Source organism: Microchirus variegatus, assembly GCF_963457635.1.
Source record: "Microchirus variegatus genome assembly, chromosome: 9".
Lineage (NCBI taxonomy): Eukaryota > Metazoa > Chordata > Actinopteri > Pleuronectiformes > Soleidae > Microchirus > Microchirus variegatus.
This window is the reverse complement of record NC_139810.1, coordinates 29,409,448-29,470,395: the sequence shown is the minus strand read 5'-3', so window position 1 is coordinate 29,470,395 and position 60,948 is coordinate 29,409,448. Positions and strand designations below refer to the sequence as shown.

The window sequence follows — 60,948 nt, the reverse complement described above, 5'->3', positions numbered from 1 at the left end:
TATTATTATTATTATTATTAATAATAATAATAATAATAATAATAATAATATTACCATTATTTTAAACAAGGTTCCGGATAAAACAGTCAGCAGTCATACATAGTATAAAAACATAAAATAATCAAATAAGCTAATTTCAGGATCACACATAATCATTAAAAGTTAAAAAAAACACAATTATTAAACTCCCATAAATCAGAGCGAACATCTACACACAGATGTTTCTGCCTCTAAGTCGTCCAGCGTTCTCCTAAAAACATCCAGTGAGTTTATTCACACACAAAAGTCTCTTTTCCCCCAATTCAGCTCTGACCTTTGGCAGAGGACAGTGATGATGTATGTAGGAGGGAAGAAGACCCAGAACAGCCTTGTAAATAAATATCCGCCAATGTTTTAGTCTACGTGTAGACAAAGAATTCCAACCAACATGCTCACACAACAGTGGAAGATGTAGTTTTCATCTCAACTGATGAGATCAGTGATACACATCACTGATTAATCATGTTGAGCCACAAATTGACCTGGGAGATTTCGGGGGCTTCATCTGTGGCTCAGCTTATCAGGAGACTTGTAATATGTCTCAATCTCCTCTGTGTCAAATTGATAGGGTACCAAAGAAAAAGAAGATAAACTAATGTTCATGTTACAAAGACATATTTCAAAACAAGGGGCCTCTCGCGCCCCAGTGACGCATGTCACTGCATGGAGTGTCGGGGGCCATTGTGAGGCGCTAGAACAGGGGTCTCAAACTCAAATGACCTGAGGGCCAATGCACATCTATTGTCTTATTATTACTGTTATAATAAACATTGCTAGCAAACATATATTATATTCTATCACCTTGCTGGCAGCTGTGCCTCAGCTACACACTGTGTTTAAAAGACGGTCGTGGGTCATGTTTTCATTATAACGTGATATTAAGTGGGGGGCCCCATGTGGCCCCCGGCCCACCAGTTTGAGACCCCTGTGTTAGAACAAGACCACCAATAATTTGTTATGACTAAACTCTCAAAGAAGACCACAAAAAGGCCCTATAAGCTTCATGTAAATTAAAAAATGTTCCTTACTAAAGGCATAAAATTGACATTTTCTCAGGTCCTGATGTGTACGCCAACTTTGGTGAGTTTTCATTCATGACAAGAGCCTCAAAAGTGGAAGAAAGTCACTGGTTGCCTAGCTAACATGCTAACATGCTAACATTTAAGCTATTTTTTTGTTTCCCGAACGTTCCAACCTAAAGGTAACGTTCCCTGAAGGTTCCCCCTAAGGTCCTACGGTTCTCCTGTGGTTGATATGGAAAATGTTCCTAAAGTTTTTGGTTGCACATTCGGTTCTCAGAATGTTTCTTTGTCACAACCTTCATACAACCTTTAGAGAACTTCTCTTTTGGTTCCCAGAATGTTCCCCCTAACGTTACTTTCCATAATGGTGTAAAGTTAATTGTTAATTGACATGTTAGTAGTGTAGTGTAACCGAAAAATAACAAAAACACTTTACTCTTGCACATTTTATCTATTTTTATTCAAATTCCATATGACATTTGGTATCACAGTTTGTGTTTGTATGCACTTTGTATGTAGCCGCTGGACATTAACTATATATATTATTTTAGTTTTTTGGTAATATTTATTTACTATTTTTTCTTATGTATATTATACTTTTTAAAACACTTCTTTCTACTTTATGCTGGTATTTTTAAGGGGACAGCAAAGTAAGAATTTCATTGTACAGGGAAACGTGTTTCTTTACTGTGCATATGACAATAAACACTTTGAATTGAATTGAATTGACATAACAATTTCCCTACAGGGATAATTACAATGAAAAGAAAACCTTATAATACAAGATTATTATAAATAATGATGCCTACAGTGACTGGACTCAGAATAAATCACTAGGGCTGTACATTGACGAGCAAGCATTTCCAATCTAAATAATGTTTTTCTCTCTTTACTATCATCACAATATTATACATTCAAAAAAAAAGAAAAGTAAATTAAAAACAGATAATGTGTCAGTATACTGCTCTTACATAATACAGTGAAATAAAGAACAACACTGACCCTAAACATAGGAATAAAGTTAATTGTGTAGTTACTGAGTAAGAAGTCGCTGAAACAGCAAACCTCGTGGAAACAGTGTCTAGTTTTTTGAGCGGACGTGTTCACTGCCGTGGAACATTCTCCTCCTCACTGTGCGTGGATGTGTGAGTGTGCGTACGTGTGTGAGTGCGCGTGCATCAGTGTGTTGCCTCCTCTCGTGTTGATGTCGATCGACTGCAACCGAGTCTGAAGGCAGGAAAAAAAACCCAAAGCGGGGGTTAACGAAAAGAGGCACCAAAGCCCCGCTCCAGGTGAACCGTATCACCGTCGTGTTCCCCGCGACCGTCCGTGCTCGAGCCTCCGCCGGCTCTTGACCGAAACGATGAGCCAACCGCGGCCGGACGAGTTCCAGCCTCCTCCGGAGTGCCCGGTCTTCGAGCCCAGCTGGGAAGAATTCGCAGACCCGTATGCTTTCATCAATAAGATCCGTCCCATCGCGGAGAAAACGGGCATCTGCAAAGTCCGTCCGCCTCCGGTGAGTGCGAGCAAAATGTGAGAAAGAGCCGCCGCCGCTGATGATGCCTCCGTTGACCGTTAAGACGGTTGTGTAGATGGACCCGGGGATTTAAAGGGACTATTCAACATGGCGGATACACGGTTATGATCATTCTTTGTGCCGCCACGGCTAACCCTGCTAAGTTCTCGTTAATGTGGTTTGTTTTTTCCCGTCGCGGTCACTTCGCGGTCGTCGTTAGCCCAAGTTTAGATGCGTGTCAGTGGGCTAACCGGGGATTATAGTCGCGGGGCAGCGCGTGTCAACAAAGCCCCGTGGTCCAGTCATTGAGCTGCTTAGCTGCTGTGCTAACTTCACAGCTAGCGGCTAAACCTGTCATAATTGAGCACTCGTCGTTGACTGAGGTGACTAATGCGGAAGCTACACGACCGCGAACAACATGATGTTATGATAATAAGATAAACGACAGCGTCAACACTCGTATTTGCCTCGTTGTCCTTGAGTGTCCGACGTCAATGTCCGCAGTTATTATGGGTTATTTGTGGAAGAGCATCATGATGCAGTCGCTCCTTTAGTGTGTGTGTGTGTGTGTGTGTTTGAGGGCCATCACTTTTCGGTCAAAGTGTCCTTTTGTCAAAGCATATTTATTTATTTTATATATTTATACTGAACGGTGAAAACCACTGGTCCAACCTTGGGACAAGAACACAGTGTAATACTATATAAAGGACATTATTCTTGTTAAATAAGAAGTTTGAAGTTGTGCTCCAACTCGCCTCGTTAGCCAACATTAACCGTTGTGTTGCACGTTGTTATCACTTTTACCTGAGTGATGAGCCACTGTGTTCATGTATGAGCCTGTGTTGTAGTAGGGTGTTGTCCTCCATGTTGGCTTTGTGGTAAGCTGGGCTTGTGAGTGAGTCTTCCATCTGGCCATTTTGTGTGCCAGTGGGGGATGTTGGTTACCCTACTTTAATCAAGAATTTGTTTTTCTCCTCCTTTCATAACATTGCTAAGTTGTTGCACGTGCTAAAAGTGTATTTATATACATTGATCGCCTGGTGTTGTGAGCTATAACATGAAAAGGATCACCGTGTTCTTTTTTTTAATGCAAGAGAAGGCCTTGCTTTTCCTCCAAACTTGAGTCTAACATCAGTGACATGAAACCATGTTGTCAAATGCTGAATTTACCCAATTCCACTTCAATTAAGTCTCTAAAGAAATGTAATTAGTAAATGTGGGAATGTTGCATAACGCTGGAAAACAAATTTGACACATTTTAAAAGGGAAAAACACGTGCGCTTGATTTTTTATTTTGCATCGACTTAATGCAAGAATAGAAATTATTGAAAAAACTACTCAGTCTGCCTGTTATAGTGACCTTCATGTGCCATTGTGTGTGTTTTTGTTGCTGCTCAGGGCTGGCAGCCTCCATTTGCTTGTGATGTTGACAGACTTCACTTTGTTCCTCGGATCCAGAGGCTCAATGAACTGGAGGTGAGTTCTGTCAGTCAGGTTCTACCAGGGATTGTTAGGCTGTGTCTATATTTGTGTGTTTGCACATTTCATTTACTTGTATTCATCATGATGCTGTATCTGTATCCAGGCCTTTGTAACAAATGCAGAATAGGGACGGTGATGTTTATTAATGTCTTAATGTGTTCTACACTGCAAATGTAGACTGATAAATATTGCGGGGAATCGATAAAAGTATATCTTAGTGGTCGGCTTAATTGCTACTTATCCAGACTTAAAAATGTAGCTTAATTCCAAAGACTGCTTATACTCTCATCAACAAACCAAAAATCCTCCCTGACAGTAATAATAATCCATGACTGTCCATGATCTGAAGGGATAAAACACAATAACACGCAGCTAAACACAACCACTTTTTATTATTGTTATTATTATTTTATAAGTGTATGTGTTTGTTTTCTTTGTCTTTTAGTTTTATTTATATAACTGTGTATCTACCCCCTCTAGATGCACCACCAGGGACTTTGTGGGGTTGGGGGTGGTGGTGGGCGGTTGTGTTGTTTGTTTTTGTTTCTGTGATAAAGCAAAAATCCTACTGTAAAATGTAGCTTAGTGCAACTATCTTTTATAATAGGACACAGAACCCTATGTTCTCGGGTAAAATATGTCCACATGGATTGTATAATGTAACCCTTATCATTGCTTCATGTTGTGTTGATTTCCAGGCACAGACGAGAGTTAAGCTTAACTTCTTGGACCAGATTGCCAAATTTTGGGATTTGCAGGGATGTACACTGAAGATTCCCCACGTGGAGAGAAAGATTTTGGACCTATACAAGCTTAATAAGGTGGATAAGTGATTGTTTGTTGGTTTTTATCCTGTATAGAGGTTATTATGAAATCAACCAACTCGCAACATTAATGTATGTCACTGTCCTTCCAGCTGGTAGCAGACGAGGGTGGATTTGACCTTGTGTGTCAGGAGAGGCGATGGACCAAGATTGCAGTGCAAATGGGCTTCTCCCCGGGCAAAGCCATCGGCTCACACCTGCGAGGGCATTATGAAAAAGTCCTCTATCCATTCAATCTCTTTCAGAGTGGAGCCAACCTGCTGGTGAGTTGGACACCCTCTGTGGTAAAACTATTTCTACACATTATATATATATATATATACTGTATATATACAGTATATATATATATATATCTATATATGTGTGTGTATATGTATGTGTGTGTATATATATATATATATATATATATATATATATATATTTCATTACAAATCTATAATGCAATTTTAATTATTCTCAATGATAATGTGAGGGCATTGTTAAAAACAGATTTTTGTAAACAAAGGCGTGATTGTGGATATGCATGTTTTGTTTTCAGCTGCAGCTTATATTTATGACTTATGCTATTATTTTTTAAACAGAGGACGATGTTTGGATTTTTTTTTTGAGTCTTCATCATTGTTTCGACTGCTCTGCTGAGTGTAAATGTATTGTTTAGCGTCATAGGTTTTTGCACCTCTAATATTCTCTAATATGTTGCAAGAGAGCTTATCCAAAGTGTTGTGGATTGGTACTCTGTGACCTCCAGTAGGAGGTCACTCAAAATTGTTTAATTACCCAAGCTCTCTCTTGCCTCAGGCACCAGAGGCAGCTTCCAAACTGATGGGTTTGGAGGTTTATCCAGAACTTGAAGAGGTATGTTTGCGTCATGGTTAAGAAGCCACTCGGCTTACAACGTGCATGCCTATATCATGGGTTTATAATATTTGCAGACATAATTGTGAATTTAACCCCTTCTTAAAACAGTTTTATTTTCATGCTTGCATCCAAAACGTAGTCTGTCCCTGTGTAGGTTTAGACTACATGACACATGTATCTGTGGACAGAACAGTGCTTCTGTTTCTGTTACAGACAAAAGGCAGCAAATACCAGTTAAACATCATTTAGTAGATTTGAGATAAATCGTGAGCTACTTGTCCTCCACTGCCTCAGCTTTGTACTACTAATGTGGCATGTTCACTTTCAGTTTCAGTGCTACCTGTTTGTGGTGACCGACTCTAACTAACCACATGCTGTTTATGGCCTCCTCTAATCCTCTGGCCATTTAACTTCAGGAAACCATGTTCATACCAAACAATATCTTTGAGAGAGCATTTCCTGTTTTTTTGGTTTAAACACGTTTGGTCGTTGCTTATAGCAATCATCACACAGAGGATCATTCAATTTAATTGAAGTTATAATCAAGTAATTAATTACTCAAGCTCAGTTTAGTCTGTATTCGTGTATTTATTTCTATATTAAAGTCTTCCTTTGATATCGACTGACCACTGCTTTTGTACAGGTATTCCAGTTAGGCACGCGAAGGCTTTGCGTTTATCATCGAGCTGTTGTTTTAATCTGCATTTTTATTCCCCAGTGTGTTCAGAAGCCAGTGCAGTCAGAGGAGAGTAAAGTCAGGATGGAGAGCGTGGACACCAATGTGCCGACGCTGCAGGCCCAGACTCAAAAAACGCCTGCCCTGATGATGGACACTTACTCCAATGCTCGCAGAGGCAAACGCATGAAGTGTGAGGTGGGTGTTGTTGACAAAGAGAGCTCCACACACACCAGATTAAGAGTTTTATGTTGTATTGGCTTCTTATCTGCACCAAACTGCCTTGTGTTTTCGTGTACATTCAACGGATTGGGAAAATGATGATGTCATAGCCCCACCTCTCTCTCTATCTTTGTTGTTGTTTTTGTACACATCATACTAGCTTTGTGTGCAGGCTCCACGTATTCATCTCTGTTTTTGGTGTTTTAGTGTGGCAGCACTAGAGCTCCACTTTCGGACCCGGCATACGTCTACTTTAGCGTTTTTGGAGGTTTAGTGTATGAAGACGTTTCTTCACAGGATGCCGGGTTTATGGAAAATATTTTAAAAACCGACTAGGGAACGCTCTGTTTCTGTGTGGATAAGACCTAAAATTTCCCCAAATCCAGCAGTACACACTTCATCCTTCACCCGTCTCCTTTTTCCACACACATCATGGTTTCAGTTGTTTGTTCTTATTCTCACTCAGGCTGTGTGCGTGAAGACTGAACCAGGAGAACCAGGAGAACCAGGAGAACCAGGAGACAACCGACCCAACCTGAGACGGAGGATGGGTTCATTTGTTGCCAAACCAGAACCAGGTCAGACTTACTCCATATTCCACGTACTATTATTTACAGTAACATTCAAGAGATTTAATATGTACTGTATTTGCTGCTGTGATTGGGCCAGTTAATCAGACCAATCTTTGCCATTTTTTTTAATAATCAACACTAGGATATTATTATTATTTAATAAATTGGCCATTATTTCTTTTTTATTTAACCTTTATTTTACCAGGAAAGTCCCATTAAAAACTTAATATCACTTATTTATATAAGTCTACACGGTCTGAGTCTACATTTAAATGCACTGCAGTGAAGACACAAATTGGGTAAAGATATGTAGTGCAAGTGTTGTTAAGTTAGCATCAATTATATAATTATAATTATAATTATAATAATAATAATACTTATTTAAGTATCATTTATTGTTATTGTCATTGTTAAACTGTTATATTTTATCTGATGGATTAAAAAATGATTTCTTAAGTCCAGCATCAGCCACAGAAAAACCCACATCAGTCAACATCTAATTTAAATATCAATTACAACTAGGTCAGTGAATTTATCTCTCTTTCGTGCTTGTGTCAGCTGACTCCATCAAAATCCTTTTTTTCTTACTGTTTTGATCTAGAGACCTGAGGTGGCAGAAATTCACATAATTTGCATTTCATTTGACACAAATGAGTATTTATAAACAGTATATTATCATATAAAAAATGTCCATTATGTAATTGCAATAGATAGATGGAGATAAAGGGGCACTATTTACTGAAAATGTTCTCGTTATGATCACCTGTGAATAGCGTTAATACATTTTTTTCTTTTGTCTTGCAGAAAAAGAGATTCCCATTCCAGTAAAACAGGAACCAGTTGAGATTAAAGAACCAATTATTGAAGCTGACAAATTCAAATCACGGTACAAGAAGTTCATCCCGCCCCCAGTTCCTCCAAGTCCAGTAAGTAGAGACATCTTTTGTATGTGATAAAATCAAATTTCCAGGCCTAAAATAAATTACGGGAGGAAAATTAATAGCTCTTAGTTAGTGTAACGCATCATCCAAATTCAGCTTCATTCACCTACTTTATAACCTGGCAGCTGAGTGTAAATCAGTATTATAGATATATTTTAATTTGTGTTGCAGGAGTTGGTGGTTGTGGCTCTGAAGCTGATTCCTGCTTGTGTTTGTTTTCTAGGTGGATCTGGTTGTGTGCTTGGTGTGTGGCAGCGGGGGAGACGAGGAGCGCCTGTTGTTGTGTGACGGCTGCGATGACAGCTATCATACGTTCTGCCTCATCCCTCCTCTTCACGACGTTCCCAAAGGAGACTGGAGGTGCCCCAAGTGTCTAGCACAGGTGAGGATGCACTGCAAAAATACTGACTCCTTTTTAATGAGCAGTGCAACGTATGAAAACAACACGCCTCTCAACCTATACGAGACAGTCGATGCAAATAAAATGGCATGATAAATATATGGAATTCTTTATGGTTGCAGGAATGCAGCAAACCTCCCGAGGCGTTTGGTTTTGAACAAGCCTTCAGAGACTATTCCTTGCGTGCGTTTGGGCAAATGGCAGATGCATTCAAATCGGATTACTTCAACATGCCAGTTCATGTAAGTATAACTCATTTCAAATTAAATATCTTCGTGTTATTTATTTATTTATTTATTTAAATCGATTTGTCTTTCATGTGTGTTATAGATGGTGCCCACGGAGCTGGTGGAGAAAGAGTTCTGGCGTTTGGTTGGAGCCATTGACGAGGACGTTACTGTGGAATACGGAGCAGATATTGCCTCAAAAGAGTTTGGGAGCGGATTCCCAATTCCAAATGGGAAATTTAAGGTTTCCGCTGCTGATGAGGTAAACTAATGGCTCTCACAGGAGCCATTCAAAACCTTGGAGCTGTGTGTGTGGAATCAGAATGTAGCAGCCATGTTTCTTTTGGCTGTATTCGATTGCCTATTATTGTTAATAAATTAAATGTTGTAATTACGCTGTTATTGATCTGACAATGTCGTCCCTCTTGCAGAAATACCTCAACTCTGGCTGGAACCTCAATAACCTGGCGATGATGAACCCATCTGTGCTGACTCATGTGACGGCTGACATCTGCGGGATGACGCTGCCGTGGCTCTATGTTGGCATGTGCTTCTCCTCCTTCTGCTGGCACATTGAGGATCACTGGAGTTACTCCATCAACTACCTGCACTGGTACTTAAGATCAGTACCAGTATTAACCCATTCCTGTAGTTTGTCGTCATTTTTATTAACGGAGCAGAGCTTGAAAAAAAAAACCAGTAGGAGGAAAAGTAATTTCCTCTTCACACTTATTTATATTTACTTTTTAAGGGGTGAACCCAAAACGTGGTACGGAGCTCCTGGCTTTGCAGCAGAGCAGCTGGAGGCGGTGATGAAGAAACTGGCCCCAGAGCTGTTTCAGTCTCAGCCAGACCTGCTGCACCAGCTGGTCACCATCATGAACCCCAACACCCTGATGGCACACGGTGTTCCAGTATGTGTTTATATGACTTTAAAAAGCACTATTCCTTTAACATGAGGTTAATGAATTATCAGTTTTTTTTAATCAAAACAACAAACATTAATCTTTTGCCCCCCCCCCCATCCTCCTCCTCCCTTGCTCTAGATTTACAGAACAAACCAGTGTGCTGGTGAGTTTGTCATCACGTTTCCTAGATCTTACCACAGTGGCTTCAACCAGGGCTTCAACTTTGCAGAGGCAGTCAACTTCTGCACCGTGGACTGGGTATGCATCACTTTAATTGTCATAATTTCAACACATAAAACTACACTGACTCAGCTGTTACACTTTCAAATGTATTTCTGCTCGTTTTCTACACAATTTACTCCAAGGTGACTCAGTGTTTCTAGTCTATCTGTGTGATAGTTTTCCTTTTTCTTCATAATTAGTATTAAATTATAGGGAGCATACGTTGAAACAGACAAGGAAATAATAGTGAAGTACTATTAAAGGCGTGAAGATCATTTATTTTAACATTAACTGTCCTTTCATCCTAATTTTTTCTGTTTGTTACCAGATGCCTCTTGGCAGACAGTGTGTTGACCACTATCGCCAGCTGCACCGGTACAACGTGTTCTCCCACGACGAGATGGTGTGCAACATGGCCTTAAAAGCAGACGCGCTCGACGTGGTGTTGGCCTCAGCGATCCACAAGGACATCGTCATCATGATCCGTGACGAGGAGAGAGTGAGAGAGAAAATAAAGAAAATGGTAAAGTAGTCCCGTCAATCATCTGCATACACAGTCATACTCGTTCTATACACAGGCTATTTTTTTTGTTTAAGTGTGAAAGCCATAAAAGGTGCAGATCCGTGCTTCAGACATGTGAACAAATTAGATTGACATGGTCGTGGTTCTATTTTTCTGGGTTCGTCCACATATTTTGAATGTAGCGAGTACTTTCACTGCATCTTTGGATACTTATTGGATACTCGAGGTCTGTGTCTCGGAAATGAATTCTGAACCTCCTGAATCAGTGGGTGAAGGCGAGGAGGCACACGAACACTGAGTCACTCAGTCACTCACTCATTGTCTACTGCTTTATACTCACCTGAGGGTCGTGGGGGCACTGGAGCCAATCCCAGCTGACATGGGGAGAGAGGCGGAGTAGACCCTGGACAGGTCGCCAATTAACCTCTGAACGTTTTAGAATCCGGAAAAAACCCACGCGCACACATTGAGAAACCTGTATTCTCCACACAGAAAAGCCCTCAGTAGGAAGAAAAATATGACTTTAGTTACAAACCTGCTATGAGGGAAATGTGGTCCTTTTAACCATTATCTTGATTATTTCTCTTAGTTTAATGTATTAAGTAGTTCACTGAGGCTGGCCGTCTCAGCAGCTCTCAGGTTTTGGTTGCTTAGTAACAACAGATGCGACAGGATGGAGACCCTCCTGCGCCTCCGTGTGCTGGCTTCCTCTGCGCATTATTATTCCTTTTTTATGTGCTGCACGTGTATACTCTAAAAAGACTCTTTATGACTCTTTTATTAATAGCACGATGTGCAGTGGGCTTTCTTTACAGCAATTACAACTCAGGTTTATATAAGGATTTGGGATTTATGTAGGTGTACTTAAAGCATGTTTTTTTTTGTCTGAAACTTTCAGGGGATAATGGATGCCAAGCAGGCAAAATATGATAACCTCCAGGACGACGAGCGGCAGTGTGCCAAGTGCAGGACCACGTGCTACCTGTCTGCCATCACGTGTCCCTGTAGATCAGGAGTACTAGTCTGTCCACACCACATCAGTGACCTCTGCTCCTGCCCCATCACCAACTACACACTGAAGTAGGTCGTCCTTCTGCCGCTGATGTAGAGATGGTTAACGGACATTGTGTGCAAATGAATGATGTGAAATTAATATTTGGGAAAATAATACATGTTATATTACTGGAAACTTTAATGTTCTGTTTACCTGTGCAGTTACAGATACACACTGGAAGAGCTGTTTCCCATGATGAACGCAGTGAAGCAGCGAGCTGAGCTGTATGATCAATGGGCCGCCCATGTCTCAGAGACTCTGGAGGCTAAACTGGAGAAAAAGAAAGGTAAACATCAAATGTAAATAAGATAAACAAGCATTCCAGACAACTTTTGGTTCACATGTTAAAGCCAAATAATTAAAGTCAGCTTGCACCTCAATAGTATGAAAGCTTCAAGTGCGTAAGTTAAATTTAAAAGTATCTTAAAACTAGAAAAAGCACAATCTGCACTAAGGCTGATCAGTTTCTAACAGACAGAAGTTATTCAATGAAAACAATAAGTAACAAGTAGCCACACTAATTCATTGGTTGTTCACCAAACATTTAGCTTCTACTGACTGTGATTAACCAGGTGTTCTCTCTCCGTTTTCCCCCTCAGGCCTGCCTGTCTTTCGCTCACTTCTTGCAGAATCAGAGGACAACACGTTCCCTGAAAACGACCTCCTGCGTCGGCTGCGTCTGGTCACACAAGACGCGGAGAAGTGCTCCTCGGTGGCACAGCAGCTATTGAACGGCAAGAGGCAGACCAGGTAGCGTTAATGCGCTCTTCTACATTAGTATTATTCTCAATGAAGTAGTACCAGTGTCTTAGTGGGATTGCTTTTTCTCTTTTTTGTTTTTTTCATTCACCGAACACTCTGCCCTAGGTATCGGTGTGGAAGTGTGAAATCACGGAGCCAGTTGACTGTGGAGGAGCTGAGTTCATTTGTGAGGCAGTTGTATAACCTCTGCTGCAGTCTTCCTCAAGCTCCCAAATTAAAGGTAGGCTCAGGAGAAGAAATGTTTCCTGTGATGTTGCCACAATAAAATGAAAAGAATGTGTTTTGTTAGTTTTGATATCATAGTTTTGGACACTATGTTGTCTTTTTGGCATATCTGAGTGCAGACATGTCCATGCAAACTCAAGGCTCAAGGACAAGAAATACATAGAAACTTACAAGAGAAATTGCTGTAATGTTTTAACACCCAATCTGACAGAAATTGAACTCTGAAAGCACAAGAAATACGGCTTAGCAACTACTTTTGTCTCTTAACAATACAATAAATAGGATTTAGAATGTTGTAGCTCATCACTGAATACCTGCGTCCTGTTCGGACGTATCTTTCTTTTTTTTATTATAAAGATTTGTTTTTATTAACAAAAGTTCTTACAAAATGTTTATGGTGCATAGCAACCATCTACAGGTTATTACATTGAAAGTCGTATTTTACAAAAGGAACATACACAAATGTATGATGTAAAATGTAAAGTCACTGTGAAAGGATGAGGACTTTTGATTCTAAATATTAGAGGAGAAAACGAGGAGAAAGAGATCTGATATTTTGTAATATGTTTGATATAACTTTTGCATCACCACATGAGGAAACCATCAAAGTATTAACCACTATACTTGATAAACGCATGAGAATTTAAAGATATGTGCATTTACAAAAAAAATAACAAATTGACACAGAATATAAAGCAATCAATATTAGAACAATTATTGAGTCCAAACTACTAACATTGTGGTTTTAGGATCATTGAATCAGTCAATCAAATTTTATTTATATAGCCCACAGTTTGTCTCACGGGACTTCACAGGGTTGGTAACATCCTCTGTCCTTAGACCCTCGACCAGGGAAAAAACCCCTAGAACAAGGGAAAATAAAGAGGTAGAAACCTTAGGGAGAACCACAGGTGAGGGATCCACTCCCTGGATGGACAGACGTGCAGTAGATGTTACCCAAAACATACAATACACAATTACAAAAAGAAAATAAAGATGACCGATTTGACTCGTATGAAACACCTGTACGTGCGTATCGTTGTCTTCCTTTAGGAACTCTTGAACCGCATCGAGGACTTTCAGCAGCACAGCGAGAAGGTGCTGGCAGAGGAAGTTCCCAGCGTCACCGAGATCCAGAGCCTGTTGGACGTGAGCTTCGATTTCGACGTGGAGCTGCCCGAGCTTCCTCGCCTGAGAGTGCGGCTCGAGCAGGCGCGCTGGCTGGAGGCGGTGCGGCACGCCAACGCTCAGCCGGCCATCCTAACTCTGGAGACCATGAGGAGGCTCATCGACCAGGGAGTGGGCCTGTCGCCTCATCCGTCCGTCGAGAAAGCCATGGCGTGTCTACAAGAGCTGCTCACCGTGTCTGAACACTGGGAGGACAAGGCGAGCAGCCTCCTCAAAGCCAGGTGAGAGGCAGCACCGACTCGTCTGTTATCATTGGAACTTCAGGGTCAAAAGAAACCCCTGAAACATCAACAAAGAAGATGTTTTAATAGGTTATGCTCTGAAGATTTTTAATTTCCTTAAGTGTAATTTTCTTTTTTAACAGTCAAAGCTTCAACTTCTCCTGTTCAGGTTTTAGCACTGACAGCAAATGATTAATGTAATATTATGTCAGTGCTCCTGATTTTGCTTCATTTTAATTACAGCTAGTGCAAAATGCTGCCGCTAGAATATTCACCAAGATCGACAAAAAGTGAGCATCATGTTTAGTTCTGCCCTCATTCCATTGGTTCTCAGTGCTGTTCAACATTAACTGTCACAAGTGCTTTTCAGAGGCTTTTAATGGCATGGCTGCAGGAATGTGCATCTTCTCTTCATTATCAGAGAAACTAATGTAACGTGTCAGAAACTTACATTTCTACATGTTCTAAAAGTTGATGATCCTTCACCATTCTTAGGTCATTGCAGCTTTTGGGTTTTCACAGCATTAAAATACTGTTTAGGACTTTTTATTTAGGTTTTGTATTTAGATGATTTGATGAAGAAAGTTACACTCCCATGTAAAACAAATGTTGCTTTAATAAAAAAAAAAACCTGTAGCTTTTACATGATCTTATTAAAACACGTTGTCCAGGATGTGTTCAACACTGGTAAAATATTGGTTTATGTATTGGTTTATGGATGATGCAGATGTTGTGTCCACATTTGTTACCTACAGTCAATAATTAGTGTTCTGTTGCCCACCAGTCCACCACACTCCATAGAGACTCTTAATGCTGCTGCTGAGAAGGCGTCTGGTATCCCTGCTTACCTCCCTAACTGTGTGATCCTAAAGGACACCATAAGAAAGGCCCAAGAGTGGCTTCAAGAAGCTGAGGAGCTTCAGGTAAGGACAATCTTTACAGGGAATATACTGCCTGGGTCAATTTAAGTGTGATTGTAACTCTGAAACAATTTCAGGCCAGCGGTTGTGTTCTGCTGGTGGACAGACTGTCTGACATGGTGCTACGAGGACAAGCCGTCCAAGTCCACCTGGAACCTTTAGACCGGCTGGAGTCTTTAATTGTAGAAGTGCAGGAATGGAAAGAATCTACAGCTGCGGCTTTCCTTCGTAAAGACTCGGCTAGTTCCTTGCTGGAGGTAAAATAAACCTACGTTTCTTATGCTGATTGACTGCTTTCTCTGAGATCACTCTTTTAAGAGTCAACATTTTCTATCAAACAGTGTTTTTCAGACTTAACACAATGTGTAATAACATTTGAAGAACTGGATATGCAGGGTTACAGCCTTTGACTGACTGCCTGAATAACATATAGCATTGCAAATAATGTACTATTTCTTATTTTTTTGTAAATGACAGCCACTGATTCAAACTTCCTCTGACTCACTAGTTATACAACACATGAAGTAGTTGCAGTGAAAGTCATTGCAAAAACCTCTGTCATTAAATATTCTTCATAAGTCCTATTCATGCCTCAGTTTTGTAATCTGCTTCCTGAAAGAAGATGAAAGAAGAAAAGTTGCTGTGGCAAATGGAGCTAAATGAGCATCACATTTATTATTTTTATTCCTCACAGGTTCTGTCTCCAAGATGTGAAAATGGAAATGTACGTTCTCCAAAGAGGAAGGCCAAGAAAAGCAAAGAGTCGCCTAAAAGTAACAAAAAGAAAATGCCAGGACTCAACACAGTCAGCGACGTGGAAAAGGTGCTTTCAGAGTGCGAGGATTCTACCTCTGCAGTAAGTGTGCTGTTTCTCAGTTTCAAATTTTTAAATGGCAGATATTTTGACGGGTGACTGACTTTCAATATTTGTCAATAATCAAATGAATGATTATTATTTGGCACCTGTCAAAATGTCCACCATGAAAAAGGCCCATAAGGAACAAGGGGTGGATTTAGTCCTAACCGAGTCCTTTCCTAACTGTTTTCTCTCGATGTTGATGGAAAATGTTACATGGTGAGAGAAAAGTGTGAAAGAGAACTCATTACAGGCCGAAGTCTGTTCTGATGAAACAGTGTTTTGAAGATATACCGTTCAAAAGTTTGGGGTCACCGATACAATTTGTTTGTGTTTTCCATTAAACTCAAACTTTCATTCATCAAAAGAGTTGCAAAATGAATAGCAATTATAGTCAAGAAATAATGATTTTTGCTCTTTTGTCAAAGAACCAGCAAAACTGTTTTCAGCTGTGCTAACATCATTGCACAAGGTTTTTCAAGGGTTTTCTAATCATCAATAGTCTTCTAACGTGATTAACACAATGTACCATTAGAACACTGGAAATGGGCCTCTATACACCTATGTACATATTCCATTAGAAACCAGACGTTTGCAGCTAGAATAGTCGTTTACCACATTAACAATGTATAGAGTGTATTTCTGATTCATTTAATGTTATATTCAATGAAAAAAAGTGATTTTCCTTCAAAAATAAGGACATTTCTAAATGACCCCAAACTTTTGAACGGTAGTGTATATGTCTCTTACTCTGGCTGCCACTGAGATTCTTAAGAAAATGAATTCTGTTGTACCCAATGTTTTCTGACGATGCCTTTATTTGACTCACCAGATGGCAACTCTGGAGGAGCTGTGCGTCAGGGAGATGGAGGCTTTCTCTAATCTCAGGGCAGCAAACGAGTCAAAGCTCCTTCCAACAGCAGACTGCACGGACCTCAAGGTGTGCATCTGTCAGAAGGCTCCCATGGGGGCGATGCTGCAGTGTGAACTCTGCCGCGACGCCTTCCACAGCGTGTGCGTCAGAGACGCGTCCCACTCCCCGCAAACACAGCCGTGGCTCTGTCCGCAGTGCCGGCGATCAGAAAACCCGCCCTTGAACAAAGTACTCGCCCTGCAGTCGTCTTTACAGGGCATGGGAGTGCGCCTGCCGGAGGGCGACGCTCTGCACCACGTGGCTGAGAGGACAATGAACTGGCAGCACAGAGCTCAGCTGATTTTAAAGTCGTGTAACCTTTCAGAGCTGGAAGAGAGACCAGGAACTCCTCCCACTCTAACCCGCTGGGTATCAAGCAGCCATGATACTCAGGACAACACTCAGGTCACTCATCACAGGCTTGTTTGACTCATTTTGACATATTATTTGCAAATTCAAGTAAAGCAGATAAGTAAAGGTTGGTATTTGACGTGTTTGACACAGGCGCCGTCCTTGACTCCAGAGTGGAACAGGACAGGCCACGCTGTGTTCTACACTGAGCAGAGATGCATACCGCTGCAGGGTTAGTGTCTGACAACATGAAGAAACTTCTGTCTGTGCGTTGATTATCGCGAGTGTTAGTAAAGAGTATTTTTCTGTCCTGACAGGCTTGAGCCATGAGCTGGAGGAGCTGATGGTGGAGGGTCTCCTGCTGCAGGTGGAGGTGCCAGAGGTGCAGAGCCTCTACCACACATTACTGAACAGGGCCGTCGGCCAACAGACAGACAGGTGCATGTCGCCACCACAGGACGAGTCCACAGACTGTGACAAACAAATGCAGTTCAACTCTCAGGGAAATAATCTGCCAGTCAACAAGGTAAACAAAAAAAAAGAATCGGTATGAACACGCATCGTAACGACCTCCAGGTCAGTGTTAATGGAAGTCATTTTTATACTCAGGACGCCGTCGACGCCATGAGGGAAATAAGGTCAGACTCAGGAAAGAAGATGAAGCGGCATCTGGAGAGGGAAGGTTCAGACGCAGAGCGCAGGAGGAAGGACAAAAACCTCTCGCAACACAAAAGACAGAGGGTAAATAAGAAGAACCCGCAACACAGACCGACCTCCACCTCGTCCTCCCCGCGCTCTGACTTCTCCCAGTCCGACGAGTCTGACGAGGAAATGGCCGTTTGTCCCGCAGAGAGGTGTCAGCTGCCAGAGGGAGATGAGGTGAGACCACAGTACAACATTTGAAATGAGAGGGAAACATCTCAGTGATACGTAAAGAGGAGCATCCAGTAATGAAGTGACTCGAATGTAGGCAGAAAGTTTAGTTGTTTTTTTTTATATTAAAACACAAATGAATAGAATGTAGCTGAATCTTAATGACATTCAGCAGCCTGGGTTAATCCAATCAAGTGCTTATGCTCCAAAACAATAGTACACTGAGGCTGATTTGGGACCAACAGCCACCAGATTTACAGTATTTGCAGAATGTCTAAAAAAGCTAAAACAAAAAGAATACACAATACATCTGTGAGGTAAGTTACCATGAGGATGGATATGAACCCAACCTCATGTTTAGTTACTGAAACACAAAAGCCCACGTAAGGAACAGACTGAGCCAAACTTCCGCCTGTGAGGCAACAAACGAGTGGAATTCTGTTTTCTTCCAAATGAAGACAAAACAGAGAAATAGACTGAACACTGCAGCAGATGTGCAGATGTCATACTCTTCTCTATGGACTGGGACGCAATACTGAAAAGCGAGCAGACCTTCCAATTATGTTAGCAACTTGTAAGTACTGTCTATATTTACAAGTAGATGTCGTGTTAACTCTGTCTATGTGTCTATGATTTTAATAACGCACGCCTGAAGTGAAGTTAATCAAACATATGTCTTTGAAAATGACTGTTGAAAATATTACATATCACAGAAAAGGCAGTTAAAAAATATTCAGAAATGTTTAATTACGCACAAATGTTGCTCTTGACACAATTTATATCTTGAATTGGGTCACAGTAAAAAAAAAAAAAAAAAAAAGACATTAGAACTTTACGGAAGAGGATTAGGGCCACGCAGGAAAAACATATTTGAGTTATGACTTTAAAACTCAGAATTCTGACTTTAAAGTCATTACTCAAATATTGTCTTCCTGTGTGCTAATCCTAATCCTCTTCCGTAGGACTCTTACATTTCACGATGGGTGTTTTCTTCTACTGTTAGTCTTGATATGTTTTTTGCAGGCTGTCAGGACTTGTAAATATACTGTATATGTAGATTAAATTGAATTGTTTTACCAGTGAATTGTAGGTTTTCAGCACCTGTATCAAACTCTGACACCACATTCATCAAACTCAGTTTTTATGTTGTAGTTGTGCTGGTCTGCTGAGAACAATATAATCTCAGTCTCAGTGTCTGCAGTGGTCAGTGTGACTATAATGTCAAGGTTAGGGAGAGAGAGGCAGAGTGACACTGTTTCGCTATTACGAGAAGTGTCAATAGAGTTCCAGCGATTTACTAAACAATGGTGAGAAAATGAGACTTTTGTGGGCTGCTGCAGTCTTAAGTAATGAAGTAGTGACCGCTGGCCTTTCATTAATGATACATTATAAGGGAGCACTTACAGTGAAGCGCCCGCAGATGTTTACCACTCCACTCCAGTGTTGCAGCTCTTTTGTTTTTGGTTATTCTAGTTCTACAAGGTCACCATTATGACTCTCTGTGACTAATAGAAACTCTGTGCACCACCTGTTTAGCACCAGGCTGCAGTCAAGACTCACAGTGAGGGATACACAGTGAGAGAGCAGCTGCTGGACACACAGCAGCTAGAGTGTCGCATGTTTCCTTCTAGAACTGTCAGTGACCGATTCATCAGGTGGCCAAGAACTTTAATTCACTCTAATTCTCAAATTCAGAGGTTATTAGAGGCCATAAACCTAATTCTAGATGGTAATCTTTCCCTCGTGTATGTCCTTTGGGGTAATTTGGATATAAAGAAGGTAATCTACGAACTATTTCAGAGAATCACTTCTCTAAATTCATTTTAGTGTTGTTTTGTAATACACTAGTATGGATGTGTAAAGAAGTAACTTAAAAGTTGACAGTATCATCTAAAAAAAAAATATATATATATATTCTGTATTAGACCCATCCATAAATGAATGAGAGCCACATTTAGCTCTTCAGCTCCTCTGCTGCAGCTTCCCCTTTTATTTCAAGTTTATTTTTAATTATTTCTTTCATAGTCAAATCGTCATTTACAGAGATCAAGGCGATACATGAAAGTGGTTTAATCTTTCGTCCACTAAAATATGCATCACATCGTATGTAAATGTGATATTGAAAACCTTGAAAAAGAGTCTTGTCCATCTTTGGATCCACATCACTTTGTCAGTAAATCTATATATAAAACTTTACACATGATGTTATCTTTATTTTCGGGGTTCAAAGAGGTTTTGTGGCTCCAGAATAAATTTATTTCAGGGGAAAATGAGCGCTTCTAATCCGTTATTTTTTTTAAATAGTTTTAAGCGTTAATTCAGTGCAGTAAATTCAGTGGCTCCCAGACAGTGGTTTCTTACACTGACGGGTCAGAATGTGTTGTTAAACGTAACGTGAACGTGTTTGTCTGCAGGTGGACTGGGTCCAGTGCGACGGCAGCTGCAACCAGTGGTTTCACCAAGTCTGCGTGGGCGTCACGGCCGAGATGGCGCAGAACGAGGACTACGTTTGTGTCAAGTGTACTCTGAGCGACGGACACATGTGAGGACGCAGAGAAAGCAGAGGTTTTGTCCGTCCGTCTGTCTGTCGCCAGCCCGTTAATGGAGCCATCATTCTGGACGTGTCACTGATCCTGTACCCTCACCCCCCCCCACCACCCTCCTCTCACCTGTTTGACCCTTTTGTAACAACGGTGCTATCTCCTCTTTGACTTGTTGTTTGTCCACAACTATAATGTTTAGGGGGTTGTTGTTTTTTTGTATTTTTACATATATTATATAAATATATATATATACACACACATATATATATATATTTCCTCTTATGAATTTGTGGTTGTCTCAATGAAAGAAAAAAGAAAGTGTGCTGCATGGGATTCCGTTACATTGGCGCAAAGGAGTCCGACAACATGAAGCACCGTGTGTATAGAGGGATAATAGAGGGTTAATCGAGGGTTAATATTCTCTTCTCTGGAGCCTCTTTGCATGTTAAACCAGAGGATAAGGGGACGATGTCCCACGTTTTCATCCCCTTTTCTCAAAACACTTACTCTGTTTTTTTTTTATTATTCTTATTCTTATTCTTATTGTTTGGAAATCCAGTGTTTACTACATGCATCTTAATATAATTATTCCCATTTGTTTGTGTGTTTTTTTTTTGTAGAATAGGTTTATTTATCTGAGCAATAATTTTTTTTTGTCTGAGTTGACCTAACTGGCTTGATCTCCGCTGAGTTTGTGTGTTGGTGTGTTAGCGATGGCGTAGTGTACAGAAAGCTACACGGGGGTGGACGGTCCCGCCGCCGTGGAAAGTGGAAAAATGTGGCAGACTGAAGGAACAAGAACTCTGCCGACACTTCCACATCCACATCGACCACGGCGGCATTCATCTGCTTCATGATTCACCGGGAAAGAACTCGGGGAGTAGCTGAAGATGTTACAAGTTTATATTGTGGAATAAAGCCCTTTTGTTTTATTGACAAGCCTCATTGTTTCACTTGGAAACGCGGTGGAAACAAAGTACAAGATGTTCTTTATAAACCTTGGTCAGCCATTTTTCAAACTTATAACTCATAAAAGCAGGAGGGACTGGAGTTTATCTTCCTGTCAGCGTTTAACACATTAACAATTGCCAGCTCAGGATGATGGATTATATTCACAATTAGATTTAAACACTTTTTGGTCAACTGTGGGTCACAAACTTGAATAATTAACATGATTTTAATACTAAAAAGATGGTCTTTTTTATCCAGCATAATAAGTTTTAATCCCATTCTTGATGTATGAAGATTGTAGAGGAAGCCAGTTACAGAAGGTTGTGCTCGAATTTAATTCATCATCATTTAAAGGACTATAAAACATCTATGACAGCAGTGGGAAAAAAAGGAAAAGAAAAACAAATAGTGAGCAGCTGAGCGTTTCAGAGCAGTGGAAGACAAACAGTCGGCCGTCGTGACATCAATCAGGCCGACGACAAACGCTATCACAGGGTTAAACATTTTAATGAATCCACTGCAGGTAACAAATGTGCATCACGCCTTCTGTAAATCCCCGTAAAACAAAATAGTTCATTCATTTAATACAAATACAAACTGGTAATGGCTGAAGGCAACTGCACCTTTACGACAAGTGTGGTAGTAACACAGTGAAGATTGTTTTAGTTTTTCAAAAAGAAGGGGGAATGGGAAAAAAAGGCCTTATGTGCACTGAGCCAGTGAATAAAAGAAGGTCAACAGCAGCCTCTGCAGCCACGAGTGGAAATTCATGCAGTCGGTGCTGCAAGTTACAGCAGATATAATGAGAGATAAAGTACAGGGAGCAGTTGTTGGACTCTAAAAAACAAGGAAATCAGGAAATATTTGATCAGAAAGAAAGAAATAAACTTTATCATTCCCTTCGGCAGTTACCATTACAGCACCATACGTTAGACAAAACAATAAAAACACACTTATTTGTGTCTGTATCTTTCATATTTATACCCACATGTGCACAAATTCACATTTGTTTGGCATTATTTCATAATTCTAACATTATTCATAATATATTCACATGGAAAAATCATCACATCCGACTGATGATTTTTATTTATTTATTTAATCCCAGCCAACATCACAGTATTTCTTTGAGGTAAAAAGCATTTTTAAAAGACTAGTTATTATGTCAGTCATACAAAATACACGTATCTGTACTTTACTAAGTTATTTATATTTCTAGCAACTTTTACTTTTACTCCACTTCATTTCCTCGAACTGTATTTGTTGCTCGTTACCATCAAATAAAATCAGAAGAGTTGGTTTTATGGTCTGTATTATATAGAGCTTTTCTTTACAGTTTTGCCATTCACTCATTCACACCTTTCAACATGGGGTTAAGTGTCTTGCTCAAGGACACACATAGACTAGCAGAGCCAGGAATTGAACCCACAACCTCCCAGACAACTCGCCCTACCACTGAGCCACCATGACTGAAATCAATCAGAACATGACTTTTGATACTTAACTACAGTTTACTGAAGTAGTATTATAACAAAGTTAAAGGTGCATTATGTAATAAATGATAAAATCCTCCTAATATGTCACAGAGACTCAGGAATAATGTTCATATAACAAACTGAACTCACCAACAACAACAGTACAGACAAAATATTTGCATTAAAATATATATTTTGCAGACTGCAAATCATGTTTATGTTTTGAAATCATGTTTTGGCATGTGGCGCCACCTACCGCCGTCTAACAATCATTGCAGTCAGTAGAGCCTCAGCTGCCGATCGACCACGGGTTGCCAGTTATGTCAGAAAACGAAACCTAAAAGACCTCTGTATTTTGGAATTGAATGTAGTAACTGTTTTTGGCCACATTCTTACATATGGCGCCTTTAACTACTGGAGTCTGGTGAGATACTTTTACTCTAGTATCTCTTTAAGGTACTTTATACTGCACTGCAGTCAGTGTTGACACAGTATTGAAACTGAAAACAACATGGGCTTCACTCTCCAGTAATAATCCAGTGTTAGTCCTGTCATTCATAACGTCTTTATCTACAGTATGATTTCATTTTACGATGACGACTGATAATAAAACCTTTAATTTGTTTGAATAAGGGCAGGGATGTTTTATTTGTGTCGCATGGCAACACTGACTCAGATGATCTGTGCAGCCATAAGTCATGTGATGACGCTGATGGACGACCTCTGTTGGTCTGACATGAACTCACCGTCCATATATTTATAGAACAGTTATAAGGAAACGAGCCGCAGTGACCAGTGACCGGCTGGACGTCCTGCTTCTTCTTCTTCATGTGAGAGACGCAAACACTAACACAGCAAATGTGTAAATATAAAGTGGATGAGCGACAGTTTGGCTCCAAACAAATACGTGACACACCTTCACACTGTAAACTTCACTGGGATCAGTAACGCGGACGGATTCTGACAATAATAACCAGCTTAACACTTAACCACGTTTAACTCATCTGTTTAATTACCACTAAAAATGAAGCACAACTGCATGTTTGCTTGAGCATCAGAACACAACACTGACATCATCATCATCATCGTCTTCATCATCATCATCAACATTACATAAGTCATTCCTGATGATGTCACCCAAGTATTTTACAACAGTGCAGCTCTCGCTCAGTAAATATAATAATAAAGACTTCACTTCTGATCCTCGTCTGCTCTGGAACAACATTCTGTTTGGGATTAAACTTTGAGGTCATAATGCATCCCATAATTTGAACAGACTCTCAACAATAATTGCCGTAGACCAGCATTATATGGCGCCATAACAATTCAATCATCAGTAAACATCAGGTTATTAACACGGCAGCAGACAATAATCCACCGAGATAATAGATAATAGTAGATAATGTCTGTCTGTCTTGACTGGTTATGGTTAAAGTTTACCTTAAAGGGAAACTTGAGTAAAAGTACAAGTATCTTTACCAGAAAAGGACTTTGGTAGAAGTTGAAGTCACTTTTTTATAACATTACTTACAAGTAAAAGTCTAAAAGTATATGACATTTACTGTTTTTTTACTGATATAAGATGAACTTAAGGTTTAGAAGTGAAATGTAAAAGTATTTTTAAAAAAGCAGGGAGTTAGGATTGAGCCATGGTGGCTCAGTGGTAGGGTGAGTTGTCTTTCAACTGGAAAGTTGTGGGTTCAATTCCTGGCTCTGCTAGTCTATGCGTGACCATGTAGAAGTGAATGAATGAGTGAAGCAGCTCATCCAGACTAGAAAAGTCTAGTCTTGTTATAGGAAATGTAGTGGAGTCAAATTAAAAGTTGCTGGAAATACAAACAATGAAGTAAAGTACGTGTTTTTTGTACTTAAGTACAGCAAGGAAGTATTTGTACTTTGTTACATTACAACACTGGGTAAAGCTGTCCAAATGAATGGAAGTAATTGCATGTGTGTGTGCGTGTGTGTGCGTGTGTGTGCGTGCGTGTGTGTGTGGACCATTTTAACCTATATTCCATTTTGACTGATCTTCACTATCTGTGTCACAAGACCTGGTTTTAGTTGCTTCCTGTAATTCATCACAGTTTATAATCAGGGGTCTCAAACTCAAATGACCTGAGGGCCAATGTGCATCTATTGTGGTCAACAATTGAATGTTGTATATGATACATTTAATAATGGGATAATTATGACCAAATGTCTTATTATTACTGTTTTAATAAACATTGCTACCAAACATAAATTATATTCTGTCACCTTGCAGGCAGCTGTGCCTCAGCTACACACTGTGTTTAAAAGACGGTGATGTCGTGAGTCATGTTTTCATTATAACGTGATATTAAAGGTGAAGTAAGTAGTTTATAGTGCCATCTAGAGGAGAGGCTGAAATTTACAACTGCTCCTCTGCTCACCCCCTCCCTTCCCTGAGCGCTACGGTGTCCTCAGCCGGTCAAATGTCGTCCTCGTCGTCTTTCTCCGTGTCAGCAGATGAGGTTCGTGAGGTGAGGGAGAGGGCGGAGCTACCGCGACCGTAGCAGACGAATCGGAGAGAGAGGAGGCGGGACTTCAGCTACAAGTAAAGAGACGCTTGATTTGTTCTCTCGCGTTTGTCCTTTCAGGCTCCCGTAGAAACATGGCGTCTCTCTGCTAACAGTGGCTATGCAACCGCGGTCCGCGACCATGTTATTTTACATGACTTTTTGAAACACTACGAAAATGAAACAAAAACTATTATACAGCGACTAGACAATGCAGGAGCACATAATATGTATAAAAAAGTGGATTTTGGGTTATATAAACACTACACAGTGTCCCTTTAAGTGGGGGGCCGCATGTTATCGATTGGGGGGCCCCATGTGGCCCCCGGGGCCGCCAGTTTGAGACCACAGGACAGAATAAAGTGGAGTTTTTTTTTGTTTTTTTTTGCTCTCACCTGTTCTTCTGTGATTGGCTGATCATGGTCCAATCAGCGGCTGCTTCTCTCCGGACTCTTCCGTGTCTCGTCCTCAGTGAGTGAGATTTACCGCACACACACACACACACTCACACACTCACACACACAGCGGAACACGGTGAGTGTTAAACTAAACTCTGTCTTTCTGTTAAATGACCGACGCTTTAACGAGTTATTCAGTTTGTTTTCGACTTCACTGGTTAAATGACATGTTTGAGACACTGAAGTCGACCTGTGACTCCAGAGTTCACAGAGTAACAACTGTGGCTTTAAATACTCGCTTAGCTTCCAGGCTACACGGGCAGCTAATGACTTAAGTGTCTTAAATGCTTGTTAGTGTTTGTGGCTTAAACATTAATTAACCCTCGGTTTGTGTCTCGTTTGACTTTTAGACGTGCAGCAGTTTACCCGCGTGTTGGTCACACTTCGTGTCGTGTTACTTTCAACAAGTTTTAAGAAAGATTGAGGAGTTTACCCTAGCGCTAAGTGGCTAACTTTATTAGCTCCCGGTGGTCGCTCAACGCTTACGTCAAGTTTCAGAAGAGTTTAATGAGAGTTGAAGTCAAACTATAATGTTAGCTTTTCCACCAAAGTCCACGCTAGTTCACTTTTGTAGAATGTTATGTGTACAAGTGTCTCGTTAATGTAGCACTGCTGAACCACTGGTGTTTTAGTTAGCAGTTAGCATCGACGCTAGCCGAATGCTAGCGTTAAAGTTGTCAACCTTTATTCCGGAATGTTTTTTCACGGCCACCTCTCAGTACTTTAGATTAAGTACACGTTAGGTTTATGTTTACATTTATGTTGACTTGTAACTCTTTGAATCTGGTGATTAGACTCCGTCTGTAGCGCTAACAAACTAATAACCACACCCTTACTTTCGAAACCAAACTACGGGCAAAGTTGTCACGAAAATAAGCGGTTGTGTATTTCGTGTATTTCTTGTAACAGGAAGCGAACGGTGCGCGTTTTTTCCCACATTTACAGCCTTCGCGTTTAAAGACCGAGACTCTTCCAAACGTTTATTTGTGTGTTTATAATGCGTGTGTGTATGAAGTAATACGTATGTTTGTCTTCCTGCTAAACTAAAACTCCTCCTTTTCCTTTTCAATGGACATTTGCTGTTGTTGACTTGATCTGAAGAGTTCGACTCGCCCAGTTAATGAAAATACGACATGATCTAAACTTTTAGGCTCACGTTACATGAAGTTTAACCCTTTTTGTGTCAGTCAGCAAACGGGTCTTTCGAGAAGTGAAGTCAAACTGTTATGTTTACGCAGCATGTGACGCAGGCTGAACAATTTTGCCAAAATATCCAATTGTGATTTCTTGTTTTATTATTTGCTGTGATTTGTTGTGCAATATCATTCAGTTAAATTGTATGTGTATCGTGCAAAATCACAACATACAGTGCCTCAAGACATGCTACATAAGAAGGCAGAAACCTTTTACAATATTATAGAGGGAAGAGGAACTCAACAATTCACACTATGAGCAAACACTAAGCATCAGTGGAAAACAGAAGGAAGGACATTTAAAAAAAAAAAACACTTTTGAACATTTGATGGAGCATTTAACACAACACAAACGCACAATATATATAAAATAACAACTATCTTCTAATCCTAAGCAGATCATACTTGTTCCTAATGTGCATGAATCTACATTTTATGCAGAGAGTTGACCTGAATGATTCATTGGTTAGTTTTAGGACCAGAGTCCTGTCTGAAGAGTTTGGTGGAGCCGTGTTTCCTGGCTCCCAGTCAAAGCCACAGCACCTGCCCCGCTGACAAACAGTGGACCTGAGGATCTGCTGGACCTCGTCTCCTCCCCAGATGTAGAGGGAGTTGTCATCTGCAGCAGCCTTGTACACAGTAAGTTGCGCTGTTTTTGTTCCTCAGATTTGCAAAGTGTGGCAGATATAAAATTATATTTTACTTTACTTCATAAATGTTTCATAAAGTGTGGTGCTTTCATCAGTGAGATCAAAGAATGTTCCTACGTGAGCGTTTTCAATTTGGGCTCGTATCTAATCAGAGGATGCTTGGCTTTTTTATCCGACACCCACCTTAATTTACATCTTAAACACTATACGATTTGCCTTTGCATACATTTTCAGGCTTATAAATGCATCAGGCACACGTGTGCGTCACCCTCCCCCCGAGGCGCGCCCCCTTGCACTGGTAATGATTTCAGTGCAGTGGTGGAGCATGCACCCTCTGATCTCCTCTGTTTGTGTGGTGTGTTTGAGTAGAGGAGGGTCATTACAGTGGCTCTTTGTAAAGTGCCTCGTGTGCCTGTCTCACACTGTGGGTTTCTGGTGGTGCTTCATACGTCGTCGTTAGAATTGCAAATGCCAGTCGAGTGCGACAGAGTGGTTTTTGTATTGTTTGGCTCAGCGTTCGACAAAGGTCCCACAGATGTAGGTCTGATTAGTTGATTCAAAGAGGTTTTAAATGGGATTTTACTGTGCATCCCCCCCCTCTTTGACATTTGTACATCAAATGAAGTTTACATTTGCATATCAGAACGCCATTTAAAACAAAGCTCCTTCAATGCACGGCTTTAAAAAATTCTCACCACGTCTGCCATTGTACATATTTGAACAGCGTTGTCATGAATTTTTGCCTGACCCACACAGCTCGTTTGTGCAGTATGATGTTGAGAATCATATTTCACATTGCAATTCATTATCAACCATCAAAGTACAAAGCAAATGCAAGATTTAAATGTTTTCTTTCTCTAACAAAGTTTTCTCATAAAAGTTTATGCAATGACCATTTCCATTGAGAGGCACTAAACAACCAAAAAACACATTTTATAAGTGTTTCCTAAGAAATTAATTATGATTTTATAATAGAAAACTAACAACCTCTAATGATCCGGGTCACCCCCCCATCACACTTTTATGACCTTTTCTTGGCAACGTATGCTGTTTAAATTGTCAGGCTGATGAAGATGATGATTGCATTGTATTGTTGTGAGATAAAAAGTTATTTGTGTATTTAGAAGAACCCTTACCCACTGTTGCATTTTTATTGCCTCACATCTCTACAGTCAGTCCTTTGGTTCAAAATGTAACAGAATCATGTGATGGCAATTCATTTAATTATCCCCTTCTACTAAGTACGTTTCCATGCACAACTGAGGTATGGTTGTTGCTCTGCTATCTACTGTCCTTGTCCCAGTATACAGCCACTAGCTTGTTAGTCATTTAGCCACTTTCCTGTTTAGCTGGCAGCTAGTTGTTAGCATGTCAAGCAGGGATGCACAATATTATTGGCAGGATATTGGTATTGAAATGTAAATGTAAAACAGTAGGCAGAATAAGCTGCACCTTCCCCAAATCCATTTTTAAAATTTTTATTTATTTTGCACAATAAAGAAAATGTATATCTACTGAGACATGAGTATTAAAAATATTATGTTACAGAAGAGACTAAATGACCTCTGCAGTTGGGCGCAGGGAAAAACTTGTATATCGTACCAAGCACTCCTGATATATCACATATTCCTGTCTTCCTGCCATCCATGAACTTAAATAAGACAGAGCAGGAGCCCAGATCTCACTTTTTTGTCACTCTAGTCTTATTCTTCTGTTTATGTGCAGACGGCCCAGTTCAGCTCGAGTCCAACTGAACGTATACATGCAAAAGTAATTCACCTCCCAAACACATTGTCTGGGTGTGTTGGTCCAACTTTGTGCCTTTTCAGTCAGACTGCATGTATTTTAATAGTCCAGTTTTAGTCAGATTACTGAAATTATGTAAACTGACTTTACTCTGAGTTTAAGAGTCAGGATATAGTTAGGGTCCTCGTTACACTCGTGACGAGGAACCTATTGTAATTGTAAAAACGCGTACACAAGACCGCGTACACAACAGTGATGAGGAGCCCAGTGATGAAGAGGAGCATAGTGATGATGAGGAGCATAGTGATGATGAAGAGCATAGATTTAAATTGAAATTGTACAAATTCTTATTATTATTATTATTATTTTCCGTCTTCGAACTCAAATTTGACCCCCTAAACGTGCTTCAAAACGAACGAAAATTTGCCCGCACATCAGAACTGGCGAAAAATTCGATAAAATAATGGACTTGTGCCAAACCACTGCAAAATAGCTCAGTAGCGCCCCCACAGGTGAGGTCCCTATGGAGCTGGAAAAAGTTTAGTTTCGTCGAAGTACTTGAAAATTGGTGAGTATATTGCCCGGCCCGAGACCAACAAAAATTTCTCTTGACACCATGACCTCAACTCAACAGGAAGTCCACCATCTTGGATTTGGCGTTTTCCCGGGCTTTTCGCAAGTTTCGTATCTGAGCTTGCCGCTCTGAGGCCGCTTATCCTAGGAAGATGAAAAACGCGTCAAACTGTACTAGACCCTTCCACGATCAAACCTTTGGAGAATATTTCCCACATTTGAAAGGGCGCGCAAACGGCAGCCATCGGAACTTTGGCGAATTTCGAGGGCTCGCCGCCAAACACGAAACGCGCTATAACTTTGCCATACATTGACCGATCGGCATGAAACTTCACAGGTGACACGGGACTACGTCCCTGAACATGTCCACGAACGCGAATTTCTCGCAAAAGCGATGTCGGCCATTTTGGATGCGTTCTTCTCCGGCGCAAAACTTTGAAATGTATCTCCTCCTACAGTTTTGAGAAAACCCTCACATATCTTATATCAGAACGTGCAGTTTCTTCGTGAAATGCTGGCTATGACTTTTCTAAGACTTTCGAGTTACCATGGCGACACAAATCGCAAAAAACAACAAAAAATTTGCCTTTTCATTTTCACATACACACGAATGGGAAAATGAGACAAACCAAGCCCTCTTTGGAGCCTCGCAGTGTCGTCATACTTTCACGTAGAAACGTCATTGAAACTTTAAACGGGTCACAAGACTTGGGACTTTTATGACCTAAGTCCACGTTTCCATACATATCACAGATTTTCCACAATCGCAATTTACGTTTTACCTATTTTCAGAGCTCTGAAATTGTGTGGGCGTGGTCTTCTCTCACTCTAAGAAAAGTATTAACAAAAATATACAAACAAACTTCTCTCCTGCCCACAATTTCCAACTTAAACAAACATTTTTTACATCAAAACGTTGCTATGGTTGTTGGCTAACCCTGTGTGTTGTTTTTATTTTCATACGACTTGCGGTTTTTCTTCAAATCACCTAATTGCCCAGAGAGTTCCGGTCAGCGCTCTCATCCACGCCCATATTAAAAACTGTGATTTTGAGTTTGGAAAATTCACGACGACAAAGATTTTAAAACTGTTATTAATCGCTCAATTCACACCCGTTTCTCACGAAATTCAACGTGGGCGCAGCTGAACGTCTTGTGACGCTCACGAAGTGAGAATTTTAGCTCTATCATCTACCGTTCATGAATTATGACAAGTTTAAAAGGTGCTAGTTTCCCTGTTTCTTCTGGGTTTTCGACAGTTAACGACAGGTGTGTGTGTGCGTGTGTAAGAGAAGGAGGAGGAGAAGGGGGAGGGGGAGGGGGGAGGGGGAGCACACAGGAAGTAGGTCACCGAAACAGGAAGTGCCCTGTAACTCGCCCATATATTGACCGATTGACTCGAAAAACACAGAGTGCAGAGTCCAGGACTTACCCGGCCTGCTGGTGGCTTTTGGACTGGCGGTGGCGCCGGCGGAAACGAGGACCCGCCCATCGCTGCTCGCAGCTTTAATTTTACTTCTCATTGTTTCCTTTTCCTTTCTTTCTTTTTTTTGTTAGAGGCTACGCCCCTATCATCATGACAGCTACAGTCCCATGGTAGTGGGTGGGAAATGGAGCTCGTTTTTTTGGCAGTGATGTGACATTTTAATCTGTTGATGTCAGCGGTGATTTTTTTCTGTGGTTGTTGTAGCTACTGTAGTGAAGTGTACAGGGCGTTCACACTGACAACACTTTATAGGTTCATTACTTCCACTGGACATTGTTTATAATGTTTATAATTGTGTGACCTGCTGCAGACCAACTGTCTTTACAGGCAGTCGATCAACTGTGTCTAAACTGAAATTTCGCTAATCTTTTCTTTTCACCTGTATTCAAATAAAAAAAATCCAATAATGAATGATTATTACAGTAATAACTGATGTTTTCCTTGTTTTACATGAAAAGTGAAAAGTTTATATTCAGCTGACTCTGTCTCACTTTATCGTCCTTCCTCTTTGCTATCGCAGACTTCTGTGCCGTCCAGTGAACTTGGCCACCATGCGTGAGTACAAGCTCGTGGTGCTGGGATCAGGAGGTGTGGGGAAGTCGGCACTGGTGAGTGAGTGATGGCTGTCAACCATCTGCTCTTTTTTGTATGACTGAAAAAAGTTTCAATAGTTATAGATAGAATTCAATAGATTGTTTTTAATCTTCAAAACCCCATTATAGGATCGCAATGTTTCACTGTTAAAAAGTTTGTAAAAGCTCAGCCTCGGGGTTCTGGAGCAATTCAGTGATGTCATTTTTTTCTGGCCATTTCCTCCAGACATCTGATCACACTTATTCAATTGTGTGCACATTTGTCTTCGTTTTGTACTTCTTTGTTCAACCATAACGCCCCCGAGGCTCTGTAGATATAGGATTGATCTAATAAATTATTTTGTGTGGCTCATATTACCACAGGCAATAAAAACATGAGAGAAGAATAATTCTGAGATGGGAGTTTTGGGAACAGGGTGATTCTTTTTAAGAAATGAATTGCACATGAATAAAAAGTTTGGTCCTTCCTCTGTTTTTAGTGTTTTTCCGAGCATTAATATACAATGGATGTTTACAAACGTGCCATTTGTTAGACACTGTCTTGAAGTTTTTCTTTCCTTTTGTCAATTTTAGACAGTCCAATTTGTGCAAGGGATTTTTGTTGAGAAGTATGACCCCACAATAGAAGACTCCTACAGGAAGGTAAACTCTTTCAAATCTCCTCATTGATTTTGGCATTTTAAACCCCCCATTTGTCTTATAGAAATGCACTGCATGTTTTTCTCCCCAACAGCAAGTCGAGGTCGACGGGCAGCAATGTATGCTAGAAATCCTGGACACGGCTGGAACCGTAAGTGGAGTTAACACGGGTCTGAGATGAAGGTCGTGTGAGGTACAATGCAAACAAACTTCTGATTGCTCTGCTTCCTCCGTTATCGTTGTGTAGGAGCAGTTCACAGCTATGAGGGACCTGTACATGAAGAACGGCCAAGGTTTTGCTCTGGTTTACTCCATTACTGCGCAGTCGACATTTAATGACCTACAGGACCTCCGGGAACAGATCCTCAGAGTAAAGGACACGGAGGATGTGAGTGTTCTCTTAAAAGACATTTTGACATGAAGAAATTCATTAAACGCTCACTCTGTGGATGTATGAAAGAGAGATGAGGAAATGCGACAGGATAGTATCACATTTAAATACCACTATCTTGATTGTCTGGTTTTTGAATCACCCTGGTACTTTTTTTAAATGATGTCTTTCACTATCATTGTGTATCAGAAACAGGTTCCCACAACACTGCTAGGAGTTTATCACTGCTTACTGTCCATGGTCATGTGGTAGAGTTTGTCCCAGCTTAAGCTGGGGACACACTATTAGAGTTTTTGCCTAAATTTACCCACGATTCAGTTGGGCAGAGTCTGCACTGATCAGCACTAGTTGGGGACAGTCGGCATGGCTAGTTAGCACAGAAATCTGGGTGTGTGTGTGTGTGGGGTAGAGACTCGAATAGGCAAGTGTGTGTGAGGGTAACGGACCTTACCTTGGTCGCTGTCAAACATGTTTACATTATTATTTGAGGTAGTGTGCACCGATTACCAACCCAACTTAAATACGTGTTGCCAACAGACAATGAAAAAGAGTATGTGGGACACAGGAAATGGTGTCAGAAGATAAAGACAACAGGAAGTGGCAGAAATATCCAAATTGTTGTCAGTTGTCTTTTCAAACTGTGAAAGTTGTGTGTTGCCACCTTTAAGCTGCTAACTCATCTCCATGCGTCGCTCCACATATTTGAAGTTGAGAGCAAATTGCTCCACATTTCTGGTAAATGTTTTAATTAATCAAAAAAATTACATAATTGTGATTGTATACCTGCCTGGTCATACATTGACTTCCTTCATCAATGCTCCACTAGCTGTAGAGCTCAGAAAGTCCTGTTGACACCACATCATTCTTTTAGTCGGATATTGCAATATCTATTTTAGTCGGCAGTCTAACTGAGGAGATCGGACTAAGGAGCTGCAAGCTTGTGATTTTGGCTGCATTTTGAGCAGCTCATCTCTATTATACAGATCATTACTTGAGCCTATTGTTAGTGTGGGAAACTGTGCAGCCTTGGTGGAGGTTTACATTCTGAGTTATAATTATTAGTAGTAGGAATGATGATAACAGCAATGACAAAGATTTGTGAGTTAAATTGAACATTAGTCCTAAAATAGCTATTCTTTTGCACCGCTAAGCTCTGCAGTGCTTTAAGACACTCCCTTAGTGTGGGAAGTTTTTCCTTCAGTGATGAATCTGTGGTGTTTCCCTGTGTAATCGTCCTCTCTGGCTCATCACTGCCTCATTAGAGTCAGCTCTGTCAGAGAGAGGGCAGATTGAAGGGGAGGAAGGAACTGTGAGACATGGTGGAAATGTCAGCGCTGCCGTTAGATGTTATCTGTCTCCTTCAGCCTCTAGATGTAGAGCGAGGATAAACAACCTGCTGAGAGAGTGTTTATTTATTTATAGCTAACTGGTGATTTGTCTGTGCGTCTCGGTTAAGGTCGCACACAAACTGTGTTTATCAGATTAGGATTGTCGACTAAAAGTTTTCACAGAGCCCAAATCAGTAGAAGTAGAAGGTATGTGTCCTTCTGTCTGGGCCTCTGTAATTATCTTCTCACTTGTCTCATTAAATAAACTCTAAACTCTCTGCTGCTGATAGAATGTTAAGCAGATCCAGCAGAGCGACACACAAAGCACCCGTTTTACATTCTTTACCTTAGGTAAAGAACATGTTCTCACATGAAAGTGCACTTTATTGTCAGGCACCTGAACACTTCTGTGACCTTCTCCCTCTGTGATGTTGTCTTAGGTTTTTCTAAGGCGTCCCTGTTGTCTGATGCACTAGACTGGAAATAAATGGTGATTTAAAAAGTTTGCTTCAACACGATGGATCTGGAAATTTGATTATTTGATTCCATTCTCTGTAGAAGAAGAAACTGGTGACCTATATTTTTAGTCTTTCCCTGAGAAGTCTAGTGTCTGCTGGTTTTTTTTGGATCCTTGTTTGCCTGTGATTAAATTCTGTTTTTATCGTCTTTGACTTCTAGCTTTTGAGTGATGTTCTTATTGTCGTATCTCTGTATTGCCTTTGTTTTTTCAATAGATTGTATAGTAAAGCTCTTGTGAATCGTCTTTCTGTGAAAGGTGCTACACCATAAAACGTAATAATTATGGAGCAGCAGTAGCACTGGGTGATGAAAACAAACAAACAAACAAAACCTATTACTGCTGAAATAATTCATTTTGATTTTGGCTGTGTAACTGCAGAGTTGGTCAAGATTTACCGTTGTACAAGTCTGAATGTGTCACATTGTCAATTCTCCATCAGGTTCCCATGATTCTGGTGGGAAACAAGTGTGACCTGGAGGGAGAGCGTGTGGTCGGCAAGGAGCAGGGTCAGAATCTGGCCCGTCAGTGGAACAACTGTGCCTTTTTAGAGACCTCGGCTAAATCAAAGATCAACGTTAATGAGGTCAGTTTCTCTATTACATTAGGAAACAGACATAGTTATTTAATGAGGACTTGTGTCTTCAAATTATTACAGTTTACATGAAAAGTTTAATTAAATGATGTTTTTGTATAATATTTATTACTAGCCATAATTGTATCATAATAGAACGTGCATTTAAGGGGTTAAACATGGCTAAATAAAACTTGTATTGTGGCTCTTTAAAACATGTTTTATTTCATAATGAGAGCTGCAGATCTTTTATATTTCCCGTAAAATGCTCTTGCTTTCATTTTCCTGAGGAAGTGGCTAAAATAATATTAGTTCTGTTATTGATAAAACCGCTTTACTTTCCTGTTTAGATTTTCTATGATCTGGTGCGACAGATCAACAGAAAAACGCCGATGGAAAAGAAGAAGACAAAAAAGAAGTCGGGTTGCACGCTTCTCTAAAATGCCCCCCACACATTTCTCAACGCCAGGTAAGTGGGTGTTTATAAAAAAAAAAAAAAAAGATTCCAGTCATGAGCTGCTCACTAAGCTCTGTACAGACACTGAATCTTTAGATGTTTACAAGGCACAATTTAATTAATTTCATGAATCTTGACATAAAGCCACAAAACAGAATAAACTCTAAAGCTAATCATTTTACAGTCTCACTAACCTGGTCTGATTCCAGCAGTTTGATAACGCTAAGTTAAGCACTTTTCACACACATTTAATGCAAGCACAGTGGTTCAGTTGCAGAGCTGCAATGAAAGAGGCACCAATTTCCCGATTATTATCTTCTTAATGGGTTAGTGATTTGTAAAGTACTTAAACTACTGATATAGTTACAGGTCATTCTGCTCACAAGTTGAAAACTTCTCAAGGCCTTTAAGAACATTTAACAAGTGTCTTATGACAATGTTTCCTCTGCCCCCGACTGGCCAAACAAGTTATGGCAGATTTTAGATCCCATAAAACTTGATGTGATTTTGTTTTTGTTATCAACAAATGTTTACAGGCAGAACTATTGTGGCCTTGAAATGAGAACTACGAGTGCGATACATTCAAGTGCTTTTGTTGTAGGAGAGAAATGAAAATGGCTGACAAGATTCACCTGTGCCTGATTCTTGGGTTGAACTTATTAGTAACTGCATTTTTTTATAAGATGTTTTACCATTCCTGACAAATCTTGTCTTACCCTTCTGCCATTTTCAAAGGTCAAAAAGTCCAAATCTCCACTCGGGAACTCGTATATCAAAATTATCTCCCAATTTCCCACTGGAAATCACGACGTCGGGGGAGCGTTCATGTGTATTTTGCACGTCGGGAACTCGTATTTAACATAATTCTGAGCAGCAAATGAGCAGGGGAGCAGAATTTCAAATTGTCCAAGTCACCCCCCGTCTTGCAGACTGATGGACCCTCTCGTAACACTGGGATTTCACCATCAAACATATCAAATCAGGTAGCATCAAAGTCCATTGTGACCTGTGGTCCAAAATGGTGGCCCGTGTAGAGCTGATATCAATATAAAAGGCTCATTCTGGGCTAATGAGAAACAACCGTTTGTGGCACATTAAGAAAACACAGCCATAAATGTGAGTAAATGTATTAACTTTGTTTTGTTTTTTTGTACCTACAGAAACGTGTAACAGTTTAAGTGTTTCCCAGTGGATTGAGCCAGAATCCAAGTCCTCTCCAGAACATTTGAAAAAGCCTGACATGGATACGCTCACTAAATGGCAGGAGACGGCACATACTGTCAAGATCTTCTTCACAGAAATCTGACTCCCCTTTTTTTGTCGGTCTGTTGACGACGACTCTGTTTTTGTCTTTTTTTTTTTCTCCTCCCTTCCTTTTCTTCTCCAATGTGTCTTTCTTTTGGAGACCAGGGGTTTAATCCATATATTGGGACTAAAAAAAATGTTTTTATTAAAGTAACAACAGTCTTTGGCATATTGTGACAATTCATTTGCAGAAGAAACATGTGAAATGTTGGCCTTGGCACATTTCTGCACTACCTGTTAATGCAGATGCATCATTGTCCAGAAGTTACTCGTTCCTTACTTACAAGGATGTGTGCTGATGAATTAACATCTTTCCTAAGTGACTTTGTTTTTATATTGAGAGCTGCAAGCCTTCCATATTTCCCATAATATATTCTACTTCAATTTTTGCATAAGAAAGCTAAGAAAATTAGTGTTTTTATAGACTGATGGGGGGAAGTGGTGCATTCTAATGTCTTTTTGAGGCTGAAAATATATTGTACTAAACCAACTCTAATATTGCTTCTTGTTACTCTGTCACAGATGATTTTCCAGCTTTTATGAATGATTAAATTTTAGTACGTTTTCAATACATTTGCTCGTGTTTTTATTTTTATAATAATGATTTTCTGGGTCTGGGGTATCGAGTGGTGTTTTCTCCTCAGCGGAACAAAAAGTGAAGCGGCTAATGTTCTGGTAAAGTTCCCGTCTTGCTGTTGTAGAGGTCACACAGAGGAAAAAAAAGATCAATAACTCCGTAGAGAGCCTCGGCGAGCTAAAAGCATAACCAGATTCTTCTTTTTTTTTCCTTCCAGTCGGCAGAAACAACAGAGGTTTAGCAGAGAAGTTGGATCAGCTGATCTGCTGCAGAAAAGGAGGAAGTGAGACTTCAGACTCTCACACACAGGATGTGAAGTGAAGGCAGTTTAAAAGCAGAATAGAGAATGATCAGATGTGAGCGAGAGAAGAGAGGAAAGAGCTTACTCAGCTGCTCCACCTCAACACTGAGACCTCGTCAATGTGTGAGAATATTAACAAATGGTGTTTGAGCATTCTGCTGCACATTTGATATCTACAGATTCAGTTTGTACAACTGTTATTTCCATTCATTAATAATGATTTACCCCCCCAGCCATTTAGTTTATCAAATGTTTTAAGGTAACTTGGACCTTAGATGGAGGGAGTGTAATTTTTCAATTCCCTTTAATTTCAGGCCCTGTGGTGGATGGGCGATCCGTCCAGGTTGTGACCCCGCCTGTCGCCCTATGTCGGCTCAGATTGGCACATGTTAATCAACCTTTTTCTGGCTTGTGGACTCTCGGATCCCCTCCTTGACCCTTCCGTTTTATCTTGTGACCCTTTAATCATGGATGCCTTCACAGCAGCAGTGGAGAACTGCTACACACACACACACACACCCACACACCAATCAGCAACAACCAGTGTGGGAAATACCCATTAATAATCGGGGGGGTCCCATCTCCCAATTGTCGTGCAATACTATGTCACCAGCCTGCAGTATTGGCTATCTTCCTACAGACGCTCACTAAATGGCAGGAGACGGCACATACTGTCAAGATCTTCTTCACAGAAATCTGACTCCCCTTTTTTTGTCGGTCTGTTGACGACGACTCTGTTTTTGTCTTTTTTTTTTTCTCCTCCCTTCCTTTTCTTCTCCAATGTGTCTTTCTTTTGGAGACCAGGGGTTTAATCCATATATTGGGACTAAAAAAAATGTTTTTATTAAAGTAACAACAGTCTTTGGCATATTGTGACAATTCATTTGCAGAAGAAACATGTGAAATGTTGGCCTTGGGACATTTCTGCACTACCTGTTAACGCAGATGCATCATTGTCCAGAAGTTACTCGTTCCTTACTTACAAGGATGTGTGCTGGAGAACTGCTACACACACACACACACACCCACACACCAATCAGCAACAACCAGTGTGGGAAATACCCATTAATAATCGGGGGGGTCCCATCTCCCAATTGTCGTGCAATACTATGTCACCAGCCTGCAGTATTGGCTATCTTCCCTGTCAGTTGTGGGCTTGTGTCGGCCTTTTCCACAGCACAATTTGGAAAGCAATTAATTAAAACATTAAAATCCAAAATTACAAATACAATAATTTACATGTCTGGTTTTAAAGGATAAGAAAGCATGCAAAGTGCATTATGTATGTAGATCATATATGTAAAACGGAAATTACAAAAATCTTTAGGAAAAAAAAACCCATGTTTTCCAGTTACAAATCGCACAGCAAAGGCAGGTAAGTGTGATGTAAAGCACGTGTCAAACTCGAGGCCTGGGGGCCAGATGTGGCCCGCCACGTCATTTTATGTGGCCCGCGAGTGATTAATTGCTCCTAAAAATCTGTGTTAAAATAGGTCTGTGCTGCTTTAAGGCGTGTGTTGCCCATAAACCACATTTCCCACAATGCATGGCGATTGCGTTACCCTTAAAGTGACGGCACCGCCACTAGATCGGAGTGTATCATTGTATATGCATCATGCGACGAGTGAAATTGAATAAGAAACAAATACAGAAAGTTATTTAGCAATATGTTACCTTTATTTTACATTATATTTGGTTACATTTAGTTACATTTATTCTGTATGACTGTTACATCTGACCCTTTGAGGGTAACCATGATGCTGATGTGGCCCTCGGTGATAAAGAGTTGGACACCCCTGATGTGAAGTGTCTGAGCGGATGTTTTCCAACATGATTTGTGAGGCTCTGCTGCATAAGTGCACAGTTGCACAGTAACATGTAAACTCAGCAGGTAACAAACAATTAAAAATCACTGGAGATGATGCAGATAATATGTTTCCTGTAAAAAGACGTCAGAGCATCACTGTTAAAAATATCATTTGTGATGGATGCGCCTGTCTGTCTCTCCTCTCTGCTCCTCCCTTCCTCCTCCTCCTCCTCCTCCTCCTCCTCTTTCCCCTTCCTTCCTCTCTCTCTCCCACACGTACAGACGGAAAAGCTACTCGACCACCCCCCCCCCTCCTCCTCCTCCCTTCCATCATTTTCCCATCTCTTACTCACTCTCTTCCCTACAACAAACATGGCCGCGAAATCTGACGGTGCACCAGGCTCTCAGCGGAACGACATCCCACCAGAGTGTCCTGTCAGGTCGGACACGCGGCCGCCGCCGCCGCCGCCGCCGAGGCGCCTTCTCCCCAAGCAGCGCTACTCCCTGTCGGACTGCTGCTGGACCCTGTGCGCCCTCCTGGTCTTCTTCTCGGACGGGGCCTCAGACCTGTGGCTGTGCGCGGACTACTACCTTCGGAGCTACTACTGGTGCTTTGCGCTGACTCTGGTCTTTGTCATAGTCCCGTCCGTGGTCGTGCAGGTGCTCAGCTTCCGATGGTTCGCCTACGACTTCGCGGAGAGCGTCGAGAGCGGCACGGCCGCGGCCGCCGTGGTGGCGGCGTCGTCGGGCGCGGAGGAGAGGGACTTCAGCACCAAGGACAGCGGCGAGCAGGGCGCTGGCTGCGGGGCCGGGGCCGCGGGGCTGCCGCTGTCGGGGCCGCCGAGCACCGCGGGAGGAGCCCGGGGCTGCTGCAGGGTCTTTATGTGGCTCTTTCAGGGCGTCATTCATGTCTTTCAGCTGGCGCAAGTCTGGAGGTGAGGATCAACACTCTGCCTTTGTGTGTGTGTGTGTGTGTGGGGACACGTTTATGTTACCTCTTAATGACCTTTCAGGACCAGTCCTCATGGGGACCAAAACATCTATCTATCTATCTATCTATCCATCTATCCATCTATCCATCTATCCATCTATCCATCTATCCATCTATCCATCTATCCATCTATCCATCTATCTATCTATCTATCTATCTATCCATCTATCCATCTATCCATCTATCTATCTATCCATCTATCTATCTATCTATCCAATTGAATGGAATCAATTCCATGTGTGTGTAGTTAGTCACACCTTCAAAGGGCTAACAACAATGTTAGCTTTATGTTCAGGGGCTTTGGTTGTGATGGTTAACGTTTATGTGAATGTGTGATGTCCTCATTAAAATAGCTGCACACAAACACAAAAAAAATACCTGGTCTTCATTCATTTCATTGGTCGATGTGTCAGGGTTAGGTATGATGTGAATTGTGGTTCAGCTTAACTAGTGTTGGGATAAGGCTTTTTTTGCATTGTACGAATGAATTAAAGTCAGTGCAGAGTCCTTACGAGGATAGATCTCTCTCTCTCTCTCTCTCTCTCTCTCTGTATTGTTTGACATTTCCTCTCTGCCTTGGAAAAGGAGAATTAGACTCCGCCCACTCACTCACTCACCCCCCTCCCAACCCCCTAATATGATTGTAGGTCAATCATCTCCCAGTGAAATCGTCATCAAATCGTCTTAAATATAGAACATTTAAAAAAAAACAACATTTTAGTCTTTTGGGGGTTTAGTCTGAGTTTGAAGTGACGTGTGTGTGTGTGTGTGTGTGTGTGTGTGTGTGTGTGTGTGTGTGTGTGTGTGTGTGTGTGTGTGTGTGTGTGTGTGTGTTCTCACCTCTCGTTCTTCTCCTCAAACCTCCCAGTCGTCATTTTCACTCAGCTAAAATCCCACACCATGTTTAATAAGCAGGCATGCTGTGATGTGAGATTAATACAAACCCACAGGGCCGTGTGTGTGTGTGTGTGTGTGTGTGTGTGTGTGTGTGTGTGTGTGTGTGTGTGTGTGTGTGTGTGTGTGTGTGTGTGGTTGTAGGTCTGTAGGTCAGCGGCTCAGTCTGTACTCTGATGGCTTCTGACAGCAGATACAGACTTCAGATGATCTGTGGTGGGAGGAGGAGGGTTTAAAAACACACACACACACTCACACATAACACAGTCATATTTAAGGGCAGTGTGTGTGTCTATATAAACATGTGTGTAGGTCACGGAAAGACAAATCATGTGTGATAATGAAATCAGATATGAATGGATTGATTTAGCTGCTGCAGGTTTACATTATCTCTCTGTCTGTGTCTTTCTTTGTGGTCTCTCTCTTCCTGCCTCTTTAGATCGCCCCATGGCTAATATATAATATATATATATTGATCTCTTATTTCCTCCAGGAAGACTAAGACCTCCCTCTCGTTCTCCCTTTGTGTGTGTGTGTGTGTACTTGTGTGTATGTCTTCGCGAGGACCACAACACTTGGAAGTGAAGACACTTTGACTGTCCTCACTATGTCTCACACCAGTTTATGAGTTAGTATCTGTTTTTTCAGGTTAGGATTAGGCTGTGGTTTAGATTTGGGTTAGTTTAAGGGTTGGGGTTAAGCTTTTAGTTGTGATAGTTAAGATTAATTTAAGGGGTTGTAGAATGCACAATAGTGTATGTACTTGTTTTTATGTCTTTGTGATACATTGGACATTTTGTCTGGGCCCCACATATAAAAGGGCTTTTTCAGGGTTAAGACCTGGTTTTAGGATTAGGGTTAGAATGTGGTTTATGTTAGGGTTAGGCTAGGTTAGGGTTATAGTAAGGCACTTATTTGTGATGGTTAAGGTTAGGGTAAGGGGCTAGGGAATAAATGTCTGTTAGGTCTGTGTGTCTGGTATCTTTGCGAGGACCAAAACACTTATATATACCAAGGAAGTGAGGACATTTTGGCCGGTCCTCACTTTGTTTTCATTCAAATCACTTCCTTAGGTTGCTATAACATGCTATACTCAATTTGTCACAAAAAAAATTCAAATTTTGGACGACATAGTAAAGTATGACTTTTTTGTCAAATTTTGGACGAAAATTTTTGGGCAATTTTTTTTTCTTAACATTTTGGAGGAAATAGTAAAGTATGATGTTTTTGTCAAATTTTGGACCAAACATTTTTGGTCAAATTTTTTTTTAAATTGTGGTTGACATAGTATTGAATTACGTTTTTTATAAAATTTTGGACCAAAAATTATTTTAATTATTTTTAAAAAAAATCTAAAATGTTTTCCAGCCCTTTTTGCTCTGGGGCTCGACCTGCAGACATTTTATGGTACTGCAACCAGTAATTCTTTGTAGATGTCATTCATGAAGTATATATTTGTAATTGTGTTGATTTATAAAGTGGAAATGCTGGTCCTCACTTTGTCAGCAACCCAGTCCTCAGTGTGCAGCAAGTACAAGAATGTGTGTGTGTGTGTGTGTGTGTGTGTGTGTGTGTGTGTGTGTGTGTGTGTGTGTGTGTGTGTGTGTGTGTGTGTGTGTGTGTGTTCTTGTACTTGCCGCATACTGAGGACCAGTGAGGGTTTTTAACCAACAAAGTGAGGTCATTTTTACGGAGTGAGGACATTTTGGCCGGTCCTCACTTTGTTTTCATTAAAAATAACTTCCCTAGATTGCTATAACATGCTATACGCAATTTGTCCAATTTTTTTTTTCAAATTTTGGATGACATAGTATAGTATGACGTTTTGTCAAATTTTGGACCAAATTTTTTTTTTTGTCAAATTTTGGACCAAATTTTTTTTGTCAAATTTTGGACCAAAATATTTTTTGTCAAATTTTGGACCAAATTTTTTTTTGTCAGATTTTGGACCAATTTTTTTTTGTCAAATTTTGGACCAAATTTTATTTTGTCAAATTTTGGACCAAAATGTTTTTTGTGAAATTTTGGACCAAAATGTTTTTTGTCAAATTTTGGACCAAAATGTTTTTTGTCAAATTTTGGACAAATGTTTTTTTTTTTTCGTAAAATTTTGGACCATTTTTTTTTGTCAAATTTGGACCAATTTTTTTTTTGTCAAATTTGGGACCAACATTTTTTTTGTCAAAGATTTATTAAAATGTTGGTCGACATAGTATAATATGATGTTTTTGTCAAATTTTGGACCAAAAACTTTTGGTCAAATTTTGGACCAAAATATTTTGGTAAAATTTTGGACCAGAAAAAAAAAAAAAGTTTTCCAGCCCTTTTTGCTCTGGGGCTCTACCTGCAGACATGTTATGGTACTGCAACCAGTAGTTCTTTATAGATGCCATTCATGAAGTAGATATTTTTGATTGTGTTGATTTATAAAGTGGAAATGCTGGTCCTCACTTTGTCAGCAACCCAGTCCTCAGTATGCAGCAAGTACAATAATGTGTGTGTGTGTGTGTGTGTGTGTGTCCTGGAGCACATTAAAAAATTGTGGCGGCACAGAATTACCGGTAATGCCATTAAAGCTGTTGTGCTGTCGGCCTCGCTGCTGCTCTCAGATCAGTGCGTCTGCACATTAAGAGGATCAGCGCTGTGTGTTTTACCCTGAGCTGTTAACTCAGGACTGATCTGTCACTGATACACAGGTGGACGGCTGAACTGGGATCAATTTGGGGCCATCTGCCAGAATGAAATGTCGGCACACGTGAGATCAGGTGTGGGGTTGTGTTACACACAGGCGGAGTGAGTGTGTGTGTGTGTGTGTGTGTGTGTGTGTGAGTGTGTGTGTGTGTGTGTGTGTGTGTGTGTGTGTCTTCCTTTGTGGTTGAGCCTTTGACCCTCATTACTGCACATATGCTCTATTTTCTCAGCGCGTTCATCCCGAGGCACACTTTGCGAAGAGCCAACCAGAATAAAAGGAGGGTTACACAAACTCCCCTGTGGTTCAGTGGGCTTGTTGACACAGGGGTTGTTCTGACCTTCTCCCCGAGGCAATTACACTGACATTTATAGCCTCCGTCCTCCGTGGCAACCACAGAGTCTTTCTCAAACACTGGATTCACACGTTTGTTTACATACAGTATGTGCAGAGTGAAAAAAATAGACGTCACGTCATTGTGTTTGTGCCGTGTGTCTACACTATGATGTTAGAGGAGGATATGGTACAGGGTCATTACTGGAGAGGTGCAGTGAGTTTAACCCTCTTTCATATGTTTGCCTCTTCTGCACCACAGTTCACTAACTTACATTATACACTACTGTTCAAATAGTTTGGGTGCACCTGCACATATTTTTGTGTTTTCCATTAAAAGTCAGACTTTTATTCATCAAAAGAGTTGCAAAATGAATAGAAAATATAGTCAAGACATTGACGAGATTAGAAATAATGATTTTTATTCAAAATAATAATTTTGCCCTTTGGTCAAAGAACCAGCAAAACTGTTTTCAGCTGTGCTAACATCATTGCACAAGGGTTTTCAAGGGTTTTCTAATCATCAATAGTCTTCTAACACCATTAGCAAACACAATGTACCATTAGAACAGTGTAAATGTGCCTCTATACACCTATGTACATATTACATTAAAAACCAGACGTTTGCATCTAGAATAGTCGTTTACCACATTAACAATGTATAGAGTGTATTTATGATTCATTTAATGTTATATTCATTGAAAGAAAGTGCTTTTCCTTCAAAAATCCGGACATTTCTTAGTGATCCCAAACTTTTGAACAGTAGTGTATGAAGAGAGATTTCACTTTATGATGATGAAGACTGACAGCCGCTTACACAGTCAGTGTTTCACGTCCAAAAACCTTTTGAAGCCTCGTGTTAAATCTTGAAAGAAAAACGCAGTGCTGAATATTTGTGAACCTGCGTCTGCTTCCTGTCCTCAGGTACGTCCACGCCTTGTATCTGGGCGTGCAGAGCCGCTGGCACGGCGACCCGGAGCGCCGCCACTACTACTGGCGCATGATGTTCGAGAGTGCTGACATCAGCATGCTGCGCCTGCTGGAGTCCTTCCTGAAGAGCGCCCCCCAGCTGGTGCTGCAGCTCAGCATCATGATCCAGAACGGTCAGGTGCTGCCGCTTCAGGGTGAGTGTGTCTCCAGATGAGCCACAACTGAAGAAATAACTCGAGAAACACGCTTCACCGTCCCTTAAGATTCCTACAGTAGCCTGATTGGTTTGAAAGCAGTGTCACTTCTGTTTAACGGCACTTTGAGATGTTTGTTGGTCATATATGACATATTTTTGTTTGATTTCAAAGAGAAACAAATTCTAATATCGTGCACCTTTTTGATTTTATCCACATTATGCACCTGAGATGACAAACACACTTTGAGGTGTGAGAAGTGTCATTTAATGGGCTTTAATTCTTTAAATAACAACAGGTGGTGAGATGATGGTGCAGAAAGAAACACAGCTGACACAAAGCTCATGTAGAACAAAGAGAACTCTATTTTCTTGCAAGCCAAGCATTAGAAGAGAGAGAGAGATTCAGCCGAATCTTAGAAGAACTCTTCCTTCTGTGAGCGAGACCACACATTTTAAAGCTTACGTGAAGAATCTTATTTACAGTCGTAAATACTCAATACACAATAACAGATTTGACATCACTGCCGTCCAGTTCTTCTCTCTGTCTAAACAGGAAGCATCTGTGCTCTTCTCCAGGCAACGTCCAGGACTTCTACTGTAAACATGTTGTATAACTGTCATAGGTGTGTGTGTGCGTGTGTGTGTGAGAGAGCGCAGAATTCACCCTCAAATGAGGAATTTCCCGTTTGCTTTCCAATGAAATGAAATGCACATCAAAAAAAAAAAAAACAGCTGTGTTAATATGTTCATCGAGGTCAGATACGTCATACTATGGTCGAAATTATTTACCTGCTGCAGAAAATGCGTCCCAAATAGAAATAGTCCTGCGATACATGGTCCACGACACTCAATAATATCACAATACCATTCTGCGATAATCAATATATTGCAGCACAATCATATAGCAATACATCACTGACCGCCCTAAGACTTTGGATATGGATTGTGCATGGCCTGATGGTGTGCATCTTTGATTTTCAATTTTTTTGGAGCAATTTTAATTTTCGCTAATTTATCACCCTACACCAGGCAGACAGTGGCTCATCAGCAGCAGCTGCGCTGTCTGGAGCGAGGAGGTGAGAGTGAAGAGGTTCACACCGTTCACCGCAGAACATGGTGTTATACTGGAACAACGTAGTCGGTGTCCATTCACCAATACGCGAGCACATATTTATTTTTGCATTACCATGCTACTACTTTGCGGCTAACTTGGCCAACCTGTTTCCAAAGGTAAGCTAGCGAGGCTACGGTTAGCATTAGCGTAGGGCTAACATAATACAAACGCTGTGCCACCTCATCAGGCACAACACAATTTTATTTTACATTTTCAATTAGCATTAGCGTGGCTAGCTGTTGTGAGTGACAGTCACAGCGTTGGTATTATGTTAGCCTTTACGTTCCTTATCATGCTTTACCATAACTGAAAAATCTTCAGCTCCCACTATAGGAATATATACTTCCTACAGGCATAAATTATTTTAATTTGCATCAACATGACATGGTGATGACTGGAGAGTGAAACTGGCAGAGACTCTTAATTAAAATGTCGATATTTGCCCTGACTGTGAGAGAAAAATGTCATCTTCAGCCAAATTTTAAGTTTAATTACTCACAGTCAATACAGTATAAACTTAAGATAAGACAAACATTTCAAGGTTCCCTCTCTAGATACCAAGGCATCTGGACCTGATACTGATATCTCAATGCTTATTATCTGTATCACCTGATTCTGCGATCTAATCAAATATCTCTGTTACACTCATATTGCGTAGTGTATTGCACGAGGAAGGACGATCATATATCACCAACTCCATACTATGACCCACCTCTACAAGTGGTTATTTCAGTGGTTATTTACCACTTGTAGAGGTTGGTGCCTGTTGATTCATTCTGCTCTGACCTCTGAACATCAACAAGGCATTTTCTCTCAGAAAACTGTTGCTCAGTGGATATACAAATCCCAGTAGATCAGCAGTTTCTGAAAAACCCTGCTCGTCTAACACCAACAACAACAACTCTGCTACCACGTTCAAAGTCACTTGAAGCTGCAGTGCATATCTGCATTTGCTGGTTGTTGTTGTTGTTGTTGTTGTTGTTATTCTGCTTCTGTTGTGTCTTTGTGAACAGGAACAATATAGATAAATCCTTCTGTAGCCCTGTTTCCACCAAGCGTTGTGCAGTTATTTGGGTTCCCACTGTCAAAACTGAAAATGGCACTAAAAATAACCGATCATACCATCCCAGTTCTTTGGCACCTGTCTGTTTGCACTGTGGTCCGGCTCCTCCTGGGTGGATCTAAGACGGTCTGTTGATCTGTCTGTTGATTTACTGACAGAGAATCATCACGTACATACGACGGGAGCAAACAACTGGCTGTTTTTGATGTGCGGCCGACACAAAGCTCGTCTTCCTCTCGTGATAAAGCGGTTACGTGCTCTTTGTTTACTGTGTTTTGTTCTTAGGTTCTTGGAATTCGCTGGCGAGCTACGCTGCGTCATGCTGGTGTGACGTCGCACTGTTTACATAGGTAGCGCAGGCTCATATGTGTAAATAGCAACGTCATTTACATATCCAGCCCACACACCACACCCTGGAAACACAAGTCAGATCAGGGTGGAGCATTTCAAACTTCACTGTGGCGAGCTGGATTGTTCAGTATCAGTATCAGACCAGACTGAGGAAGCGTTTTTGTGTCAGATTTGATAATGTGAAGATTTCAAAGGTCCCTTCAGAGCTTTTTTAACAGTAAAAGTTACAAACAAATGTCACAATTAGAATTAAAATGATTCCGTTTTAATGATTTCTTTGTTATGTGGAGCATGACAGCTTAAGAAGCAAAAACAATCAGAAAGCTTGTTTCAATCATGTACTTCCTGTGTGCACACTGAGAAACACCAAGCATTGTATGAACCCGTTTGAATGGAACAGACCTTTGTTTATGTTTAAAAGTCACACGCTGCACTTTTACTTCACCTTTCTTCTCCATTCTGAAGCCCAGCGTGAACACAGGTCACCATGACTATGTCTAAAAGCCTAAATGCATTCAGTTGCTGCCACGTTGTATATTCTTACTAAGTGATTTTTTAAAAAGTGCCATTTCCACCCTCTCTAACTTCCCTCTCTCTCTCTTTCTTCACTGTCTCCTCAGGACTTTCAGCCTCTGCTTCACTCATATCGCTCTCCTGGATGATCTCCTCCTACCAGAAAGTCCTGAGAGACTCCAGAGACGATAAGCTGCCCATGACCTACAAGGCCGTCATCGTTCAGATTCTGTGGCACCTGTTCACCATCGGGGCCCGCGCTCTGGCCTTTGCCCTGTTTGCCTCCGTGTTCCAGCTTTACTTTGGCATCTTCATCGTGGCCCACTGGTGCATCATGACCTTTTGGATCATCCAAGGGGAAACGGACTTCTGCATGTCCAAGTGGGAGGAGATCATCTACAACATGATGGTGGGCATCGTCTACGTTTTCTGCTGGTTCAGCGTGAGGGAGGGACACACTCGCTGTCGGATGCTCATCTACAGCCTGACTGTGTTTGCCGAGAACGTGGCGCTAACCACCGCCTGGTACCTTTACCGCGGCACTCTTACCTCAGACTTCTATGCCGTCATTTTGGTGTGCGTGGTGGCCAGCAGCTATGCTCTGGGCACCTTCTTCATGTTTGTGTATTACTGTCTGCTGCACCCTGACGGCCCAGTCTCAGGATGGGGCTACATCGTAGAGAAGGAGGTGCCTGTGGAGTCGCTGGCCTCGCCGGCCGCCAGCCTCCCCCCTGACCTGGTCAGCAGCCCCCCTAGGACCCTGCAGAGAACTAAAGGGTCAGAGCGAGAGCAGGGGTCTGGGGTAGATGGCGATGTCTTTCAGGTGCGACCACCTCGCGGAGCTCAGGTGCCGGCGCAACACCTCACGCCCAGGACAGAGGGGCCTGTCATCCGAATAGACCTCCCCAGGAAGAAGTACCCAGCTTGGGACGCTCACTTCATCGATCGTCGGTTGCGTAAAACCATCCTGGTGCTCGAAAGCGCCGCCCCAGTCACACCAAGAATCCAGTACCGCTGTCTTGGCACACCCAAAGAAGTGATGGAGTTTGAGACCACTGTGTGATCCGCTGAAGGCGCTGTGACTCAGCTTGCTGCCAACATGGACGCCCTGCCTTAAATAGAACGGCGGGTGGATGACTCTCGCACGCGGAGCTCTGCGTTTCAGCTCCACGTCACACTGCTCTGTCAGGACGCAGGAGACAAACGCAACGGAGTGTGTCGTCCTAATTTTTTTTAAACGGGTGTTGTCCAACGACGGTGAGTATTTTTAGTTTCTGTATCATTTCTCAGGTCAGGATGTGGTACAGGAAGAGGGAAGCAGCAAAGCTCGCCGCCCTGCTGGCGAACTCGGAGAAGCGATGGGCAAAAAAAAAAACGGAGCTGTGTGACGATCAATCAGAGGTGAAAGTCCTCCTCGGCGAAGGCGCTTCGGTCCAGAACGTCCTCTAAAGGCCGTCAGCAACAACAGAGGCAAGCCTTCAACATGCATGACTACTTATGGCAGCTAGACGTGAAACATCACTGCACAAGATGTAGGCGAGGGACGTTTTATAAAAGAAAATGCATCATTTCCAACACAATCTGCAGACGATACAACACAGGCACTGATCATCACAATCCTTATTTTCCCATAGATACTCACTCATGTTGAAGGAAACTCTCCAAACGCTGCTTCAAACCGGAGAGCGGATCAAAAGCAACATTTTAGTTGAATGTAAAAAAAAACAAAAAACAGTGAAAATGTGATTATTTATGAAGACTTCAAGCATTTTCATGCTTTTAGTGCTATTTATGACCTTCTTGTGGTACTACACACACACACATATATATATATATATATATGTATGTTTGGTTTTTTTCTTTTGAGGTTTGATAGACAAAAAAAGAGATTTGTGTGTTTACAAGCAATCTGTTGTTTTTTTTGGGGGGACGCGTCATCACTATAAAAAAAACAACAACAGCTACTTTATGATTTCCGTTTCATTTGCAGGACGTGTGTTCAAACATTCACGTCCACGTTAACGTTAACACATCTTTACACTGACGTGGAGGTTTGATAGGCGAGGAGAGCGGCGTCTGTGGTTGTGCTGTATCCATACTTTGTTGTGACTTAAAAAGAAGAGAGAAAATTAAATGACAGAAATATCTACAGACTCCTATCAGAATAGTTTTGATATAATCAATGGAACAGGCATGTGATACTTTTATTGTGAACACTTTATTTTATAGGTTTGCTATTTCCTTCTATTTTCCTCCAAACTATCCGTGGAAAAAATAATAGAGGCAAAGTTTGACCACGTTTAAAAAAAAAGAAAAAAAAAAAGCACAATTTTAATAACACTTAGTGCAGACACATGAAAGTTATCCAAAATCATATTTTATTTGTTAAATCTGAAAGCAATTTCTTTTTTGTAAAAAAAAAATAATAATAAAAACTCTGAGATTTTTTTTAACACTTTAAAAATTGAGTGTAAATTTTGTATTTATTTATTTAACCTTTATTTAACTGGGTAAATCCCACTGACAAACCTCTTTTCCATAAAATCCAATTAAAACACAGAATAATAATAATTAAAAAAAAGACAAATAAATAAATAAGTTATGATTTAAAAAATTACAAGTGGATTGCTAAAAACAAATATGGAATGATGAATAAAAAAAAACCGAATTGTTAATTAAACCAAGTCTAATTGGATTCATAATTTGGTAAAGGTGATCAATTTGACATTGTCTGTACTCGTAGGTAGAACTAAATGATTAAGTTCTCTCTCTTTCCAGAAAGTGTTAGGGAATTTATGGAGCCATAAAATAAACTAAAAGTTTTACTGTGCTTTATTTTATCAGGGTCATTTTTTTTTATATAGAACAGTTACAAGAGGAAAAGCTCCTGGTGTGTGTGCGTGTGTGTGTGCGTGTGCGTGCGTGTGTGTGCGTGCGTGTGTGTGCGTGTGTGTGTGCGTGTGTGTGTGTGCGTGTGTGTGTGTGCGTGTAGGGATATAGGGTTTAATTTAAAGTTGTGTCACAGAGACAGTCTTGTTCTAAACACTGTCGACTCGTCTTTTTTCTGAGACTGGGTCAGCTCACAGTGCACCTGAACCACCTGAAACAGGAACAAAAGCCAGTGTTTATGGCCAGTTATGGTGCTAACTGTTCTCGAGTCCATGGTGTTGTTGTTTATCACGGCCACACACACACACAGTCTCAGCATCGAATGAGCTGGTCGTGGCGCGACTCGGTCGGGGGTCAGGGGTCAGGGGTCAGGGGTCGGGGGGGGGGGGGGGGGGGGGGGCGGAGCTGTACCTCAAACACAACAAACACAAAGCTAGAATCAAAAAAAGCCTTAAACTGGTCACACCAGACTGTTGCTGTTCAGAGCAAGAAAACGTTCACGGGAAGTGAAGACAATTTCATTATGTTGTTGTTGCTACAATAAAGACCAATGTGTTTACCTGAGGTCTGATGTCATGGTCTTTTTTTAAACACAGATAGATAGATAGATAGATAGATAGATAGATAGATAGATAGATAGATAGATAGATAGATAGATAGATAGATAGATAGATAGATAGATAGATAGATAGATAGATAGATAGACAGATAGATAGACAGACAGTCAGACAGACGGACAGCCAGACAGACACACAGACAAAGATACATTTTTGGAGGATAATTATATCAAAATAACAGTTAGCTGCTGAATTACTGCCCAGCCCAAACAGAATGATTGATACATAGATTCTGATCGATGTGTTTTGCTCTTGTAATCCTGTGAAGTAAAGCAGGACCAGGGTTTCCATCCGTCTCTCGCTGCCTCTCAGGAGATGGAAAAGCTTTTACACTCTGAACGCTGCCTCATCAGACTCACTCAAGCTCCGTGTTTACAAGTCAATGGGGTGTGAGACCGAAAAGAGAAATGTGTGCAAACGCTCCCATTAACTCCCCTTTGCACCTGTGAAATGAGAGAGCGGCCACAGCAGCTGTGTGCTGGAGCTCGTCTTTCATCACAGGATCACAGTTTCACACTGGTTTCCTCACAAATGCTAAACAGACGCAGTAGCTGCTGCAGCAGCCACTTCCTCCAAAGGAAAACACTGTGAGAACTGTTGGATACCTGAGAGGTGGATGTTGTTTGATGAATCTGTGTTTGTGTATTAGATGTGCCGAGTATTGTGTATAGACTTTCAGGACCAAGAAACACGGTAATGTAAGGTGATGGCCTCCATAAAGAAAGACACTTGCTTAAAGGTGCCATATGTAAGAATGTGGCCAAAAACAGTTACTACATTCAAATTCAAAATACTGAGGTCTTTTAGGTTTCGTTTTCTGACGTAACTGGCAACCCGTGGTTGCTCGGGAGCTGAGACTCTACAGACTGCAATGATTGGTAGACGGCGGTAGGTGGCGCCACATGCCAAAAACATGATTTCAAAACATAAAACATGATTTGCAGTCTGCAAAAGATTTTTTTTAATGCAAATATTTTGTCTGTACTGTTGTTGTTGGTGAGTTCAGTTTGTTATATGAACATTATTCCTGAGTCTCTGTGACATATTAGGAGGATTTTATGGCCAGTTGCTTTAGATTTATTACATAATGGACCTTTAATGTACATATAAAAGTCTTATTCTAAGGCTACATAAACCAAACAATTCCTATTTTCAAGCAATTATACACGTATACAAACATACTATAGGGCAGTATATTAAATTTGTGGCCACAAACTGTTCTAAATGTTACACACTGAACCTTTGCTTTAAATTTAGGACACAGTTTAGAGGAAGAGCTGCTTTAATAATTAATGATAGTTTATAAACAGCATCTATTGATCAAGATTATTATTGTAATCAACAATATAGCAGCAGCACAAACAGTGCAATATATACCCATCTGTTTTGATTGTTACTCGTTAAGATATTTAAAATCCTTCATAAGAATATTAAAGGGATGTAATAGTGGTCAGCTTGTAGATACTGACTTTAAATTGCAAAGAAAAAATAATCCGATATTTTTTTTTTGAAATCGGGGATTTTTGTTGTTGCTATATTTGGAAATTCGAAATTAAAACGTGTCACTTATGTTGAAATGAGTGATTTTAATTCCATCCAGCCAATCATATACACGCGCCAGCAATATGTGTGGCATAAATTATCTCTTATCCAATCGCATGTGAGCATATATGGGTCAAAGGGCGTGTGATTTGCATAAGCACCATCAAAGCCAATCAGCACACAGAGGGGGCGGGGCTTAGGCTCGGGTGCCGGTGTCTTTTTTCCCCCCTTCGCTTCCTCAGTCACATTTCAGAGTAGAATGGCGACCGCTGTCTGCGGTGTTCAGTCCACCGGCAGCAACAGTAAACCCGTGAAGAATTACCGAGAACACCGGAGGAAAGCGAAAGATTCCCGGCGGAGGCAGGCGGCCTTGTTGTTCCTCACTAACATATCACTCGACGGACGGCCTCTGTGTCACGTAAACGATGGAAACGCCGAGGAGAAAGCCGCCGAGGAGCCGCGGCTCGGGCACAGAGACAGCGGCGCTGCGGTCCTGGCGCCGCCTGATGGCCAAGCACCGATGGCCCAGGTGACGGAGCACTTCGCGGCCGCCGCCGGTAGCGGCTCAGCCTCCAGTTTTCCCGGGGTCCTCAGCCCAAGCCGACCTTCCTTGGTAACGTCGCCCGGACCCGCCGGGGCAGCTGCTGTCGGGGCCAACGAGGTATTTTTGGAAGGTGTCACTGCGGCCGAGACGCCAACCACCGCGGACACCCCCGTGTCTCCCCTCGGTCACCGTGTCAGGTCCACACCCGCCATACCGAGCCCGGCCCCGGCTGCTACTGCCCAGGAGTCACGGCAGAGGTGAGCTAGTGTTAGTGTTAGTTATCATGAGGCTACTGGTTAGATTTGGCAGTTTTCATTCAAAAATATTCACATTATTACTTCTGTAGAGGTATTTATCTGTGTTTAAGTATAATATAGTATGAATTTCAGTGTAGATTTACAGTGGAGTTGTTATGGAGGTAAAAACACTGCTCCTTTGTGTCTTGTTATATTGATTTGAGCTGATAAATCACCAAACTAATCATGAATTCGGCTTTATCACCTTTTCACATCACATTTTTGCACAGCAGTACATACAAAAACAGTGTTTCCCTTGAAACGGATGAATATCAAACACAGATAAGGTATTAAAATCCTGTCCCTCTTGTATAATTGTGTTTGTTCTATGACAGTGAGCCATATCATGAATGCTGTTTATTTCTTAATTAGTTGTTGGGTCCAGAGAAAATGTCACTAGTTGTTTCCCACAAACCCCCAGAGTTATTCAGTGTGATAAAGAAACCAGAAGCGTATTAACATTTACCAAAATGGTTGCTATAAATTCAATAGACTACTTAATTCTAAATGTATTTCTCAATCCCCCAACCCAGGTTGAGAAATGTCTCTGGTTCTCCTGGACCCAAAGTGCCAAAGAAAGTCCATTTCATCAAGAGTATGAGGCAGTATGACACCAGAGGCTGCAGGTGAGTCTCCCTCCATTATATTTACATACACATGTTCACCTACAGAGTACAATAGAGGGAAGCGTGAATACACCTGAGCTACTTCAGTGTTCCCCATCACAGAAACTCTCCAAAAACAAAGGGCTTTTTTTCCACATTAGACTCTAAAGTAGGCCTTTGCTCCTCCCGCTGGTGTTGTAATAAGCTGCTTAACTCGAGCAGAGACGTAGTGTTGCCCGCAGACATATTACTTTGGTACAGCTGCTGAGCCGAGATTGCTACAGTGTATTTAATCACCCATGGGAACGTAGCTAAAGCTAATAAGGGATGCAGCACGGTATTGTAACCTCCTGTTGCACCAAGACTGTACGGAAATGTCACACTACTGAGTCTGACTGACTGTTAACCAGATTGACCAGTGTGATTATGAATTTGCATTTAATTATCCGTGTCTAATTACTGACACAAACATGCCATTGATTCTTCATCTTTCTTATTTTTTGCATGGTTGTTTCTCATTGCTCCTCCACGTCACGTCACGTCAACGACAGCTTCACATTCATACCACCCACATGCTAATGTGTTTTCTGCTGGCGTTTGCTGCTGAACAGTGACATAGACGTAGCCACGGTCGTTACTCACATTTCATGTTTGAAGTGTCCACAGCTGAGAGCTGAGGCTGGAGGTCATTGATTAGAGTTTTGTTTGGAGCTGAAACCTCTGGTGTATGTGTAGGATTTAATGTTGGTTATTGGTTAAGATGCTACTGTGAGTTTGGACATTTTTGTCCATTTTGGTGACAGATAGTATTTTTTCGACATTTAGATTATTACTATCCATAGGAACATTTGTATGAGTGTATAATTAGGGCTTGGAATCAGTCAGTATCGGTCCAATGCTGGTCGATATCACTAGATCGGATATCAGACAAATACACATTTCTGTAAATACAACATATATATGTATATATAAAAAATATTATATATATACATATATAATAATAGATCGCTCGTAAGCTAACTAGCCAGATAGATGGATAGGTTGTAAGCTAACTAGCACGCTAAGATAGATAAGTTGATAGATGGCTCGTAAGCTAGCTAGCTAGCTGGGCTAGGATGATTTCTACTTTTTGAGAGCACAATATTTATTCCTCAGTTGGAGAATTACGTCTTTGAAATGACTCGGCACAAATGTGTCCTAGTTCAGAAATGTACTTTGTAGGACTAATATCGATATCCGTAGATGCTTGAGTTTGTGATATCGGTATCGGACACATCATATGTATAATGGCTATAAGGCAAAAATTGAGTGTACACACACTAAACTACACAAACAGAGGAGACCAGCATCGTTTCTGGTGTGTTGAAGGCTCATGGCGAGCTCGTTTTAAATTTGAGAAATAACTTTTTATCGCAGTGTTCGATACAATCGTATATTGTCCTGTGACCAGTTGTTTCTCTGTCAAGAGACTACTCATTCAGATAGATGTGTTGTATTTCTGTATTGGTAATATGAGAGACATTCATTGGTAGCTCTTTAGCTTCACACATGATGGCTAAACGTAGCTCTGTAGTGACTGATTTGGCAGCCACTGCAGCTCCAGTGCTGCTGAGTGTGCTGCGTTCAGGAGCAGCGAGTGACTGTGGTTGTTGCTCGTCGACTGACACGCCGTCTGTTTTTGTCTGCCTGTACTTGCTGTGTCCTGCAGGATCATGCTGATTTGTGCCAAGCGGTCGCTATATGCTGCTTTCTCAGTGCTGCCCTATGGAGAGAGTGCTCACCTCAGGTACTTGAAAACAAAAGCACCATCCCAAGCAGAGAACACAGACCACCTCACGTTTATGTTTGTCATCACCCTCTATGTCATTCTCTGGGAATGTCAGTGTGTGTGTGGGTGAGTGTATATGTGGCACATGGTGAAAAATGACTGAACCAACGTGACTCTTTGTGAACAGTGATCCTAAGATGGAGACTCAGAGACAAAGGCTGTCTTCTGTGGTGACTGCAGACCTTCTGCCTTCCTTGGAAGGTGTGGAGCTGGGTGCGTACGGCAAGGTAAAGATCATCAATCAGCTGAAAGTTTGAACTACGGTTGAACTCGAGCTTTGAACTTGTTGATGCATAAATATGTGTATGACACTGACATGTTTGCCCCTTTACTGTATACGTGTCACTTATTATTTCATCTTCGGAACAAAATTACACTTATACATTTCTAGGACTGCAACTAACGTTTAATTGATCTGTCGATTTATTTCCTTGATTAATCAAGTACATGTTTAGTCCATAAAGTGTCAGAAAATGTTAAAAATGTTGTTCATTGTTTACCAAACCTCAAGCATTTATGATGTTTTGCGAATGTCTTTTTTCACATTTAAGAAGCTGAAAAATCAGAATGCTTTTTTTTTTATTTTTTGATTATCAGAATAGTTCAACATGAATTTAGTCATCAATGGGATTTTATACTTCCACTTCTTTTTGTGTTTATGAGTCTTTAATCTTATGATTTCCTAGCAAAGTCAATCAGGAAGTGAAAATGTATTAAATGGGTTAAGGTTAGGGTCAATAGAACGTGAATTAGGGCTGGGTGATATGGACAAAAGGGTTAGTTGGTTTTTATATCGATATATCTCCCAGCCCTAAGTATGATATAAGTGGACGCCAGTATGATTGACAGCTGGTATCGTCCAATAGGAGCCTGTAGCCTTACCGTAGGCATTATTTTCTTATTTTAACAGCCAATGATGTCACTGAGATCACATTTTGTTCTCGCTCGCTGATGTTTGACGTGGACATTAATCGCAGCTGCTGATCTGTATCCATATAATTAGGTTTCTTCCTCGTTATGTTAAGTGAGATAATGGAGTGTGGTTTGATTTGACATGATTTTATGCTTTCTGATGATTGCTACTCAGTGAGTGTGTGTGTGTGTGTGGTGCCGTTAATGAGAGACGGAAACACTCAGATGAATCTCTTTGTTCTTTCTTCACCTCCTCAGACTGTGTCGTACGCTCAGTTCCTTTATCCGACCAATGCCTTGGTGAGGCAGAAGAGCGGCGGCGTGCAGGAGAGCTGCAGCTCGGCTCAGACCCCTCACTCACGTTTCCGTGGCAACGGGCAGCAGAAGAACCTCACACAGACTCGTTTAAACAACAGTGTGGCACAAGAGCCAAGTATGTCTCATATTCAGTCACACTCACACACACACCTGCTCCTTCACTCTCTGTTAGCACACACACTGTAAATATGTCTGATGTTATGATGATGTTGTCTCTCAGATGCAGAGGAGGTGACGGAGTACGACCCCAACCTGCTCAGCGACCCTCAGTGGCCCTGTGGGAGACACAAGAGAGTTCTTATATTTGCGTCATACGTGGTGAGAATTGGTTTTATTCGCTGTATTTGCGTTCCTTTACCGTGCATTTACCTGCAGCTAATGAGGTCACACTGTTGTATTTGTGGGATCTACAGGGGGAGATAGAGGTTCTGCACTCTAACTTTAAAACTAAACTGATATTAAACTGAAAAGAATCAGTGCTCCACTTCTGAACCTACACTCGGTCACGTTGGAGACTTATATCTGGGTGTCTATGGGGTCTTAAAATTAAGGCCCTTGCAACAGCTAACATACTCCTCCTGGTGCGAAATAAACTATTCTGAAAAATAAGGTTTATTTTAATTCCTTAAGGCCAAATTATACTTCTCCGACTGCGTAATGCGTTATCCGTCTGCGTCACCACGGAGACGCCTTGAGCCTTTATACTTCTGCGTGACGGACACGCGCTGCAATTTCCCGCCCGATCAGTAGGGGTCGCTGCGCAAGGTTGGTGTGTTTGCTACAGTGAGCAATGGCGTCCGAAAGAGAAAGACTGTTGTTGAAACAGTGGTCGTTTGTCACTTTTCTGTGTGACGGAACGCAGTTTTAAGATAATTTGAGGCGAGAAATTGACCATTTAGAGTCTAAACATGTGCTGTGTGTGTTAAGATATGACGTATTTATAGTTTGGCAGCGACGTTATCGGCGGGGATCAGCCCCGCGTCTGTGGACGCTCGGTGCTCACTGTGAGCCGGCACAGAGCAGCTTCGCTCGGCCTGTCCTGAGGACCAATCGTAGCTCTTGCCGTCTCCGTTGTCCCTTGACGGAGTGACGGACACTTAAAAAATATTTTGTGCAGTCGGAGACGACGCAGAGGCTCTTTGACAGGCTCTGCGTCGACGCAGAGGACTTTACGCAGAAGTATAAATTGGGCTTGAGTCCCTTTTCTATGATTGTGCTCTATAGATTTAATTGCAAACCAAAACTGTTTTGTAAGTTAATTATGTGTTGCTGATTACAACTGGAAGTGGCGATATTTTTTTGAGAAGGTCTGAGAAGAAAAAAGTCTTAAAAAGAACTTCAGGATTCCTGCAGATACCCTGTAAATACATCCATTATGTTCCAGTCACATGATTTCGTCATTGCTGGTCCACAACACCGTGACCTCTGTGATGAGAACGTTTTCAGTTGTGAAGCTTTATTGTTCTGTAATTCATGCTAACGTGAGGTATTTCTGCTGATTTGGCCTCTGCAGACGACCGTTATCGAGTACGTGAAACCGTCCGACCTGAAGAAGGACATGAACGAGACTTTCAGAGAGAAGTTTCCTCACATCAAGCTGACGCTGAGCAAGATAAGAAGGTACAGAAGATAACGCCGTCACGTTTTCTTGTGCGTTTGTGCTTTTAAAGTCACACAATGAAACCAATCGTGTGTCGCTGTTCCCCCTCCTCTCCACTAGCTTGAAGAGGGAGATGCGGGTCGTGAGCGAGGAGTGCGCTCTGCAGCCCGTCACCACGGCGATGGCGTTTGTTTACTTTGAGAAGCTGGTGCTGCAGGGTCGCCTCAACAAGCAGAACAGGAAGCTGGTTGCGGCAGCGTGCGTGCTGCTCGCTGCAAAGATCAGCAGCGATCTGCGGAAGCCAGAAGTCAAACAGCTCATTGATGTGAGTACTTATTTCCACACACACACACACACAGAGTTCAGTGTTAGACTGAAGCAGAACCTAAAGAAAAGCAGAACACACACACACACACACACACACCTGTAAGAGGCATCCAGATCAGTGTTATTTAGCAAGCACTATGTGTTCACTGCTGCACTTTATTCACGATTGCAAACGGGTTTTTCCACAATGACTGGCAAGTAAATAGTGTGTGGATTAAAGCTGAAGTCGGTCAGTGTTGAATTAAGACGTTTTCACAAGACTGAGAACATGATGACCTGAAACTTTAACCTTAATAATGAATATGGTTTGTTAATTATTGATCATACAATGTTTAAACCATTTTACAAATTAAATTAAGACTGTGATCGAAGGAGCTCAATTACAGATAAATACTGGTAATATCAAAACATCGTGTGTATGTATGTGTGTATATGTATATATAAATACATATATTTGTGTATATACACAAATGTATGTATTTATATATACATGTGTGTATG

The 60,948-nt window shown here is 41.2% G+C and overlaps 4 protein-coding genes across 5 annotated transcripts in view; all 4 read left to right on the top strand.

Annotated features, from left to right (window-relative positions):
• Positions 1-2,330: 2,330 nt before the first annotated feature.
• On the top strand, positions 2,331-21,172 carry kdm5bb (lysine demethylase 5Bb). Its single transcript, XM_083894488.1, has 28 exons — positions 2,331-2,577; positions 3,976-4,053; positions 4,758-4,880; positions 4,976-5,146; positions 5,682-5,738; positions 6,460-6,615; positions 7,106-7,217; positions 8,016-8,137; positions 8,376-8,534; positions 8,675-8,794; positions 8,883-9,041; positions 9,211-9,392; positions 9,531-9,693; positions 9,826-9,945; positions 10,238-10,432; positions 11,331-11,512; positions 11,648-11,772; positions 12,086-12,236; positions 12,354-12,468; positions 13,527-13,882; positions 14,667-14,805; positions 14,880-15,059; positions 15,497-15,658; positions 16,491-16,976; positions 17,076-17,154; positions 17,240-17,448; positions 17,532-17,801; positions 20,210-21,172. Exons 1-28 carry the CDS (start codon positions 2,425-2,427, stop codon positions 20,339-20,341), a joined length of 4,656 nt encoding a protein of 1,551 aa, XP_083750614.1. The 5' UTR covers positions 2,331-2,424; the 3' UTR covers positions 20,342-21,172.
• A 4,613-nt stretch (positions 21,173-25,785) lies between these two features.
• LOC310931331 (ras-related protein Rap-1A) lies at positions 25,786-37,757 on the top strand. Of its 2 annotated transcripts, none has more exons than XM_083894460.1 (9): positions 25,786-25,835; positions 27,423-27,591; positions 31,927-32,014; positions 32,573-32,641; positions 32,733-32,789; positions 32,886-33,026; positions 35,317-35,460; positions 35,799-35,917; positions 37,066-37,757. In XM_083894460.1, exons 3-8 carry the CDS (start codon positions 31,958-31,960, stop codon positions 35,886-35,888), a joined length of 558 nt encoding a protein of 185 aa, XP_083750586.1. In that variant the 5' UTR covers positions 25,786-25,835; positions 27,423-27,591; positions 31,927-31,957; the 3' UTR covers positions 35,889-35,917; positions 37,066-37,757. The 2 variants fall into 2 exon arrangements, with proteins under 2 accessions (XP_083750586.1, XP_083750587.1); XM_083894461.1 differs by having other exon boundaries at positions 25,808-25,835; positions 27,437-27,591.
• A 2,468-nt stretch (positions 37,758-40,225) lies between these two features.
• On the top strand, positions 40,226-50,032 carry xkr7a (XK related 7a; the record flags this gene model as incomplete). The annotated part of the gene is made up of 3 exons (XM_083895743.1): positions 40,226-40,830; positions 45,727-45,926; positions 49,077-50,032. The coding sequence occupies exons 1-3, from the start codon at positions 40,268-40,270 to the stop codon at positions 50,030-50,032; spliced, it is 1,719 nt and encodes a 572-aa protein (XP_083751869.1). The 5' UTR covers positions 40,226-40,267.
• Positions 50,033-54,276: 4,244 nt separating this feature from the next.
• Positions 54,277-60,948, top strand: part of LOC310931644 (CDK5 and ABL1 enzyme substrate 2-like) — a gene marked incomplete at both ends in the record, with an annotated part of 7,223 nt that continues 551 nt past the window's right edge. The window contains 8 exons of the mRNA XM_083894865.1: positions 54,277-54,818; positions 55,391-55,483; positions 57,171-57,248; positions 57,418-57,517; positions 58,461-58,635; positions 58,741-58,838; positions 60,034-60,140; positions 60,241-60,445. Of these exons, the coding sequence (XP_083750991.1) occupies positions 54,277-54,818; positions 55,391-55,483; positions 57,171-57,248; positions 57,418-57,517; positions 58,461-58,635; positions 58,741-58,838; positions 60,034-60,140; positions 60,241-60,445 (1,398 nt within the window). The remainder of the gene's footprint in view (positions 54,819-55,390; positions 55,484-57,170; positions 57,249-57,417; positions 57,518-58,460; positions 58,636-58,740; positions 58,839-60,033; positions 60,141-60,240; positions 60,446-60,948) is intronic.

Coding starts and splice junctions, on each gene's coding strand:
- kdm5bb (XM_083894488.1), top strand. CDS start 2,425: ATGAGCCAACCGCGGCCGGACGAGTTCCAGCCTCCTCCGGAGTGCCCG. Junction 8,138..8,375: donor CCCCAGTTCCTCCAAGTCCA/GTAAGTAGAGAC, acceptor TTTGTTTTCTAG/GTGGATCTGGTTGTGTGCTT. Junction 12,469..13,526: donor CTCAAGCTCCCAAATTAAAG/GTAGGCTCAGGA, acceptor GTCTTCCTTTAG/GAACTCTTGAACCGCATCGA.
- LOC310931331 (XM_083894460.1), top strand. CDS start 31,958: ATGCGTGAGTACAAGCTCGTGGTGCTGGGATCAGGAGGTGTGGGGAAG. Junction 32,790..32,885: donor TCCTGGACACGGCTGGAACC/GTAAGTGGAGTT, acceptor ATCGTTGTGTAG/GAGCAGTTCACAGCTATGAG. Junction 33,027..35,316: donor GAGTAAAGGACACGGAGGAT/GTGAGTGTTCTC, acceptor ATTCTCCATCAG/GTTCCCATGATTCTGGTGGG.